Genomic DNA, 72089 nt, shown 5'->3' on the forward strand with positions numbered 1-72089 from the left:
CCGTAGTAGGGACTCTTGTGATCCCATAGGTGTCGTTCCACACCGACACCTTTGGCGCGCTAGGTAGGGGGCGCAATTGTGAGAATCTGGTCTAGTAGTTAGCCTAGCAGTTCTTCGTCACCATGGCTCCTAAGAAGAAGACGACCACGGCGCTCGGCTCGTTGGGAGCCGAACGGCCCGTGCCGGTGCGAACGAGCAGTGGACCGGTCGAGGACAGGACCCGGGCCGTGGTCCGTGAGCACCAGCATCGCCCTGGCAGTCAGAGCCTGGCGAGCAGCGTCGTTCACGCGCCAGACAACCGGCCGCACGTCGCCAGATCCAAAGACGGAGCTGGGGCCCCCGCAGGCGGCGCGGGGCCCTCCAGGGGTGTCGTTGTGCCACCTCCGGGCGGCGCCGCGACCTCCAAGACGCCCGCACCGGCGACAACTGCGTGCTCTTTCCATGGTGTGCGCGCCGAGCAGTGTCACCATGCTGGTGACCCTGGGCACCGCCGTGGGAAGAGCCTTGTGCGTCATCCGCAAGATGAAGGGGTTCAGCATGCCCGCTGAAGTGCTGGCAAAAATGGCACGCAGCCGCCGGGTCGTAATGGAGCTCCTTCTAACATAGTTAGAAGTCGAAGCGCGCCGCGATCCACGCAGCTGTCACCGCCGCCCATGCCAGCAGAAGCTTTGGCGCGCGCGCAGCTGCTCCTCGACTTCCCTCCTGCTTCAGAGAAGCTCGACGAGTGGAGGGCCACCATCCGGAGCCTCGTCGCCATCACCAACAAAGACGATCCGCGGCCGGCGGGGCCCTCGGGTCGGCACTCCACCGAGCCACCACATGCTGGCGCTGGGAGGACCGGGGGAGCTGCGGCCACGGTGCACTCTCCTCCTCCTCGCCAGCCGCCACGGGCGTCGGCCCGTCGTGACGACGCTTGTGATAATATCTCCATAGCATCGTCCGACCCGCGGACCCTCCGCGACCAGTGCCAGGTTCTTCGAAAACGAGCTCACGAAGACGCTCGGACCACCGTCGAGCGCCGGCGCGAAACGCGCCGCCAATCGGACAAGCGGGCAGGACCCGCTATGGACCACCCAGCACCGGGGGGCTCCGGCGGCCTACCTTACGAGGTGGGCTGCCCGGCCTTCACCCGTGAGTTGCGGCAGTTCCAGTGGCTGTCCCACCGCATGTTCAAGACCGACGTCGGCGAGAAGTACACTGGCAAGACCCATCCGTCCGAGTTCCTCAGCATCTACACCATCGCGATGCAGGCTGCTGGAGCTCACGACGACAAGGTGCTTGCCAACTATTTCCCGCTGGCGTTGAAGCCCAATGTTATGTCTTGGTTGATGCACTTGCCGGTGGATTCCATTTCTTCTTGGTCGGATCTGTGCCATGAGTTCGTTGGCGCCTTCATAGGAGGCCACCAAGCTCATGGCCAGGCCAGTGATCTACATATCATTCCCCAGAAGGAAGGGGAAACCCTGCACAAGTACATCCAGAGATTCAGCCGGGTGCAGTACAACATCCCCGATGTTCATCCCGCCGCTGTGATCAGCGTGTTCCACCAGAATGTGCGCAACCGCAAGATGCGCGAAGAGCTGGCGATGACCAAGGTTAAGGATGTGGCCGAGCTCTACGTTCTGGCCGATAGGTGCGCCCGGGCTGAAGAGGGAAGGAAGTACCCCCAGCGAAGATGCCGGTGCGGAAACCGACTCTACCGATGAAGACGCCGCCACCCCGACGAAGAAGGGCTGGCGTCGCAACAGGAAACGCAAAGGCAAGGCCGTGCTTGCCGTTGAAGGATCTGACGACACCGGCGCCGGCAAGAAGGTCAAGGCAGACGCCCCCGGCAAGGAGATTGCCGGGTGCGCCGCCTGCCGGGCCTTGGCAGCTGCCGACAAGCCAGGAAGCTCCGGCAAGCAATACTGCAAGATCCACCGCACTAAGGGCCACGACCTCCAGAACTGCCGACAAGTCGAGCTGCTTGCTGAGAAGCAAAAAGCTGAGTACGAGAGGCGGGACAAGGAGAAGGACTAGGACGGTGCTGAGGGATCCGGCAAGAACCGTGGCGGCCAAGGAAGCCGCCCCGGCGAGGACAACCAGCAAGAGAAGCCCGCCCAGGGCCGTGACAAGAAACAAGAAGACGATGATCACGACGAGGACGATGAGTCTGGTGAGCAAGGGTTCCAGAAGGCTACGGAGGCCATGTGCGTCGATGGCGGCGCCTCGCTGCATACTTCTCACCGCCAGCTCAAGCAGTGGGCGCGTGAGATTACAGCAGCAGAGCCGTAGTTCGACACTCAGAAGCCGCTGAAGTGGTCCAGCACGCCCCTCATCTTTGACGCCGAGGACCACCCTGACCGCACAACCGTGGTCGGGTGTTTGCCATTGTTGGTCTCACCAATGATACGCAACCTCAGAATGAACAAGATGTTGGTTGATGGCGGGGCCGGCCTGAACCTGATCTCGCCTGTCGTGATCAAAAGGTTGCAAATCCCTGATGGAGACCTCGAGGAAACGGGCACGTTTCAAGGGGTCAATCCGGGGAGGAGTCAGCCGAAGGGGAAGGTCACACTGCCCGTGACGTTTGGAGGGGAGTTGAACTACAGAACGGAGAGGATCACCTTCGACGTGGCCGAGATCCCCTTGCCCTACAACGGGATCCTCGGCCGCCCGGCACTATCCAAGTTCATGGCAGCATCACACTACGCCTACAACATGCTAAAGATGCCTGGGCCGTTGACCATCATCTCCGTCCCCTCCGACAAGAAGGACGCGCTGATCTGCCGACCAACTCTACCAGGAAGCAGTTGCAGCAGCTGCCGTCAAGGCACCTGCTCCTGCCGTTGAAGGCCCGGGAGGGAAGAAGAATCCCGACAAGACCTCTCGCACCCACTCCGGCAAGCGCACCTCCTCGGAGTGTTGTGCTACCGCCGAGGACGTGCCAGAGAGCTCTACCGACAAGAGCAAGAAATCCAGAGCCCAGCCACCGCAGACCAAGAAGGTGTCCGCCAGGGAGGATGGCACGGGAGGGGCCTTCACCATAGGCTCCACCCTCGATAGCAAATAGGAAGGCGCGCTCGTCACCTTCCTGCGGGCGAATGTCGACGTGTTTGCGTGGCAAGCATCCGACATCCCCGGTGTTCCCAGGGAGGTGATTGAGCACCACCTAGCTGTCTGCCCTCATGCGCGGCCCGTCAAGCAGAAGGTCAGAAAGCAGGCTCTGGAGAGGCAGGAGTTCATCACAGAGGAGATCAGAAAGTTGGAAGCAGCAGGTTTGGTGAGAGGAGTCCTCCACCCGACGTGGTTGGCCAATCCGGTAGTGGTGCGCAAGGCGAATGGGAAGTGGAGGTGTGTATTGACTACACAGATATCAATAAGGCTTGTCATAAGGACCCCTTCCCGTTGCCACGCATCGACCAGATTGTTGACTCCACGGCTGGGTGTGATCTGTTATCATTCCTCGACGCCTACTCGGGCTACCACCAAATCTTCATGACAAGAGAGGATGAAGAAAAGACAGCATTCATCACCCCATGTGGTACGTATTGCTTTTTACGGATGCCTTTCGGGTTGAAGAGTGCTGGCTCAACGTTTGCAAGAGCAGTCCAAATTGGTTTTGAACCTCAGCTCCATAGAAATATGGAGGCATACATGGATGACATAGTGGTCAAAACCAAGGATGGGCCAACTCTTGTACAAGATCTGGAAGAGACATTTGCCAACCTGCGCATGATCAACCTCCAACTGAACCCTGAGAAGTGTGTCTTCGGCGTTCCGTCCGGCAAGCTTCTTGGGTTCTTTGTGTCACAACGCGGGATCGAGGCAAACCCAGACAAAATCAAGGCTATCGAGTAGATTGAGGCGCCCAAGCGGATCAAGGATGTGCGTCGGCTCACCGGTTGCGTCGCCGCCATGAGTCGATTCATCTCCAAGTCCGCCGAGCGCGCCCTTCCTTTCTTCAAAATCTTGAAGAAGGTAGGCCCAATGGAGTGGACCCTAGAAGCCGAGGCAGCATTGCAGGATCTGAAGAAATACCTCTCTTCCACGCCAATACTGGTTGCGCCTAAACCACAAGAGCCGGTGCTGCTGTATCTAGCGGCGACGAATCAAGTGGTCAGCGCCGCACTGGTGGCACAGAGAGAGGTTGATGAAGAGGCAGTGGCGGCGGCAGAACCAGCGGATGGAAAGCCAAAGATCCCCCCAGCAGTGCCTAGTGCCGGCAAGGCAGGGCCCCCGGCAGGATCTGGCGCCACCGAGGCAGTGCTCGCGCAGTCAGGCGAGGTGGTGTGGAAGAAGAAGATGAGGCAGCACCCGGTTTATTTTGTCAGCTCCCTCTTGCAGGGGGCTAGGTCGAGGTATTCCGGTGTGCAAAAATTGCTCTTCGGCCTCCTTATGGCCTCGAGGAAGCTGTGTCATTACTTCCAAGCCCACGAGATCACTGTCGTCACCCGCCTCCCATTGCAACGGATACTGCATAACCCAGATGCGACCGGAAGGATTGTGGAATGGGCCTTGGAATTGTCAAGCTTTGGTTTAAGGTTTGAGAGTACCTCGACAATTCAGAGCAGAGTCTTGGCGGAGTTCATTGCAGAATGGACCTCGACACCTGACGAAGAAATCCAGGAAACCACTCTCCCCGGCAAGGAAGCAGACCGCGACTGGATCATGCACTTTGATGGGGCTTTCTCGCTGCAAGGCGCCGGTGCTGGTGTGCTGCTCGTCGCACCCACCGGAGAGCACCTCAAGTACGTGATCCAGATGCACTTCCCCAGGGAGATGTCCACCCACAACACTGCTGAATACGAGGGATTGCTTGCCGATCTCAGGATCGCGGCAGACCTCGGGGTTAAGAAGCTCATCGTCAGGGGTGACTCGCAGCTCGTTGTCAGACAGGTCAACAAGGATTATCAGAGCCCATTGATGGAGGCTTACGTAGATGAGGTGAGGAAGCTGGAGGAACGCTTTGACGGTATCCAAGCGGAGCACGTCCCCCGAATGGAGAACGACATCGCCGATTACCTGTCAAAGCATGCCGCACTCAAGCTACCTGTGGAACCAGGTACCTTTTTGCTCCGGTTAACTCAACCATCCGTCGAACCATCAACAGGGCAGAACAAGAGGAGGAAGTCAGGTCCTGGCAAGTACTTTCCTACTGAGCCCCCTGGGGCCGCCGGCAAGGGTGCTGCCGCGGACGCTGAGCCTGCCCAAGAGCAACTGGCTCCGGCAGGGCGTCAAGCCCTGGCCGTAGAGACAGCCGCTCCCATGGCGGGAGAGATACCTTTGGTCCTTGCCGTCGAGCCCCAGGCTTCAGCATGGGCATAGCATACCGTCCAATTCCTCCAAACAGGGGAACTTCCTGAGGAGCAGGAAGAAGCGGAGAAAGTAGCCCGTCGGTCTGCCCTGTACAATTCGTCGACGACGTCCTGTACAGAAGAAGGCCGAACGGCGTGAAATTGAAGTGCATCCCCCGGGAGGAAGGACTGGAGCTATTGGTAGAGATACATGGAGGCATATGTGGCTCCCCATAGGGTCGAGGGCCCTTGCCGGAAAGGCGTTCCGGCAAGGTTTGGCCCACCGCCCTCCAGGATGCGACAGCACTAGTAACCAAGTGTGAAGCGTGTCAGTTCCATTCAAAGAAGCTTCATCAACCAGCTCAACCCTTCAAACAATCCCTCTCTCCTGGCCATTCTCGGTCTGGGGGCTTGATATACTGGGCCTTTTCCCCCGCGCTGTCGGGGGCTTTGAGTACTTGTACGTTGCAATCGACAAGTTCACAAAGTGGCCGGAAGTGGAAGCAGTGAGAAAGGAGACTGCTCAGTCAGCTGTCAAGTTTTTCAAAGGACTGGTCTGCCGTTTTGGTGTGCCGAACAGAGTCATCACCGACAACGGCACGCAGTTCACAAGCCACACCTTCATGCAATACATCCAAGACCTCAGCAGCAAGGTCTGTTTTGCTTCCGTGGGACACCCACGGAACAACGGCCAAGCGGAGAGGGCAAATGCTGAAGTGTTGCGAGGCCTAAGAACAAAGACTTTTGACAAGCTGCGCTAGAGCGGAAGGCGCTGGATTGATGAATTGCCGGTGGTTCTTTGGTCGATCAGGACGATGCCAAATCGAGCCACCAGCCAAACACCTTTTGCCCTGGTATACGGGGCAGAAGCAGTTCTCCCCACGAAACTCATATACGGGTCACCTCGAGTGCTCGCTTATGATGAGCTTGAGCAAGAGCAGTTGCTCCAAGATGACGCGACGCTCCTTGAGGAAGATCGTCTTCGGGCGGCTGTGAGAGCAGCGCACTACCAGCAAGCCTTGCGCTGCTACCATAGCCGCAAGGTTCATGCCCGAAGCTTTGAGGAAGGCGACCTTGTTCTTCGGCGCATTCAGTCGGCCAAGAGTTCCAACAAGTTGACGCCAAAGTGGGAAGGCCCTTATCGGGTAATACGAGTCACCAGGCCCGGCGCAGTCCGCCTGGAGACCGAAGATGCTGTCCCAGTGAGCAACTCCTGGAACATCGAGCATCTTCGCAAGTTTTACCCATAAGGCGCGGCTTGCCGGGCCTCCCGGCAAGCGACCTTTTGTACAAGCTTTGCCGGCAAGGCATGTAACCCTTTGTACAAAGCCAGGCGCAGACCCTGAGCATAAATAAATGAAGCGCTGGCGCCCTAAGTTATAGCATGCATGCTAGATCGAGTCTCTTCCTTGGTTAGGGTTGATAGTGCTTAGCGGCGACTAACCCCTAGCCTAGAGGTCGAGTGCGCGTCTATCTGTTTCTTTTCTGTCCTCCTTTGGTTCGCAGGGCACATGAGCACTTCTGCTGAGCTACTTGGAAGAAAGGAAACGGACCGGCGTCCTGACCCCGGCAAACCAGAGTTGCCGGTGGCTGCAAGCACAAGGATCCAACCACGGCAAGACAAGGTTGCCGGGGGCTGCAGATCCAGATAAGTCTTTCATCCTCTATCATGCATTTCGGAACGGAACTGGGATATGTGAAACCTCGTTTTATTTCTAGGCCACCGTGCTCCCCTTTTCTATACCCAAGGATTATCTCCTGGGCCCGGATTTGGTTGTAGTCGCGGTGGCAAGGAAGTAGAATGAGGAGCCTAAGCCCGCTTCATCCCTGCCTCCGCCAAGGGCGCGAGAATGGTCGAGCGAAGTAGGGGGATTGCAAGGCCTGTTGCCGGGTGAAAACGTTTATCTTAAATTGTAACAAGGATTCGTTCCTTGCCGCGGGGTCTGCCCACGAACGAAAAACCCGGCAAACATCCCTTTTTCATTAAAAGCATCCCACACAGGTACAGTCCGTACGGAATGAAAAACATGAACAAAGGGGATTACAAGCTTTAAATTTAACAAGGCCCGAAGGCTTACAGATTAAAAAAGAGATAAGATGCCCGTGATCCTTTTCTTGTCCCTCTCCTCAGGAGGCAGATCAAGGAGGCGAGAGGGAAAAAGGGGCGCCTAGGCGAGCTACGAGCAGCAGAAAGCACCAAGAGAACACCTCGGTGGCCGCCCACGGGTGGGCCGGTGATGACGGTGCCGGGAAAGGAGCTGGAAGACGAGGCGGCAGGACCGACAGTACGCGACAAAGGCGTCGGTGCCCACGTACTCCGAGTTGACGGCCTTGCCGCCCGCCCTCTTCCTCTTCTGTAGCCTCCGGACGCCAGCCACCCAAGGAGACGGCCCGAGAAGTTCAAGGAGATGGCCCCACCCCCGGCAAAACCCTGCCGGAGGAGCGACCAGGTGCAGATGCTGCTGCTGCCGCACCCGCCCAGGCGTGGGGCATCCGACGCCTAGTCGGACTCGTCCCCGTCATCTGACTCGCTGTCCTCCTCATCACTTTCGCTCGAGGAAGAGCTTCCATCGTCGGAATCTCCGTCGGAGGAGCTCTCCACGCAGCACTTCAGGCGAGTCCCGAAGTCTCCGAAGACCTTGACGGAGAGCAGGCCATCCTCCATTAATTTGAAGTAGAGGACGAACCCCGCCGTCAGGCTATGGATGCGAGCGAACGTCTTCCACCCACGACGGAGGTACATGACCCGAGGAGCCGGGAAGTCGACGTCGACCCGCGTGCCCCCATTCCCACAACCCCTCATGTGCAATCTGAGAGATTGGGGCGGGTCACGCTCCATCTCCCGAGCAAATGGGGCGGGAAGACGAAGACGGCGACGCGGAGGCCGGCGCAGCCTGATGAAGAACTCGCGGGGCTGGTCTCCAATATGGCCTTCCATCAGAAAAGGCATCATTGGCGGGGGTGAAGCCGGCACGCCGCCCCGTCCTCCTCTTCCCCGAGCACTACGACCTCTGCCCCGGCCTCACCCACGGCCTCGCCCCCTCCCCCTTCCCCTCGCGGCCGGTTCCACCACCGTGGGCTCAGGAGGAGGAGGGACGCGCTGTCGAGTGGCGACCCTCACCGCCACCGTTGAGGGACCAGGATTCCGCTTCTCCATGGCGAGTGAAAGGAAGAAGCAGAAGCGAGAGGAGATAGATGACAGAAGAGTGTGGGACGCCATCCCCCTTCCCCCTCTTTATAAAGGGGCGGGGTCGGGGCTCGGCCGCCCCACTCGGCCAATCCAGCCACCAGAGGCGCAGGGAATCAGGACCGACCCGCTGCCCCAACCAGCGATGGCCCGGTTTCCCGCCTCCACCGCTTGCCACCCCAGGCGCATGAAGGACGCGTGGCGGACATGCAGAACCGAGGGGACGGGTGAAGCGACCTCTCCCCACCCCGTGATCGTGGGGAGTGGACGCCTCTAAGACCCCGACCCGGCCCCGTTCAGTAAATGAGCCGCGCCTCCACGCCTCCCTCTTTTACGGGGAAGGCGCGAGCCACCTCTTTACTGCGATGTGACGCATGCGTGTGGAAACCGCCCCACGCATGCCGCCCACGTCACGCGCACCCCTCCACGCCGCGCCGCGTGCGCGGGTCGTGGGAAGCGCAGCGCGCGAAAAGTTTTACCGCGGTAAAAACCGCCCCGCCTGCCCGCGCACCGTTTTGGGCCTGGCCCAACAACGTGTCACGCTTATGTGTGGCCCAGGCCCGGGGGCTCCTATCAGTGTACAAAAAGAGGGCGCACTTTTGTACCCCTTTACCTGTGCGCGGGCAGTCGGAGCCGCGCCCATGATCACACCAAGCAGAACAGGGGAGGTGAGCCAAGGTAAGGCCGAAGCCCAAGATAACCAGAGCAATGCCAAGGCCAAGACCACAAAGAGCAGAGGGACGAAGCAGGTTCCCCCGGCAAGACCCTTGCCGGGGCAGCTCGCCCCACACCAACAGAGCGAGCCACCCTTGAGCCCACAATCTCCAACATCACGTTGGGCCAGGGCTCGGGAGGCACCTCCATGGTGGCATGCAGATCTTTGTGAAGACAAGGAACACTCAAGATCAGATGAGGATTAGAAGACGATGATCCTCGGCAAGATCCTTGCCGAGGAAGGCCATCAGACCCCCGGCAAGGTCCTTGCCGGGGACGACAGCGCGCCACGGCAAGACCCTTGCCGGGCCACACGGCAAGGCCCTCACCAAGGACGGCAGCAGGGCCACCGCCAGGCCTGCACCAACCAAGTTTCCACCAGCGTTCACATGCAGCTGCCAGCCCAACCAGCTGGGCGGGCACCTGTGTGGCAACGTGCAGCTCCCAGGCCAACTCATCAAGCACCTGTGTGGCGGCATGCAGATCTTCGTGGAGGCTCCACCACCGCGCCACGTCAGCTGCCTACCTGCCTACGTGGCGCCGCATGCATCGCTGGCTAGGGCGCGTGTCGAAGCAAGGAGGAGCGGTGACGGACGGGACGGGCCTCGCCCCCATCCCCAATAAAGCAAGGGGACACCTAAGCTACGCATTAAATGCGTCTTGTCCTGTAATACGAGCGATAAGCTCAGGGCACTGTGCGCCTTTCCACCTCCTGTGTGCCACTGTGGCAACCCCTTTCGACTATAAAAGGAGGCCCATGGCAATACTGGAGAAGGATTCGGCTCTTTCGAACCACGCACTCACCACAGCTAGTTCGAGAGCTCAAGAACTCTCTGAAATACACCCACCAAAGCAGGACTAGGGTTTTATGCATCCTCGCGGCCCGAACCTGGGTAAACAATCCTTGTGCTGGCTACTAATCCTGCTCTTCTCGCAACCCCGCGCCCCGGCAACCGTAGTAGGGATTCTTGTGATCCCATAGGTGTCGTTCCACACCGACAAAACTCCCACAAACAGAGAGGCCTACGCTGGCATGGCAGGGCTCGGCAGACTAGCATTACTTGAATCACATTGACAAGATCATTGTCCTTTTCAAGAAGGGTTCGGATGCGGCTCTGTAGAGTCTGCACGTCATCAACTGACCCCCAGTCCAGCCCCTTATTAATCCATGATGCAAGCTGTAACGGAGGGCCAGAACGGAACGCGGGTATAGCTGCCCACTTGGTACCGCGGGGTTCTGTGATGTAAAACCACTCCCGCTGCCATTGGTTGGATGTTTCGGTGAAAGAGCCTTTTGGCCAGAGAGTGTTGGTAAGCTTTCTTACTACAGCACCGCCGCACTCCGCCTGTTCCCGTCGACTACCTTCGGCTTCACACTAAAGGTCTTGAGCCATAAGCCGAAGTGTGGGGGGATTCGGAGGAAGGCCTTGCACGTGATGATAAACGCCGAGACATGGAGGAAAGAATCTGGGGCTAGATCGTGAAAATCTAGTCCGTAATAAAACATGAGCCCCCGGACGAAGGGTGAAGAGCGAATCCTAGCCCTCAGAGGAAGTGAGAGATGAATACGACCCTCTCGCAAGATCTGGGAGTCGGAATAACCTGTCCTTGAGCAGGAAGCCTGTGGGGGATCTCCGCGGTCAGGTATCCAGCCGCCTGAAGCTTCGCAATGTCCTCCTCTGTAACAGAGGAAGCCACCCATCGGCCCTGTGGGCTGGGTCCAGGCATGATTGGGAAGCTTGAAGCAATGAAGTCGAACCTTGGGTGCTAGAACTCGAGGTTGGAAAGGCTGAGGAGAGGTTTAGCGTAAAAAGAGACGCACTTTGCTCCTTTATAAAGGCGACGGGTATCGGACGCCCCCTCCTAAGCCTGAAAACCTGCTTGTTCCTAAGGAATCATCCCAATGGGACGGTTGGGTTACCCATGCTCGTATTGATGGGAATCCCGCAATAAGGGGACACGGTCTCTGCTTCGACAAGACGTGCCAATAAAAACCACGCCTCAAAACGTGAAATGGCAGGACAAGATGGTTTGAAGTAATGACCGGACAAGCGTGATGTCACGTTACAAAAAGTTGTCAGCAGATTGGACTCGTGAAATATTATACTCTCTGCGGTTGTGTGTGGTACTTGTGTTGCAGATCCGGACACGTTCGTTGCGTCCGAAGACTATCTTGGAGTATTCGGAAAGGGGAACCTGCCTTGCAATGCCAAAGACAATCTGCGCGCCAGACACCTCATCATTGAAGCCTGGTTCAGGGGCTACTGAGGGAGTCCTGGACTAAGGGGTCCTCGGGCGTCCGGCCTGTTGGACATGGGCCGGACTAATGGGCTGTGAAGATACAAAGACCGAAGACTTTACCCGTGTCCGGATGGGACTCTCCTTGGCGTGGAAGGCAAGCTTGGCGATCAAATATGAAGATTCCCTTCTTTGTAACCGACTTTGTGTAACCCTAGTCCCCTCCGGTGTCTATATAAACCGGAGAGCTTAGTCCGTAGAGGATATATACAATTATAGTCAGACAGGCTAGACTTTTAGGGTTTTAGCCATTACGATCTCATGGTAGATCAACTCTTGTAATACTCATATTCATCAAGATCAATCAAGCAGGAAGTAGGGTATTACGTCCATAGAGAGGGCCAGAACCAGGGTAAACATTGTGTCCCCTGTCTCCTGTTACCATCGACCTTAGACGCATAGTTCGGGACCCCCTACCCGAGATCCGCCAGTTTTGACACCTACAGCCACTCCCATGAAGAAGCCCAAAGCTAGACCCAAGCCTGAAACTGAGTGCTTCTACTGCAAAGGAAATGGTCACTGGAAGCGGAACTGCCCCAAATATTTGGCGGATAAGAAGGATGGCAAAGTGAACAAAAGTATATATGATATACATGTTATTGATGTGTACTTTACTAGTGTTCATAGTAGCCCCTGGGTATTTGATACCGGTTCAGTTGCTATGATTAGTAACTCGAAACAGGAGTTACAAAATGAACAAAGACTAGTTGAGGGCGAGGTGACGATGTGTGTTGGAAATGATTCCAAGGTTGATAAGATCACCATCGCATACTCCCTCTACCTTCGGGATTAGTATTGGAACTAAATAAATGTTTTTTGGTGTTTGCGTTGAGCATAAATAAGATTGGATCATGTTTATTGCGATACGGTTACTCATTTAAGTCAGAGAATAATTGTTGTTCTGTTTACATGAATAAAACCTTCTATGGTCTTACATCCAATATAAATGGTTTACTGAATTTCGATCACAGTGATACACATAATATTGATGCCAAAAGATGCAAAGTTAATAATGATAGTACAACTTATTTGTGGCACTGTCGTTTAGGTCATATTGGTGTAAAGCGCATGAAGAAACTCCATGTTGATGGGCTTTTGGAATCACTTGATTATGAATCACTTGATGCTTGCGAACCATGCCTCACGGGCAAGATGACTAAGACTCCGTTCTCCGGAAAAATGGAGCGAGCCACTGACTTATTGGAAATAATACATACTGATGTATGGGGTTTGATGAGTGCTGAGGCTCGCGGCGGGTATCGTTATTTTCTAACCTTCACAGATGATTTAAGCAGATATGGGTATATCTACTTAATGAAACATAAGTCTGAAACATTTGAAAAGTTCAAAGAATTTCAGAGTGAAGTGGAAAATCATCGTAACAAGAAAATAAAATTTCTACGATCTAATCGTGGAGGTGAATATTTGAGTTACGAGTTTGGCCTTCATCTTAAACAATGTGGAGTAAGTTTCACAACTCACGCCACCTGGAACACCACAGCATAATGGTGTGTCCGAACGTCATAACCATACTTTATTGGATATGGTGCAATCTATGATGTCTCTTACCGATTTACCACTATCGTTTTGGGGTTATGCATTAGAGACAGCTGCATTCATGTTAAATAGGGCACCATCTAAATTCGTTGAGACGACACCATATGAACTGTGGTTTAGCAAGGAAACCTAAGTTGTCATTTCTTAAAGTTAGGGGCTGCGATGCTTATGTGAAAAAGGATCAACCTAATAAGCTCGAACCCAAATCTGAGAAATGCGTCTTCATAGGATACCCAAAGGAAACTATTGGGTACACCTTCTATCACAGATCCGAATGCAAGATATTATTTGCTAAGAATGGATCCTTTCTAGAGAAGAAGTTTCTCTCGAAAGAAGTGAGTGGGAGGAAAGTAGAATTTGATGAGGTAATTGTACCTTCTCCGGAATTGGAAAGTAGTACATCACATAAATCAGTTCCAGCAATTCCTACACCAGTTAGTGAGGAAGCTAATGATGATGATAATGAAACTTCAGATCAAGTTACTACCGAACCTCGTAGGTCAACCAGAGTATGATCCACACCGGAGTGATACGGTAATCCTGTTCTGGAGGTTATGTTACTTGACCATGACGAACCTACAAACTATGAGGAAGCGATGATGATCCCACATTTCGAGAAATGGCTTGAGGCCATGAAATCTGAGATGGGATCCATGTATGAGAACAATGTGTGGACTTTGGTTGACTTGCCCGATGATCGGCGAGCCATAGAGAATAAATGGATCTTCAAGAAGAAGATTGACACTGACGGTAATGTTACTATCTACAAAGCTCGACTTGTTGCGAAAGGTTTTCGACAAGTTCAAGGAGTTGACTAGGATGAGACCTTCTCACCCGTAGCGATGCTTAAAGTCTGTCTGAATCATGTTAGCAATTGCCGCATTTTATGATTATGAAATTTGGCAAATGGATGTCAAAACTGCATTCCTTAGTGGATATCTGAAAGAAAAGTTGTATATGATGCAACCAGAAGGTTTTGTCGATCCTAAAGGTGCTATCAAAGTGTGCAAGCTCCAGCAATCCATTTATGGACTGGTGCAAGCCTCTCAGAGTTGGAATATATGATTTGATGAGTTGATCAAAGCATATAGTTTTATACAGACTTGCGGTGAAGCCTGTATTTACAAGAAAGTGAATGGGAGCACTACAGCCTTTCTGATCGGAAATGATGTAGAATTTTCTGGAAAGCATAAAGGAGTGTTTGAAAGGAGTTTTTCAAAGAAAGACTTCGGTGAAGCTGCATACATATTGGGCATCAAGATCTATAAAGATAGATCAAGACGCTTGATAAGATTTTTTTTTCAATGAGTACATACCTTGACAAGATTTTGAAATAGTTCAAAATGGAACAGTCAAAGAAGGAGTTCTTGCCTGTATTGCAAGGTGTAAAGTTGAGTAAGACTCAAAACCCGACCACGACAGAAAATAGAAAGAGAATGAAAGTCATTCCCTATGCCTTAGCCATAGGTTCTATAAAGTATGCTATGTTGTGTACCAGACCTATTGTGTACCTTGCCATGAGTTTGGCAAGGGGGTATGATAGTGATCCAGGAGTGGATCACTGGACAATGGTCAAAGTTATCCTTAGAGGACTAAGGAAATATTTCTCAGTTATGGAGGTGATAAAGAGTTCGTCGTAAAGACTTGCGTTGATGCAAGCTTTTACACCGATCCGGATGACTCTGGGTCTCAATCTGGATACATGTTGAAAGTGGGAGCAATTAGCTAGAGTAGCTCCATACAGAGCATTGTAGACATAGAAAATTTGCAAAATACATACGGCTCTGAATGTGGCAGACCAGTGGACTAAACTTCTCTCACAAACAAAACATGATCACACCTTAGTACTCTTTGGGTGTTAATCACATAGTGATGTGAACTAGATTGTTGACTCTAGTAAACCCATTGGATGTTGCTCACATGGCGATGTGAACTATAGGTGTTAATCACATAAAGATGTGAACTATTGGTGTTGAATCACATGGCGATGTGAACTAGATTATTGACTCTAGTGCAAGTGGGAGACTGAAGAAAAAATGCCCTAGAGGCAATAATAAAGTTGTTATTTATATTTCCTTATATCATGATAAATGTTTATTATTCATGCTAGAATTGTATTAACCGGAAACTTGATACATGTGTGGATACATAGATAAAACATAGTGTCCCTAGTAAGCCTCTAGTAGACTAGCTCGTTAATCAAAGATGGTTAAGTTTCCTAGCCATAGACATGTGTTGTCATTTGATGAACGGGATCACATCATTAGGAGGATGATGTGATGGACAAGACCCATTCGTTAGCTTAGCATAATGATCGTTAAGTTTTATTGCTATTGCTTTCTTCATGTCAAATACATATTCCTTCGACTATGAGATTATGCAACTCCCGGATACCGGAGGAATACCTTGTGTGCTATCAAACGTCACAATGTAACTGGGTGATTATAAAGATGCTCTATAGGTATCTACGAAGGTGTTTATTGGGTTGGCATAGATCGAGATTAGGATTTGTCACTCTGAGTATCGGAGAGGTATCTCTGGGCCCTCTTGGTAATACACATCATGATAAGCTTTGCAAGCAATGTGACTAATGAGTTATTTACGGGATGATGTATTACGGAACGAGTAAAGAGACTTGCTGGTAACGAGATTGAACTAGGTATGAAGATACCGGTGATCGAATCTCGGGCAAGTAACATGCCGATGACAAAGGGAATAACGTATGTTGTCATTACGGTATGACCGATACAGATCTCCGTAGAATATGTGGGAACCAATATGAGCATCCAGGTTCCGCAGTTGGTTATTGACCGGAGAGGTGTCTTGGTCATGTCTACATAGTTCTCGAACCCGTAGGGTCCGCACGCTTAACGTTCGGTGACGATTTTGTATTATATGAGTTATGTGATTTGGTGACCAAATGTTGTTCGGAGTCCCGGATGAGATCACAGACATGACAAGGAGCCTCGAAATGGTTGAGAGGTAAAGATTCATATATTGGACGATGATATTCGGACACCGGAAGTGTTCTGGGGGTACCGGGTACATATCGGGTCACCGGGAGGGGTTCCGGGTAACCCCCGGCAAACTATATGGGCCTAATGGGCCAATAGAGGGACAGACCAGCCCCTAAGGGGCTGGTGCGCCCCCTCCATATGGGCTGGCCAAATAGGAGTAGAAAAGGGGAAGGAGGAAAGGAAAAAGGGAATAGGATTCCCCCTTCCCCATCTTCCCTTCCTACTCCGAATAGGAATAGGAAAAGGGGAGGCCGAATTGGGAGGACCCCAAGTAGGATTCCTCCTACTTGGGGCGCCCCCTTGGCTGCCTCTCCTCCCCTCCAACCTATATATATGAGGGGGGGCACGGCTAGAACACACAACAAACATTGTTAGCCGTGTGCGGCGCCCCCCTCCACAGTTTACGCCTCCGGTCATATTCACGCAGTGCTTAGGCGAAGCCCTGCGTGGATCACTTCACCATCACCGTCACCATGACGTCGTGCTGACGGAACTCTCCCTCGACACTTTGCTGGATCAAGAGTTCAAGGGACGTCATCGAGCTGAACGTGTGCAGATCTCGGAGGTGTCGTACGTTCGGTGCTTGATCGGTCGGAACGACAAGAAGTTCGACTACATCAACCGCATTGTCAAACGCTTTCGCTTTCGGTCTACGAGGGTACGTGGACACACTCTCCCCCTCTCGTTGCTATGCATCTCCTAGATAGATCTTGCATGACATAGGAAATTTTTGAAATTGCATGCTACATTACCCAACATGGTTAACCCGGACTAACAAACAAATCCAGGCAATACTCAATAACACGAGCCAATGCCAAACTCGCAACTGCCGGACAAAATAAGAAATGCAACAAAAAATGTCCTAGGAACCTAGCCATGCCGCACTGTCTCCGGCAGAGCAACAAAAATTCCAGGGGATCCAAGCAGACCTAATGCATCCAAAAAATTAGCCAGATCCAAGCAGCCAATACATCCAAATACCTTTAGGACCAATCCATAACAACCTACCTACATCTATTCACTCTAGCGGAGAGGAAAAATGAAAAAAAATCAGAACAACTCACCAACCAGAGGTGTCAAGGATGCAGAAGGTGATGTTCAAAAAAAGGATGCAGAAGGTGATAACTGAACAAGCACCTCACCCAGGGGCAGCACACGCAGGAGCTCGGCCATGGCCACCACCGTGCTCAACAACGGGCCATCGCGCCCCGGCGACCTCGAGCTTGGCCACGGCCGCTGCCGCGCTCACCAACGCGCCCACACGTACGAGCTCGAGGTCGTCCATGGCCTCCACCACGCTCACCAACGAGCCCCCGCACCAGGATCCGCCGCACCCCTCGACCCCTCCAAGCGGTTGGTACACCCTCAATCCTCCTCTCCATGCAGCGGCGCTCGTTGTGGAGAAGGAGGCGACTGTCGGGGCCCAACTCGATGGCGGCGCGGATCCAGAAGCCCCGACCGTGTCCATGCAGGTAGTCGTGGTTGATCTGGCCTCCACCAAGGGAGAGGCCGGCGGTAGGAGGAGGGAGAGGGAGAAGGTGGAAGTTGCCGATGGAGCACTCACGGGCGGCGCCGGCGAGTGTGTGGTCGGCCACGACCACCTCGACCCTCCGCTATGCAGGGGGAGGAGGGAGGGGAGGGCGAGTCGGCGAAGGCGGCGACGCGACGGCAGGGGAGGGCGAGGGAACGGGTGGTGGCGGCGTAGAAAGGGGCTAGGGTTAGCGAAGTGGGGAGCAAAGAAGAGGAGGGGGAAGTGGGGAGAGGAGCAGAGAGGACGACGCGCTGGGTGCCCTATCGGCACCCTCTCCTGGGATGCGAAAAGATGGAAATACCCTGGTGGGGGCAAAGTATTTACATTCCGATGCAATTGAAATTTTATCGGACGGCTGAGAACGATCGGGACCGAGATCGCACGACTCACATGAAATCAACCCGAGATCCGACAGTCTGTATTGCGAAGAGATTTCGATCCAACGGCCAGAAGTGGCTAAACTCTCCCAGCGTCCGACGGGTGCTTCGTTTCTTCTTTTTTGATGTCACGAACAATTTTAGTCCAATTCTTATAGATAAGGGCTCAGCCATCCTTCTCTCTCTTGATGTAGGCCACATAATTAAGACCATGGGGGTCGGACCATCTATAAAAATTGCCGTTGGTTCGCGACCCAGCTCATACCTTGAGATGTAATGATCTGTGTACTTCTTTGGAAAACACTGATAAAAAGGGAAATGATTTAGTTTGTTGTATAAACATTCAATGTGCATAGTAGTAAGATGCAAAGGTAAGCTATATAGTTCATACCATCCTATAGTTGGCAGTTTTCTTCTTTATTGCGCAGACGAAAAATTTGTTATTTCTCGGGAGCCTTTTCCTTGTCAGAACGACCTTGGAGAAAATGTTAACTTAATAGCTAGTCAGCTCAATGTAATTGCCCCATACGCAAAAAACGGTCGAAGACTTGGCACCCTTCAGATTTGGACCTACGTAAGTAGAAAGATTTATGCAATCGTACAATGAAGCAAGAATTGAGACATTTAAAGGGCGAAGCTTACCTCGCTCGAAAAGCCTAGGTTCTCCCATTATCTACCTATAATTATATAAAGTAGATATAATTAGTAAGGTAAAATACTAATTGGGACAGTAACTTGCTAAATGAGGCCATGCTCGCCGCCATCCCCCGTGTGCGAATTTTCAACAGCGCACAAGTACTTGGTAATAACAAAAAACAATCGCACATAGTTATAGGGCGTGTTTGGTTGCCTGGGCGGCTCTAGCCTGCATCGCATGAGGGATCCTGGGTGAGCGTGGCCTGGCTGAGCTGATGCAGAGATTGGTTGAGATGTGTGTTTGGTGCACTGTATGATATTGTTGCATGAGAGATGCTGTATACAATATATGTTGTTTGGTAGACTGCATTTGAGCTTAATTCTGTGAATCTTTCTCTTCCAATTTCAACAATTTCAATTGGATCTAGATCATTCCATGGAACATGTAAAAGAAGGCTGAACTGAAATCTGAACTAAACTCAGGTGGAGAGAGGGGGAGAAATGCGGCGCCGGTTGCGGCTCGCAGCGCGCAGGTGCTCCCCTCTGGATCCGTGGCGGACGTCGTGTCCCCTGGCGTGAGCATGGAGGAGCACCAGTGAGGGAGCTCGGCCGGCAGCGGGCGGCATGTCCCCTGGTGTGGGCGTGGAGGAGCGCTGGCTAGGGAGCCCGGACTGGTGGCGAACGGCGTGTTCCCGGCGTGGGCATGGAGGAGCACCGACGACGGAGCTCGGCCGGCGGCCGGCGGTGTGTCCCTCGGCGTGGACGTGGAGGACCGCCTGCTAGAGAGTCCGGACTGGTGTGGACGAGGGAGCTAAGGCGGCGGCGGCGGAAATGGATTACTCGATCCAATTTGATGTGTGAGAGGAGGACGAGGAGGAAAAGGAGACACGGGACAAGAGTTGCGGCTGCAGCCGTGAGCCTGGCTCGGAGATACGGCCGATTTCTGCGTGCCCCTCAGCCTGGCTGAGAGGCCTCCTTTCGCATCTGTTGGGCCAGGCTGAGGAGGCCGCACATGCCACCAAACGCACTAGATTTTGCATGACGGATGCGAGGCGGGTGCCGCACACGAAACCAAACACGCCCATAGTAAATGAACCATGCGTGATGGCTGAACACTACGCAAACAGTTCATTCTCTTAAAATGTCTGCAAAACATCGTCCACAGGTCGTGAAAATGATCCGTGCCTGATATCACATAGCAATACACACAGTTACTTTATGCGAATTGTGCAAAGTATCGCAAACAATTTTTTAGAAATAAGTACATGCGATGAGCTCAGCTTCGGATACATTTTTTTTTTACACACGGTTCTAGCTTTTTTTTATCGTGTGCGATGTGTTCATTACACTCGTTTTTTGTCTTGTGCAAATGTGGAGTCTTAGTAGCACAGACCTATATTAGTGTCGCATATGTTCCCGCTTTTTGTTAGTATTTGCTTTTCTTATTTTCTGAATCAAACTTCATTTAATTATTTGAAGGTAACCAAGGGGACAGTTGCCCCGTAGCTAGGTTTTTGTTGAAAATATGGTATACTCTTTTTTGTGGGGATTGGACACATCCGCTACAGGCGCCGCTGGAAGCTGTCTTAGTTGATCTTTAGGACGATGACCATGTCGGTGCTGGGTTGCGATGCCACGAAGCTAGCCACGTCGACCCAACCTTTGTATACTGAGCAGATGCCACCTTCGCCAAGTACGCAGTCCAGGCGAAAGTTCATGGTGTACCTATTGAGCTCCGTGAAGATGAATCTCTTCACATTGGCCCACTACAGGATCCCATCGTTACTTCGCGAGTTGCCTGCACCACAATCACATAAAAAAATATCATGCCCAACACCAACGTCACATCCGTTCCCTCTATTTTCTTAGCATTCATTTTCTTTACCTAATACTCCAGGGGGTTTATCTCCTCACCTTCATTCATTTTCTTGTTGAGACTCTTTTTTTAACGTACTACAATCGGAGTCGGTCACATACACAAGCATACACTCATTCCTGTAAACGCACGCGCATACAGCCTATCTCTATGAGCACCTTCAAAAGACCGAACAGGCACATCATCTTAAGATTGACGAAGTCATCGCAGATGCATTGTAGTCGACGGGAACGTCTCCTCCCACTAAACGCACGTCGCCGGAAGGTCTGGAATAAATCCAGGAAAATATGAGCACCAATGTCAAGTCTGAGATTTGAACTCTGGTGGCCAAGGGATACGACTATCCTCCTAATCATCCAACCATAGGTTGGTTCGCATTTTTTTCTTGGAACCTTGAACGCATCCTATACCCACAGAAAAAAATTCCAAATTTTAACAAATAGTGGAACTAAATTCAAATGTTTTTTTAGAAGATTTCCAGAAGCAACACATACCTTTATATATATTATAAAGCATCAGACATGAACACAAGTTCAAGTTTTACAACAAAAAGGTTGCAGAAAATAAGCGGTTGAGGATACCAACGATATAGAGGAGTTCATACACGAGCATGCATGCTCGGAAACCAAAACCTACAACTACATCCTACTTTAGTTGCTTGGCGTCGGCCGATTAACATAGTGGATATACCCGCGTCGTCCCTCTTCTGGTGACACGGGGGCGCCCCTGTCGCGCCGCCGCTCACCTCCCTCCCTCACACCCACTCTCGCCGCCACCTGAGGAGGCCGCCGGCAAAGGCCGCGCGCGCCCCGGGGAAGGTGGCGGCGATGCGTTTTCCCTGCTCCGCGCGTCCACCGTTTCGTTAGAGGAGGGGCGATGGGATGCGTCAGATTGGATCGGGGGGTCGACCTCGGAGGCGGGCGGAGGCAGCGCTCGTCCCGGTGTCCCTGCCGGCCAGTCCCATCCCCCTGTGTGCAGCGGCTCGTCGCTGCTTGCTCGGGGCGCTGACTGGTCTGGGGCGGGCGCGGATCTGGGGCTTCCTTCACAGATCCGGCCGGTGTTGGCTGGGGCGCGAGGTGGGGTCACCCGGGTGGTTTCTGCGGGCGGTGGTGGCGGGCGGCATGTGTGGTGGGGTGCGCATGATCTGGGCGCCGGCCGCGGTGGCGTCGGAAGGGTGGTCGACGACGCTCATGCGGTTGTGCGGCGGGCCGCCCCGTTTGGTCCTGGTGGTGGCTGCATCGGGCGGATCTGGAGCTGGAGCTCGTGTGGCAGCTTCGGGTGGATCTGGTGGTGGTAGCTCGTGGTGGCATCTTCGTGCGGCTGGATCCGGAGCTTCGGGGTGGCAGCCCGTGCTCCTCGCCCGATGATTTTGATCTGGTGGTGTGCGTCGCGCCGGCTGCGGCTCTTTGTGGGAGGTGCTGCAACAGCAAGGTTCGGTCCCCCCGCCTTCAGTCTGCACTGCGGGCGCTTCGGTTCTGGCCTCCGGCAGGCGTGCGGTGGCGCGCGTGGGGCGCGTCGGCGTGCCTGATGTATGGCTGCAGCCCGAAACCATAGTGGTTCTTGGCCTCGGGCAGCACCCGTCTGCTCCTTGCCGACATGGTGCTTGGTGGGGCACGGTGGCTCGTGTTGCGTCCGGTGGCTCTGCGTCCGGCCGGCCATTGGTGGATCTAGCGTCTAGTGTTGAGTTTGGCCGTCGGTGGTGTTGGAGATATGCCCTAGAGGCAATCATGTATGATGATATTTCCTATGTGTTTATGAATAAAGATAGTCCTTGGACATTATCAATGATGTGTTTCAGCAAGTACGTGACTTGTTTGTGGGACTATGCATTGTATGATAACTATCCTAAAAGGTCCCTAGTCGAAAGGGCTGTGTGGACGCGCAGCCAACTAGACTAGCATATGACACGGTTGATGGCTTGGTCTCACTAGCCATGGAGCATTGGATGCTAACCGGATAATATGGACTTGGAAAGGTCTGGTCGGATTCGACATAGCCGGATCCGAGTCGAGATAAGGTCCGAGTCGGACAGACCCAACTATGAGACGCAGCGATATGCCATCTGTGAGTCTCTAGAACAACATACGTTCTATGTCCTAAGACCTGAGCTGGCACATGTACTCGGGATGGTGACAGACTTGCTTTGGGCCAACCAAACGCTACTCCGTGACTGGGTAGTTACAAAGGTAGGTTTCAGGCTTGTCCAGACCCATGCTACGAGACATGGTCGAGCAAGATGGGATTTGCCCCTCCGACCAGGAGAGATATACTCTGGGCCCCTCGTGTGATCCGACCAGGATAAGCATGGCCATGCGACAAGGATTATGAGATAATCCGGATAGTGGTCGACATCACTAGAACGAGAAAGAGGTCGGGCTAGCACAAGGATGACAGACTCGCCTTGAGCTCGACAACATATATCATGTGGCAAAAGGAATGGAAGTGTGACGTACAGGTTCGCTAACCAGCTTCATAGTCTGCTTGGTGTTCGGCATGCCTTGCTAGAGGCCGCTACCAACCGTGGAGTTCAGAGGTGATCCGAACTGCGACCAAGCCGACTTGAACCTAAGGGGTCGCGCGCTTAAGGGAAGGAACCTACGAGGTCCAAGTGTGGTCAAGTACACTTATGGGCTTTAGGGTCCGTGCGAGGCCCAAGTGTTGAGCCCGCGACGGACACCTATATATAGTGGAGGTGCGGCACACTCATTTGGCTGATCGCTTCGGCGTTGTCACTAAGGTTTGCATGTGTTGCGAATAGACATCTCCACTCGCTGTCGACTGTGTGATCGGACCTAGCAGTCCGCCGCACGGTGTTCCTCCTGCATGCGCGGATACCGTTAGAGGCGGTGCACCTGCGCCGCTCCGGCGAACTTGTACGTGGGATCGGACGACCGGCTGTTTGAGGGAGATCGCACGAGGAGGAGACGATCCACGCGGACGCGCTGCCCCAACTCTTCTTCTGCCGCACGGCATTGCGCGTCTAGTGGTAATGAACTGTGATCCATCTCCCGTAACATGTTCTTGGTTGTTCTGCGCGTAGGAAAATTTTAATTTGCAGTCGACGCACCCTACGGTAGATACCAACAGTGGTATCAGAGCCTCTGCTATAGGATTTGGATTCAGATCGTATGCATATTAGATATGTGGAGGCGGCAGAGATGATTGTCGATCACAGTCCGGATTCGTGTACGTCATGAATGGAGGAGCAGTGAGCTGGATGTGTTCCAAGCAAGATACGGTGGCCGATTCTACCACAGAAGCCGAATACATTGTGGCTTGTGAAGCTGCGAATGAAGGTGTTTGGATCCGGAATTTTCTGGATGATCTTGGTATTTTCCCAGCCTAGGTAAAACCGTTGGACCTTTATTGTGATAATTCTGGTGCCATCGCACAAGCCAAGGAGCCGAGGAATCACCACAAGGTCAGACACATAGATCGGAAATATCACCTGATACGAAAGATCGTAAAGAATAGTGATGTAGAGTTATGCAAGATTCACATGGATGCAAATGTTGCAGATCCGTTGACTAAGCCGCTTCCACAACCCAAGCATGAGGGGCATGTTAGAGCTATGGGCATTTGATGTCTATTTGATTGACTCTAGTGCAAGTGGGAGACTGTTGGAGATATGCCCTAGAGGCAATCATGTATGATGATATTTCCTATGTGTTTATGAATAAAGATAGTCCTTGGACATTATCAATGATGTGTATCAGCAAGTACGTGACTTGTTTGTGGGACTATGCATTGTATGATAACTGTCCTAAAAGGTCCCTAGTCGAAAGGGCTGTGTGGACGCGCAACCAACTAGACTAGCATATGACACGGTTGATGGCTTGGTCTCACTAGCCATGGAGCATTGGATGCTAACCGGATAATATGGACTTGGAAAGGTCTGGTCGGATTCGACAGAGTCGGATCCGAGTCGAGATAAGGTCCGAGTCAGACAGACCCAACTATGAGACGCATATGTCATCTGTGAGTCTCTAGTACAACATACGTTCTATGTCCTAAGACCTGAGCTGGCACATGTACTCGGGATGGTGACAGACTTTCTTTGGGCCGACCAAATGCTACTCCGTGACTGGGTAGTTACAAAGGTAGGTTTCAGGCTTGTCCAGACCCATGCTACGAGACATGGTCGAGCAAGATGGGATTTGCCCCTCCGACCAGGAGAGATATACTCTGGGCCCCTCGTGTGATCCGACCAAGATAAGCATGGCCATGCGACAAGGATTATGAGATAATCCGGATAGTGGTCGGCATCACTGGAACGAGAAAGAGGTCGGGCTAGCACAAGGATGATAGACTCGCCATGAGCTCGACAACATATATCGTGTGGCAAAAGGAATGGAAGTGTGATGTACTGGTTCGCTAACCAGCTTCATAGTCTGCTTGGTGTTCGGCCATGCCTTGCTAGAGGCCACTACCCACCGTGCAGTTCGAAGGCGATCCGAACTGCGACCAAGCCGACTTGAACCTAAGGGGTCGCGCGCTTAAGGGAAGGAACCTACGAGGTCGGATCCGAGGACACTGGTCGGATGTGATCCGAGCTGTATTCGGATTGTGGCCGAGTAGACTTATGGGCTTTAGGGTCCGTGCGAGGCCCAAGTGTTGAGCCCGCGACGGACGCCTATATATAGTGGAGGTGCGGCACACTCATTTGACTGATCGATTCGGCGTTGTCACTAGGGTTTGCATGTGTTGCGAATAGACATCTCCACTCGCCACCGACTGTGTGATCGGACCTAGCAGTCCGCCGCACGGTGTTCCTCCTGCACGCGCGGATACCGTTAGAGGCGGTGCACCTGCGCCGCTCCGGCGAACTTGTACGGGGGATCGGACGACCGGCTGTTCGAGGGAGATCGCACGAGGAGACGATCCACGCAGACGCGCTGCCCCAACTCTTCTTCCGCTGCACGACACCGCGCATCTAGTGGTAACGAACTGTGATCCATCTCCCGTAGCATGTTCTTGGTTGTTCTGCGCGTAGGAAAAATTTAATTCGCAGTCGACGCACCCTACGTAGATACCAACAGGTGGTCTCCGCGAGGTGCGGCTGGCTGAGGCGGTTCGTTGTGCTTCTTCATCGTTGGAGGATTCGACGGCGGTGGTGGTCGGCTGCCGTATTGCTGTAGGGATGTGCTCAAACTCCGGGTGAGAACCCTGCATCGGCTCTGCTGATGCCGGCGGCAGCGGCGTCTACGAACGTCGTTTTCCTAGTGGAGGTGCCGTCGTGGAGCTACAGCTCCTACAGTTCTTTGATTGTGGTCTCCGGGTAAAAACTCAAGATCGGGCTTGCCGGATCGGATGACGGTGTTGTGTGCTCGACAACACTACCTCCTTGGAGGCGTCGTCTTGGAGACCCAAACAACGGCGTTTGTTTCTGTGTGTGGTTGTGGATGGTGCGTTTGGTGGTGGTGGTGCGGCCTGCTCAGGACCGAGGGTGGTGTTTCTTCTTCAGGTGTTTCTCTTCGGCTGTCCTACGTGTGGTCTCCGGCCTGCTTCTATGCATGCTCATGACCCTGTTCTGTTGAGGCGAGCCTCGGGCTCTTGGTCTCGTCTTGGTTCACCTTCGCTCAATGACGAAGCAATGACGCCTCCTCGCCCTGCTAATCGTCTTGAACTTCCATGGCGAAGCGCTCAGTCAAGGTTCGTGTTAAGCTTTGGCACAAGGTTCGTGTTAAGTTTTGGCACTCATTGATTGTTGATGCTCCTCTGTTGTGCTGTGGGGTTTGATACGCATGTCGGTGCGGTGCGTTAGGCTGTTTGTAGAGTCTTGGTATTGTGATCCATCGACGCACCCCTCATCTACATGGTCCTGTTAGTATGCTAGCTAGGTCTTGCCTTATGTTGGACGTCTTGTTCCTCTCCTTTCCTTGTAACACTTGTTACTTGTCTGGTTTTCGGCTCGGTTTTCCTCATAAACGGGGACAATTTGTTAAGATTTTTGATCCGGTTTTTCTTATAAACTGGATCACTCTTCTGGTATTATTGCCACTTTGAGCAATATATTCAGGTGGAGGGACTCCTCCCCCAGTGATTCTTAAAAAAAAGGATTCACGAGCACCGCTTGCAGCATAGTCTTGTCCTTCCCCTTGCCCAAGTGACACCATAGCTGAAAAAGGCGATTGATTAAAAAAATACAATCATGCAGATGAGCAATGATAATCTTTTCAATAGCAACTTTATTGTGAACATTCCAAAAAATCCATGATTGAGCGGCAAAAAACCTGCCACGCAACTACGTGATGTGATCTATTACATGGTCACATGAGGGCAATGACCTTGACACACGACCTAGGGTTCCGAAGAGGTCCCTAAACACCCTCGAACCACAATCCACATGAATTTGGCAAGCACACACAAAAACAAAATATAAATATGATTAACGTCCTCCTCCTCGCAAAGGGGGCAATGACCATCACTAGGACCGTGACGAATGTCCTCAGAGAGATGGTCGCAAAGCGCCTCGCAAAGAAACACCTTAAATTTGGGAGGCATGCCTGTCTTCCAAAGGAGATTGGTGCATTTTTATAGATAGATTTGACATAGAATTGACGTGATGATTCAAGCCCTCAAGAGATAATATATCCTCCTCAATTTGTATGATCGATCGCAATTCGATTAGCACGCTTCTAAAGATTCACCTTTATATTTGACTAACACAATAATAATATTGTCAAGTTAGCATGAAAAACCAATTCAGAAAAGGCAATAGGATTGACAACGGAGGATTCATTCACACCCATGCAACAGTCGAGGATGCTTTCAACAACGGAGTACGTTGTAATATGCTGTAGATGAAATATGTTCAACATTGGGCATTTGATCTAGTGGTATGATTCTCGCTTATGGTGCGAGAGATTTGACCTGACGATTCAAGGCCCCAATAGATCATATCCTCTTCAATTTGTAAGATTGATCGCAATTCGATTAGTACAAAATTCACGTTTATATTTGAGTCATACAATCATATTATTAACTTAGCATAGAAAAAACTAGCTCAGGGAAAGCAACAGGACCGGCAACGGAGGAGCATTCATTCACAGGCTCGCAGCAACGGAGGATGATGCATTCATCACAGGCTCGCGGTAAGGGAGGCATAGGCAGCCCATTCCGTTACATGCAGCGTATGAATAAACAATAGATGAAATACAGTACAACGACGGGCATTTGGTCTAGTGGTATGATTCTCGCTTAGGGTGCGAGAGGTCCCGAGTTCAATTCTCGGAATGCCCCAATTTTTGCATCTTTTTTGTTTCTTCTCTCCCTTTCTCACGGATTTGAAGCGTGCCATAGAGACCTTTCTCAACGTCCATAATTTTTTTGGACAACCATCTACTCTGTTTCATTCTGAGACTGTGCCCCATAGTAGAAGCGCCCAAGCTTATTTTATTCTGAGATTATAAACCATCGCACTCCCGGCGCTCGTGTGTACCCCGCGCTGGATGCTTCTGACTTCTGTCCGTCGACCTGCGCCGCGGCGGACCACATCAGCACCGAGGATGACGACACGCCTCGCTCGTGTCCGCCAGCGAGCGATTCGGCGCGTTGCCGATCCGATACGATGCGTTGCTGGTCCACTGACCTGCAGCCATGTGCGAGTGCACCGCACCGCACCGCATCTACACACGCCAAACCGCTATTATTAGCACCCCCGAACTCCTACACGGCGGCGCAATTGCATCCAGTTCTCGCGCCGCCCCCGTCCCATAATCCCTTCCCGTCCTCGCCTCGTCGCCGGTAATGGCGGGTCCCGGCATCGGAGCGGCCGCGCCTCGCCTGTCGCTGCTGCTGCTGCTGCTCGTCGTCGTCTTCGCGGGCTCCTCCCGCCACAGCCGCACCGTGAGTTCTTCTTCTTCTTGCACACATCTCGCAGTGTCACTCTATCTATGATCTACTGTATCAACCAACGACTGCTCTGCTCCGCCGTGTGAGTGTGTGACCCATGGCGCCGTTTTGTGCTGCGCAGGAGGCGGCCGTGCGGACGTGCACGTACACGGTGAAGGTGAAGACGAGCTGCGCGTCGCCGGCGCCGACGTCGGACGCGGTTAGCGTGGCGTTCGGGGACGCGTACCGCAACGAGGCGTACGGCGCGCGCCTCCCGAGCGCGCCGGGCGGGAGGGCCTTCGAGCGGTGCGGCACCGACACCTTCCGCGTCTCCGGGGTGTGCGGCTACGGCGTCTGCTACCTCTACCTCCGCCGCGCCGGCCGCGACGGCTGGGCGCCCGAGTGGGTCCAGGTCACCGAGCCGGGCCCCGGCGCCGGAGAGAAGCCCGCCACCTTCTACTTCGGGGCGCCGCTGCCGGACGGCGTCTGGTACGGCCACAACCGCTGCCCCAAGGCCAAGGCCAAGGCAGCGGGCACGGCAGCGGCGGCGGCTCGGACAAACACCACCTCTGCTGCTGCTTCGCCTCTGGGCTAGCGCGACCTGATTCGGCTCTACCCACCGGGCGCAGCCCCTCTCCGTATGTAATTCGGCATTCGTCGAGAATAAGCAGACTGTGCTTACAGATTCAGAATAAGTAATTAGAGAATCATAATCCGAAATATGATGAGGCCATGAGGGCACCTTCTTCACACCCCGGAGGATTTGTTTCCTGTTTACATTTATCACACATCTCTATTAATCACTAGTAGAAATCATAGTTATAACATTAACATGGTCTATAAACCAAATACATAAAGGACAGTGCTAATAACCAACTAAGCCACCTTTTGTTCTTGTCTATTATAGATGAACATTGTTATTTGAACCTTTCCTATTTCTACCACATCAGAAAAAAAAGTTTGGCTGAGCAACATGATAATTATACCATGATAAGGCTGGTAACTACAGTACGAGAAGGTTAAAGCATGGGGAAGTATGGTAATTTAACACAGAAATTACCGATGAAATGTTTAAAAAAATCCCCTTGGATGAAAGATACCATGGTGTTTAAAAGTAAGCTATTAGTTTTCATGCTATATACACAGAAATTACCGGATGTATGTTTTTCAACAAAAAAAATCAGGTCAAAAGTCACAGTGGCGTTTGTATTGGAGTTATCAACTTTGTATGTGTCTATTACCATGCTATTTACACAGAAATAACCGGGCAATCAACCCCCCCCCCCCCCCCCCCCGCCAGTCGCCACAGTCGCCACATTTACTAGGATCGGGTACATAAGTTATCAAGTCTGCGATGTGTGAGTTATCATGTTATTTGCATCAGAGTTATCGTGGTATGGTTCAACAACTCCTCCCACCCCTATCCCCGCCGACAAAGTTACCAGGACTGAGTACACAATTTATCATGTCTACAATGTGTGAGTTATTGTGTTATTTGCATAGAAGTTACCGTGGTATGTTTCAACGACTCCCCCTACCCCTACCCCCGCCGACAAAGTTATCAGGACTCGGTACATAATTTATCATGTCTACGATGTGTGAGTAATCATGCTATTTGCATAGAAGTTACCGTGATATGTTTCAATGACTCCCCCACCCCTACCCCCGCCGACAAAGTTACTAGGACTGGGTACATAATTTAGCATGTCTACGATGTGTGAGTTATCATGTTATTTGCTACAAGTTACCGTGGTATGTTTCAACGACTCCCCCCCCCCACACACACACACACCCCGACCCCTCCGACAAAGTTATCAGGTCTATCATGTATGAGTTATCATGTTATTTGCACAGAAGTTACCGTGGTATGTTTCAATAACTCCCCCATCCCCACCCTCGCGGACAAAGTTTTCAGGACCGGGGTACATAAGTTATCAGGTTTGCGAAATGCTGGTTACCAGGTTATTCACACAAAAGTTACCGGAGGGATATTTACAAAAGAAAAATATCACAACTCTGTGGTGCATAAGCTCTAATCACGTTAGTTCGGTGACCGTACTTGTAAAGATCTCATTACACAAGTTCCCTTGACAAATCTCTTTTACCAAGCCTCTCTTCAATACAATGCTCAGATTTTCTAGTGTGATCACATGTCTATAAACTACATCTCAATTAGCCAAATCACACAAATGATTAAATAGTCTAGTGGTTATCTTCTTCAATCCTCAACAGAGAGGTCGAAGGTTCAAATCCCATCTTTGACAATATTTTTACAATGGAATATCATACCTTCTCTCCGTCCTTAAAAGGTGAAAAAATCAAGCGTGTATCTTCCTCCTTAAATGAGTATCGAGAGGTCAAAGGTTCAAATCCCATCTTTGACAATCTTTTTACAGTGGAATATCATACCTTCTCTCCGTCCTTAAAAGGTGAAAAAAACCAAGCATGTACCTTCCTCCTGTATTGAAAACCTTACCAAAATCAGGGGGGAATTCTATGAGAATTAAAAACCGTCCGTAATTAAATGAGTATCGAGAGGTCAAAGATTCAAATCCCATCTTTGACAATATTTTTACAATGGAATATCATACCTTCTCTCCGTCCTTAAAAGGTGAAAAAATCAAGCGTGTATCTTCCTCCTTAAATGAGTATCGAGAGGTCAAAGGTTCAAATCCCATCTTTGACAATCTTTTTACAGTGGAATATCATACCTTCTCTCCGTCCTTAAAAGGTGAAAAAACCCAAGCGTGTACCTTCCTCCTTAAATGAGTATTGAAAACCTTACCAAAATCAGGGGGGAATCTATGAGAATTAAAAACCATCCGTAATTCACAGGAAAAAAAATATGTCTGCTTTAATGATAATTGAAACCGTCCTTAAATCACGAGAGAAGATTCTGGGTGCGAGGAAATCGAGAAGGGATCACGCGAGAGCAGAAGCGGATCGAGCGGCTCCAGAATCATGCGGATCTATGGCTAATTTCCAGTTGACTGGAAGTTAGCTTTCTCGATACATAAATTATGAAACTATAGTACTTGTTATTATGAATCTAATGATATATATAGTATATACTTGACATTCTAAAAGTAAATCGATGGGCCTCTTTGTTGCGTAAAAGGCAACAGAGAAGGATGGCCTGTTTTCACGCGAAGCCCTGAATCTTGTAACCACCTGGCCCAGCGCGCACGCTCTATAAGGCCTTGTACAATCCAACTGTTTAGGGGAGATGCTTAGAGAAATAAATCAGTTTTTTAAGCATCAGTGCTTATTTTTACACAGTAGACATTTAATTAGGCATCTCTCATGTAGAAATAGTCATTGATGCTTCAGAAAACTCCGGTTTATTTTTCTAAGCACCTCCCTAAGCAAATAACATTGTACAAGGCCTAAGAAAGATTTCCTTTTTGATGAAACGGGTTACTACGAGCCTGCTCCTGCTGCACTAAATCCTCAACTCCGCACTCCCATTCTCAACTCTGACTCCGCCACTAAAAACTGAAAGTGTGCTATCTGTTCGATGACCAACTCTGCTCTACAGAGCACTTGGATGTGTTTGGTTCACATCTCTATTTTAGGGCATTTTACATACTTGTCTCAGTTGGACCTGTTTGAACTAATGCAAGCTCAAAAACAATATTTGTAGTTTGGTTACCAGCATTAGGGTTCATGCATGAGGGGAGTTATTTCTAACACGTTGTTTGGTTGCCTGCGTCGCTATTTTTAGAAAAACAACATGTTGTTTGGTTGCAGACGTCATAAGATATGATCACCACTTCTCACTAGCAGTGATCTTACCATACACACTAAACATCGTCTTGTCCTAGCTAGAAAATAAATGACAGTTTATCTTAGCTATTAGCAGATGACAATACAAGTTAAGAGCCAATATGGGTAAATAGGGGAAAGTTCAACGATGCTAACTAGGTGGAAGTCCATCCTCTTCTTCTTCTTCTTCTTCTTCTTCAAATCCTTGTCTGACCTCTGTTATCCCACATTGCCTGAGCCCACTCCAACCTTTTGTTCTTCCACGCTTTATTGTCAAACGCCTCCAAACCATGGTCGGAGCTGATCACATCATCAGGCGTCACCTCTTCCTCTTCCAATACAACTTCATCGGTTCCCTACTATAGGATCCAGTTGTGAATGATGCAACATGCAAGAACAAGCTTAACCTGGGTAGGTTAAGGGTGGAATGGCTTCTGATCCAGGATCTTAAACCTATTCTTCAGAGCTCCAAATGCGCTTTCAACCATTACTTTAAGACTGGAGTGTCTGAGATTGAATAGTTCCTTAGGAGTCCTAAGATAGCTCCTACTAGAGAACTTGTTCAAATGGTACTTGGTTTTCTTGGAGGGTGGAAGAACACCTGGCCGACATGCATAGCCAGCATCTCCTAGGTGAAAGTGCGTTATATCGACTAGAGGGGGGTGAATAGGCGATTTTTATGAATTCTTCACTGAGGAATTTGCGGGTGAGGAAATTCCTTAGCGAAGAACTACTTGCAGCGGGATAAGTACTCAAAAGTAAACATAACAGAACACAAGCATGGTCATCATGATGAAATGAAGACGAGCACAGAATACAGAAAGCGTAAACACAGGATAACACAGGATGAAGACAAACAGACTGAAGAAATTGAACTGAGGAAATAGAGAAAGTCTTCATTCAAAGTCTTCAAACACAGATATGAACAAGTGCACAACACAGTTATGAGGAAATGAAAGAGTTGAGGAAATAGAACTAGTAAGCTTGGTGAAGACAATGATTTGGTAGACCAGTTCCAACTGCTGTCTCAGTTGCACATCTGGTTGGAGCGGCTAGGTATTTAAACCTAAGGACACACAGTCCCGGACACACAGTCCTCACCGTATTCTCCTTGAGCTAAGGTCACACAAACCTCGCCCAATCACTCGTGGTAAGTCTTCAGGTGACTTTCGAACCTTCACAAACTCGGTCACTCGGCGATCCACAATTCCTCTTGGATGCTCTAGACCATGACGCCTAACCGTCTGGAAGAAGCACAGTCTTCAAAGGTAAAAAAGCGTCGGATCCACGCAGGATCAATGTAACGCCCACGATGCGGCTATATCTCCCACGTGTCGAGGCACGACTTAGAGGCATAACCGCATTGTGGTTTTGTCGCAAGAAGGGTCATCTTCACACAATCCCATGTAATGAACAAGAATGGGATAACGAGAGTTGGCTTACAGTCGCCACTTCACACAATACATGAATATAATTCATACATCATCCAAAATCCACACATAGACCGACTACGGTCAAATCCAAATGAAAATAAGATAACCCCAATTGCTAGATCCCCGATCGTCCCAACTGGGCTCCACTACTGATCATCAGGAAAAGAAACATAGTAACGACCATGTTCCTCGTCGAACTCCCACTTGAGCTCGGTTGCATCATCTGCACTGGCATCATCGGCACCTGCAACTGTTTTGGTAGAATCTGTGAGTCACGAGGACTCAGCAATCTCACACCCGCAAGATCAAGACTATTTAAGCTTATAGGAAAGGATGGTGTATGAGGTGGAGCTGCAGCAAGCACTAAGCATATATGGTGGCTAACATACGCAAATGAGAGCGAGAAGAGAAGCAACGCAACGGTCGCGAAGCTAGAAATGATCAAGAAGTGATCCTGAAACTACTTACGTTCATGCATAACTCAAACAGTGTTCACTTCCCGGACTCCGCTGAGAAGAGACCATCACGGCTACACACACGGTTGATGTATTTTAATTAAGTCAAGTGACAAGTTCTCTACAACCGGACATTAACAAATTCCCATCTGCCACATAACCGCGGGCACGGATTTCGAAAGATAATACCCTGCAGGGGTGTCCCAACTTAGCCCATTATAAGCTCTCACGGTCAACGAAGGATAAACCTTCTCCCGGGAAGACCCGATCAGTCTCGGAATCCCGGTTTACAAGACATTTCGACAATGGTAAAACAAGACCAGCAAGACCATCCGCTGTGCTGACAAATCCCGATAGGAGCTGCACATATCTCGTTCTCAGGGCACACCGGATAAGCTAAGCGTACATGTCCCAACGTAACCCAAGTTGCCAAGGGACGGTCCCGCACGGTGCTCTAGTTTGGACCAACACTCGGAGGAGCACTGGCCCGGGGGTTAAAATAAAGATGACCCTCGGGCTCACGAAAACCCAAGGGAAAAGGCTTAGGTGGCAAATGGTAAAACCAAGGTTGGGCCTTGCTGGAGGAGTTTTATTCAAGGCGAACTGTCAAGGGGGTCCCATAAATCACCCAACCGCGTAAGGAACGCAATCTCAAAGAACATAATACCGGTATGACGGGAACTAGGGCGGCAAGAGTGGAACAAAACACCAGGCATAAGGCCGAGCCTTCCACCCTTTACCAAATATATAGATGCATTAATTTAAATAAGAGATATTGTGATATTCCAAAATATCCATGTTCCAACATGGAACCAACTTCACCTTCACCTGCAACTAGCAACGCTATAAGAAGGGCTGAGCAAAAGCGGTAACTTAGCCAAACAACGGTTTGCTAGGAAAGGATGGTTAGAGGCTTGACATGGCAATATGGGAGGCATGATATAGCAAGTGGTAGGTAGCGCAGCATGACAATAGAACGAACAACTAGCAAAGCAAAGATAGAAGTGATTTCGAGGGTATGGTCATCTTGCCTGCAAGGTTCTCAGAGTTGTCGAAAGCTTGATCCTTGTAAGCGTACTCAATAGGTTCCTCATTCACGAACTCGTCTCCCGGCTCTACCCACAACAAGAACACAAGCAATGGAACCACAATCAATCACGGGAAATGCACAAGCAACATGATGCAAAACATGCATGATATACGAGATATGATATGCGATGCATATGCGTGCTCCAAAAGAAAAAGAATGAACAAGGCAATAACTTGGCAAACCAAGGATGCCACTGGAAAGATGAGATGATTTCGGTCGAAATCGATATAAAGATCACCGGAAACGGATGCACGGTTTGCAAATGGCAAGCAAAACAAGAATGACACGAATATGCGATTAACAGCATGATAGCACTTAGAACGCAACAAGTAACTATGCTACAGCACCCCAACATAGCAACAAAGCATATGGTAGTAATCTACAGGAGATGCTTGACAAAAGATGAACACTGAGATACGGCTAGATCACACCACAACAGGTTCAAACAAGCATGGCAAAAGTGCAAAAGATATCAGGTTCACAGACTTCGTGAAATTACTGGACATGGCATAAACAGCATCAGGTAGCAATGTTCAGAGCAAGCAAAATACATGCTACAGGAACTTAACATAGCAAAACAAGGCATGACATGAATCTACTAAATGCATAGAACAAATGTCCCTTACTGACCATGAGCCAAAAAGGACCAGAAGATATGATGGCACCCATGTAAACATAGCAAGTTTCGTTAACAGGTTTCAGACTTGGCAGAAAACAGAGCATGGCAGAAACAGCATTATGAAGGCATCTTGGTGAGCTTGATTCACTCATCACAAAGCAATACATGACAAAACAAGCATACCTACAGCAAGATGACATGTTTATAAAGCTAACCATGGCAAGAGCAAGTACATAGCATGTATGGATCAACTACAACAACCTTGGCAAAAGTAGAGCAAGATTAAGACATGCTATGGCACTCCATAATTTCAAACAAGGGCACGGATGGATAGAGCACCACTATATCTACAAATCATCCTTACTGAACATAACCAAAAGGAGCATGGAACTCTCTGTAGCCACATGGATACATGGCAACAAAATAACAGCAGTCACAGACTTGGTGAAAATCCTAAGTCCCTGAAATCAGAAACATCACGAAGCCTAGTTTGCATGCTTGTGCTAGTCACCACATAGATCACAAAAATACATGGCATACACCTCTGTAAGGATGGCATGGCATAGATCAAAACACATGTAGAGCTCATACTCATAAGATGCACACATCAATTGCGACAAAAATAACAAATCACCAAGTTCTGATAAGTAACAACAGTTAACAGCATATAGCACTCTTGCACCAGAGATTTGGGCATCAAGATGGACTCAAACGAGCATGGCACAATGGAACAAAATGAAGAACATCTCGAGGCAAACATTTCAATATATTACACGCACAAAAAGGAGCAGTATGCACGGAGTTATGATGCGATGAACATGAGCACATAAAGTGAAATATACGGGACTTAGAGAATTTCAGGGGAGGGGAGAAGTCAACCTTCGAACGAGATCTGGATCGGACGCGGCTCGGGCTCGTCGGAGCCCGCGCCGGAGTTGGAGCTAGCCGGTCGGAGCGGAGAGGAGGGAGAGGAGCTCGGAGAGGGGCGCGGGGTCCGGCGAGGAGGACGCGGTCGCCGGGGTCGGGGATGAGAGGAGCGGGCGGCGAGGGCGCGGTCGGGGGCGTCGCCGGCGTGGAGGCGCGGGCGACCGGGTGGCGGCGGACGTCGGCCTCGGGCGGCGTCGGCGCGCAGCGCCCGAGCGGCGGGAGCGGGCGACAGGCGCGGGAGAGGGCGACCGGGCCGCGGGGGCCGGCCGTGGGCCTCGCGGGCCTGCGGTCGGCGGCGACGGCGGCGCCCATGTGGCGGCTGCGGATAGGCCCGGGGCAGCGGCGGGATTTCGTACGGCTCGGGCCGGACACGTCCGGCTGCGGAGAGGGGAAGGGGACTAGGGTTTGCACCGCGAATTCGGAGGGGGATCACATATATATAGGTAGAGGGAGCTAGGAGACTCCAAATGGGGTATGGTTTTCGCCCACACGATCGTGATCGAACGACCGAGAGCATGGAAGGGACTTGGATGGGATATTGGGCTGTTAGGAGGGGGGTTTTGCTGCAACACACAAAAGGACTTTGCGGTTACCCGGTTAACCGTTGGAGCATCAAACGACCTCCAAATGGAACGAAACTTGACAGGTGGTCTACCGGTGATGTACCAAGGCCACTTGGAAAACCTCGGTCCATTCCGAGAACGTTTAACACCCGCTCATGAAAAGAAACAAGAGGGACGCGCCGGTGCACGTGGGAGTGTCGGATTGCAAAACGGACAACAGGGAAAATGCTCGGACGCAAGAGACGAACACGTATGCAAATGAGATGCACATGATGACATGATATGAGATGCATGGCATGAACAAAATGCAAAATGAAAACCAAACCCAACCACAGAGGGAATATCATAACACATAGCCGAAAATGGCAAGAGTTGGAGTTACAAATATAGAAAGTTACATCCGGGGTGTTACAATCAATCTCTTCAGTGATGCTCAATCACTTTGGGTTTGTAGGTGTTTGGGTTTGGGTTTTCCTCACTTGATGATTTTCGCTCAAAGTCCTCGGAGGATGGGATGCTCTTAATTGACAAGTGTCAGTTTCTCTCGGAGCAGCCAACCAGCTAGTGGTTGTAGGGGGCGGCTATTTATAGCCTAGGGAGCAGCCCGACATGATAAGACATAAATGCCATTCAATGATATGACCATTAGGTGGATAAGATATTTTGGGATAGCTGGCGCGTAGCACAGCAACGGTCGGAAATTTGAGTATCAAATTCCTCAGGGCTATCATGTTCCTCACTGTGTATGCAATTCGCACTGGCGAATTCCTAACTCCTCAGTCAGAACAAATTCCTCAGAGACCAGAAGAACTTCGTCTCTGTCACTGAAGAATATGACTGAACTGTATGAGATTTCCAATGGCTTCACTCGAAGGGATTGGTAGGTGTAGGATTTTGAGTTGAGCATCACATGGAAAATTTTCCTTAGTATTTCCTCGACCCCCTTTAACAGTACGGTGTTTCCTATGACTCAAGAAAAAGAAAATGAAACTACGAAAACAAAAGTTTTCACGCTTCATGTTCCTCGAATGAATACCAAGTCTTCAAGGTCACACCAATTTCTTCACTTTCAAAGTCTTTAGAAAGTCTTCAGAAATCCAAAGTCTTCAGTCGAAGAACTTCATTTTTAGGGGTCGACTTTCTTTGTAAATATCAAACTCCTCATAGACTTATAGACCTGTGTACACTCATAAACACATTAGTCGCTTAACCTATAAGTCTTCAATACACCAAAATCACTAAGGGGCACTAGATGCACTTACAATCTCCCCCTTTTTGGTGATTGATGACAATATAGGTTAAGTTTTCAACGGGGATAAACATATGAAGTGTAACTACTAAGACTGAGGAATTTGATTGCAAGATATAGAAGAACTCCCCCTGAAGATGTGCATAGTGAGGAATTTGCTTTTGAAGCAATGCACACTTGAAGAGTTGAATCATGGAGATCTCCCCCTATATCTTGTAATTCATACACGCATTTGACATATGATATGAAGAATTTGAAATGCATGATGAAATATGGTGACTGATGTAATTCAGCATGCGTGCATAAACATTAATGAGGAATAAGCATGCAGAAAAACCACAGCAGAGCAAAAGTATCAGGCCACCATAGAGTTTAAGTTTACAACTCGATCCAGCAAAGTCATCAGAAGAACGAGTGTTGTAACTTAGCAAAAAAACGCCCATATAAGTAGACTTGCTTGAAGACTAACTCAAATTTCTCCCCCTTTGTCATCGAATGACCAAAAGGATCAAAAATGAGGACTAACGCCCCTGAAGAATCTCAAGTTGATGAAGGAGCGCCAGTATTGTTGGGGTCGTGTGTTGATGTAGGGCCTGCCGCAGTGTCGTTCAAGTCTTCATGCTCGTCGGTGTTGCGCGATGAAGAATAGGAGCTGGCCACCAAGGAAGGAACCTTGAGCTTCTTGTATTTCTTCGGTGGAGGAGCAGACCAGTCAAAATCTTCCTTGAGACCCATTTTCTTCAGATCTTCTGCGCTATAAATGTGAGACAGAATAGCCCAGGTACGGTTGAAGGTTTCATGGAGGTAGTAATGGTTTTTCTTCACTGCATTGTGGGTAGCAGTCATATTGTGAAGAATTGAACCAAACTGACGCTTGACCCATTTGTGATTGCGATCAACCTTCTGGTGAAGACTGAGGAGAAGCTCATGATCAGTCATCACCCTGGGAGCTGTGCCTTGAGGATTTTGCTTGGGTGCGTTGGCGGCAGAGTCATGAGTGGCAGAGTCATCATTGGTGGAATAAGATGCAGCTTTGCGAAATTGACCATCCAATGGACGAATGCCTTCATCAACAACAGCAGAAGCCTTGCCCTTGCCATCAGCTGAGGAAAATGTCCATTTGAGGACTTCAATCGGGGGCAAGTAGCTGCAATGGTTCAGTGTATCAGCTTTGTAGTTGAGTGAAGACCTTGTTCTGATGAATCTCATAATCCACGGAGCATAAGGCTTCAACTCAAATGGTGACATTGCGACATTGGCCAGAGTCCTCATGAAGAAATCATGGAAGTTGACGGGAACGCCATGCATGATATTGAAAAGTAGATTCTTCATGATGCCAACGACTTCTTCTTCATTCGAGTCGTGGCCCTTGATAGGACTCAATGTCTTCGTCAGAATGCGATAGACAGTCCGAGGCACATATAGCAATTCCTTCACGAGGAATTTGGTTCTTGGGGCCTGACCTGGCTTCAATGGCTTCATCAGCACTTTCATATAGTGATCTGTAAGCTTAGGCTCTTGGTACATGCAACGAGCAGCTTCAAGGGGAGGACTGAGAGGCAGAGCACGGAGCAATTCAGTAGATGGTGCCTTATAGTGAGTATTTTCAGTCATCCAGTCCAGCACCCATGAATTCACATCTTCAGAGTCTCCGGTGATGTGCAGCGTTGCATAGAATTGAAGAATGAGTTCTTCATTCCAATCACAGATGTCAGTGCAGAAATTTAACAGCCCAGCATCGTGAAGAACACTGAGGACTGGCACGAAGCATGGCAGAGATTCCATATCCACGTGAGGAATGCGCTCATGATCGAAGACTTTGTCTTTGTTGAACAGCACTGAGGAATAAAAGTTTGCCTGGCTGGCAGTCCAGAAACGCCTCTTCCTAATGCGAGCAGAGTCATAGGGGTTGTAATCTGTGAAGAATACATGCTCGCCGAAGAAATCATCAGTCTTGAATTTTTGCTTCCTTGAGAATGGATCCTTTAGCTTGTGTTAAGGAGTGTCAATAAGTTGCATCACAACCTCAGGAACCGCAATCTCAGGTTCTTCAGGCTGAGGAATTTCCGGTTCCTCTTCAGTGGCAGTCTGTGTCTTCAAAGATTCAGCAACCGCAGTTTCCTCAGCACTAGTGGCTGGAATTTCTTCATGAACAGATGCAGTGGGTTGATTTTCTTTAGAGCCCATTTGAACAGTTTGTGCTGGGGACTGAGGGATTTGTTGCAACGGCGTGAACAGAGGGGAGTTGGGATGCTGACTATCCCAAAAATCATCATTCATCAATGGAGTAGTACTCCCAATGTACACGTCAGAATTTTGTTCATCCAATTCCTCAACGCCGGCCTCTTCAGCAGTGAACTAAGGCATGGGCAAGGAGACAATTGGAGTTGAAGGGAGTGCATCCGCTTCAATTTATTCATCCATCTGCTCTGAGGAAGCAGCAGAGGGAATGTCTTCATCAGATCTGCTGGGGATCACATATTCTTCATCGAAAGGGACGATTTCCTTTGATGGCATGCTGGAAACAGGAACAACATCAATTGGATTTGCAAATGAGCTTGTCAATTTCTTCATCTTCTTCGGTGCTGAAGAATCTGATGAAGCTGATGCTTTCCTTTTCCTCGCCGCTGCACGCTCTGCAGCCTTGGTCTTCTTCACATCTGATACAGATTGAAGGATTGGAGTTGGAGTAGGCGCAGGAGGAGCAGAGGAATTTGGTTGAATTTCTTTAGGCATAACTGATGCAGTTGCCCTGACTTCTTCATTGTCTACAGGCGCACCACTAGTGGATGCCCTGGCAATTTCTTCAGCGGCTGGAATGCAGTCATCAGCCCTGGAACTCACATTTTCTTCAGCAGCTTGATTTTCATCAGCGGTGCTGGCGTGCTCTTCAGTTGGTTGAGCAGATGCTTCGGCTTGAGGAATTTTTGATTGCGATGGAGCTGCAACCTTTGAAGTGAATTTCTCAGTCAGTTTTACAAACCTGACCTTGGCTCCTTGCGAATCAGCATAGTAAGCATTGAAGTCATCGCTGAGGCCTGATACGTCCATTTTGCATCATGCTTTTATATCGATATTTATTGCATTATGGGCTGTTATTACACGTTATGTCACAATACTTATGCCTATTCTCTCTTATTTTACAAGGTTTACATAAGGAGGGAGAATGCCGGCAGCTGGAATTCTGTGCTGGAAAAGGAGCAAATATTAGAGACCTATTCTGCACAACTCCAACAGTCCTAAAACTCCACGAAAGTTATTTTTGGAAATAATAAAAAATACTGAGCGGAAGAAATACATCAGGGGGGCCACCGCCTGTCCACGAGGGTGGGGGCGCGCCCTACCCCCAGGGCGCGCCCCCTACCTCGTGGGCCGCCTGTTGGCTCTCCGGTGGCCATCTTCTGCTATATGAAGTCTTTCGTCCAGGAAAAAATCATAAGCAACCTTTCGGGATGAGACTCCGCCGCCACGAGGCGGAACCTTGGCGGAACCAATCTAGGGCTCCGGCAGAGCTGTTCTGCCGGGGACACTTCCCTCCGGGAGGGGGAAATCATCGCCATCGTCATCACCAACGCTCCTCTCATCGAGAGAGGGCAATCTCCATCAACATCTTCACCATCACCATCTCCTCTCAAAACCCTAGTTCATCTCTTGTATCCTATTCTTGTCTCCAAGTCCGGGATTGGTACCTGTAGGTTGCTAGTAGTGTTGATTACTCTTTGTAGTTGATGCTAGTTGGTTTATTTGGTGGAAGATCATATGTTCAGATCCTTTATGCATATGAATACCCCTCTGATTATGAACATGAATATGCTTTGTGAGTAGTTACGTTTGTTCCTGAGGACATGGGAGAAGTCTTGCTATTAGTAGTCATGTGAATTTGGTATTCGTTCGATATTTTGATAAGATGTATGTTGTCTATCCTCTAGTGGCGTTGTGTGAACGTCGACTACATAACACTTCACCATTATTTGGGCCTAGAGGGAGGCATTGGGAAGTAATAAGTAGATGATGGGTTGCTAGAGTGACAGAAGCTTAAACCCTAGTTTATGCGTTGCTTCGTAAGGGGCTGATTTGGATCCATATGTTTCATGCTATGGTTAGGTTTACCTTAATACTTTTGTTGTAGTTGCGGATGCTTGCAATAGAGGTTAATCATGAGTGGGATGCTTGTTCAAGTAAGAACAGCTCCCAAGCACCGGTCCACCCACATATCAAATTATCAAAGTACCGAACGCGAATCATATGAACATGATGAAAACTAGCTTGACGATAATTCCCATGTGTCCTCGGGAGCGCTTTTCCCTATATAAGAGTTTGTCCAGGCTTGTCCTTTGCTACAAAAAGGATTGGGCCACCTTGCTGCACTTTATTTACTTTTGTTACTTGTTGCTCGTTACAAATTATCCTATCACAAAACTATCTGTTACCACTTATTTCAGTACTTGCAGAGAATACCTTGCTGAAAACCGCTTATCATTTCCTTCTGCTCCTCGTTGGGTTCGACACTCTTACTTATCGAAAAGACTACGATAGATCCCCTATACTTGTGGGTTATCAAGACTCTTTTCTGGCGCCATTGCCGGGGAGTGAATCGCCTTTGGTAGGTGGAATTTGGTAAGGAAAAATTTATATAGTGTGCTAAAATTTACTGTCACTTGTTACTATGGAAAGTAATCCTCTGAGGGGCTTGTTCGGGGTATCTTCACCCCGACTAGTAGAGCAAAGAGTTGCTCCTCAACCTACTGAACCTACTGAAAATGAAAATGAAAATGAAAATATTCACTTTGAGATTCCTTCGGGTATGTTAGAAAAACTGCTAGCTAATCCTTTTGCAGGAGATGGAACAAAGCATCCTGATGAGCACCTAATTTATGTGGATGAAGTTTGTGGATTATTTCAGCTTGCAGGTATACCCGGTGATGTTATTAAGAGGAAGGTCTTCCCTTTATCTTTGAAGGGAGATGTATCGACATGGTATAGGCTATGTGATGATACGGGATCATGGAACTACAAACAGTTGAAATTGGAATTTCATCAGAAATTTTATCCTATGCATCTTGTTCATCGTGATCGCAATTATATATATAATTTTTGGCCTCGCGAAGGAGAAAGCATTGCTCAAGCTTGGGGGAGGCTTAAATAATTGTTATATTCATGCCCCAATCATGAGCTCTCAAGAGAAATAATTATTCAAAGTTTTTATGCTCGGCTTTCTGATAATAATCGCACCATGCTCGATACTTCTTGTGCTGGCTCTTTTATGATGAAGACTATTGAATTCAAATGGGATTTATTGGATAGAATTAAACGCAACTCTGAAGATTGGGATCTCGACAAAGGTAAGGAGTCAGGTATGACACCTAAGTTTGATTGTGCTAAATCTTTTATGGATACTGATGTTTTCCGTAAGTTTAGTACTAAATATGGACTTGACTCTGAGATAGTAGCTTCTTTCTGTGAATCCTTTGCTACTTATGTTGATCTCCCCAAGGAGAAGTGGTTTAAATATCATCCTCCCATAGAAGTAAAAGTAGCTGCACCTATTAAAGTTGAAGAAAAGACTATCACTTATAGTGATCCTGTTGTTCCTACTTCTTATGTTGAGAAACCACCTTTCCCAGTTAGAATAAAGGATCATGCTAAAGCTTCAACTGTGGTCCGTAAAAGCAATATTAGAACTTATAAACCTCCTGAGCAAATTAAAGTTGAACCTAATATTGCTATTGTTGAAGATCTCTTGTCTGATAATATCGATGGGCATGTTATTTATTTCTGTGAAGAAACTGCTAGAATTGCCAAACCTTGTGCCAAAGATAAACATAGACCTATGGTAGGCATGCTTGTTATTTCTGTTAAAATAGGAGATCATTGTTATCATGGCTTATGTGATATGGGTGCTAGTGCTAGTGCAATACCCATTGACTTATACAAAGAAATTAAGCATGATATTGCACCTGCTGAGTTAGAAGATATTGATGTCACAATTAAACTTGCCAATAGAGATACTATTTCACCAATGGGAATTGTTAGAGATGTTGAAGTCTTGTGTGGGAAAACTAAATATCCTGCTGATTTTCTTGTTCTTGGTTCCCCACAAGATAGATTTTGTCCCATTATATTTGGTAGACCCTTCTTGAACACCGTTAATGCTAGGATAGACTGCGAAAAGGATGTTGTTACTATTGGTTTGGGTGATATGTCTCATGAGTTTAACTTTTCTAAATTTCGTAGACAACACCGTGAAGAGGAATTACCTAGTAAGGATGAAATTATTGTTCTTGCTTCTATTGCCGTACCTCCTAGTGATCCTTTAGAACAATATTTGCTGGACCATGAAAATGATATGTTTATGAATGAAAGAAGGGAATTAGATGAAGTTTTCTTTAAACAGGAACCCATTCTGAAACACAATTTACTTGTTGAAATCCTAGGGGATCCTCCTCCACCCAAGGGTGATCCCGTGTTTGAGCTTATACCGTTGCCTGATATTCTTAAATATGCTTATCTTGATGAAAATAAGATATATCCTGTTATTATTAGTGCTAACCTTTCAGAGCATGAAGAAGAAAGATTATTGAAAACTTTGAAGAAGCACCGTGCTGCTATTGGATATACTCTTGATGATCTTAAGGGCATTAGTCCTACTCTATGTCAGCATGAAATAAATTTGGAAGAAGATGCCAAACCAGTTCGTGATCATCAACGATGGCTGAATCCTAAAATGAAAGAAGTGGTAAGAAAGGAAATACTAAAGCTCCTAGAGGCAGGTATAATTTATCCCGTTGCTGATAGTCAGTGGGTAAGTCCTGTCCATTGTGTCCCTAAGAAGGGAGGTATAAGCGTTGTTCCTAATGATAAAGATGAATTGATTCCGCAAGGAATTATTATAGGTTATAGGATGGTAATTGATTTCCGCAAATTAAATAAGTCTACTAAGAAAGATCATTACCCCTTACCTTTTATCGATCAAATGCTAGAAAGACTATCCAAACATACACATTTTTTGCTTTCTAGATGGTTATTCTGGTTTCTCTCAAATACCTGTGTCAGCCAATGATCAATTAAAGACTACTTTTACTTGCCCTTTTGGTACTTTTGCTTATAGACGTATGCCTTTTGGTTTATGTAATGCACCTGCTACCTTTCAAAGATGCATGGTGGCTATATTCTCTGACTTTTGTGAAAAGATTTGTGATGTTTTCATGGACGACTTTTCCGTTTATGGATCCTCTTTTGATGATTGCTTGAGCAACCTTGATCGAGTTTTGCAGGGATGTGAAGAAATCTTGTCTTGAATTGGGAAAAGTGCCACTTTATGGTTAATGAAGGTATTGTCTTGGGGCATAAAGTTTCGGAAAGAGGTATTGAAGTTGATAAAGCCAAGGTTGATGCTATTGAAAAGATGCCATGTCCCAAGGACATCAAAGGTATAAGAAGTTTCCTTGGTCACGCCGGTTTTTATAGGAGGTTCATTAAGGACTTCTCAAAAATTTCTCAGCCTCTGACCAATTTATTACAAAAGATATACCATTTTGTCTTTGATGATGATTGTGTAGAAGCATTTGAAATACTTAAGAAAGCATTGATCTCTGCACCTATCGTTCAGCCACCTGATTGGAATTTACCCTTTGAGATTATGTGTGATGCTAGTGATTATGTTGTAGGTGTTGTTCTAGGGCAAAGAGTTGATAAGAAATTAAATGTTATTCAATATGCTAGTAAATCTCTAGACAATGCTCAAAGAAATTATGCTACTACTGAAAAAGAATTCTTAGCAGTTGTATTTGCTTGTGATAAGTTCAGACCTTATATTGTTGATTCTAAAGTAACTATTCACACAGATCATGCTGCTATTAAATATCTTATGGAAAAGAAAGATGCTAAACCTAGACTTATTAGATGGGTTCTGTTGCTACAAGAATTTGATTTGCACATTGTTGATAGAAAAGGAGCTGAGAACCCCGTTGCAGACAACTTGTCTAGGTTAGAAAATGTTCTTGATGACCCACTACCTATTGATGATAGCTTTCCTGATGAGCAATTAAATGTCATAAATGCTTCTCATACTGCTCCATGGTATGCTGATTATCCTAATTATATCGTTGCTAAATTTATACCACCTAGTTTCACATACCAGCAAAAGAAAAAGTTTTTCTATGATTTGAGACATTACTTTTGGGATGACCCACATCTTTATAAAGAAGGAGTAGATGGTGTTATTAGACGTTGTGTACCTGAGCATGAATAGGAACAGATCCTACGCAAGTGTCACTTCGAGGCTTATGGAGGACACCATGCTGGAGATAGAACTGCACATAAGGTATTGCAATCCGGTTTTTATTGGCCTACTCTCTTCAAGGATGCCCGTAAGTTTGTCTTATCTTGTGATGAATGTCAAAGAATTGGTAATATTAGTAGACGTCAAGAAATGCCTATGAATTATTCACTCGTTATTGAACCATTTGATGTTTGGGGCTTTGATTATATGGGACCTTTTCCTGCCTCTAATGGTTATACACATATTTTAGTTGATGTTGATTACGTTACTAAGTGGGTAGAAGCTATTCCAACTAGTAGTGCTGATCATAACACCTCTATTAAAATGCTTAAAGAAGTTATTTTTCCGAGGTTTGGAGTCCCTAGATATTTAATGACTGATGGTGGTTCACATTTTATTTATGGTGCTTTCCGTAAAATGCTTGCTAAGTATGATGTTAATCACAGAATTGCATCTCCATATCATCCACAGTCTAGTGGTCAAGTAGGATTGAGTAATAGAGAGCTCAAATTAATTTTGCAAAAGACTGTCAATAGATCTAGAAAGAATTGGTCCAAGAAACTTGATGATGCATTATGGGCATATAGAACTGCATATAAAAATCCTATGGGTATGTCTCCGTATAAAATGGTTTATGGAAAAGCATGTCACTTACCTCTCGAACTAGAACATAAGGCTTATTGGGCTATTAAAGAGCTCAATTATGATTTCAAACTTGCCGGTGAGACGAGGTTATTTGATATTAGCTCACTTGATGAATGGAGAACCCAAGCTTATGAAAATGCCAAGTTGTTTGAAGAAAAAAGTTAAAAGATGGCATGACAAAAGGATACAAAAGCGAGAGTTTAATGTAGGTGATTATGTATTGCTATACAACTCTCGTTTAAGATTTTTTGCAGGAGAACTTCTCTCTAAATGGGAAGGCCCTTACATTATCGAGGAGGTCTATCGTTCCGGTGCCATAAAAATCAACAACTTCGAAGGCACAAACCCGAAGGTGGTGAACGGTCAAAGAATCGAACATTATATCTCAGGTAATCCTATAAATGTTGAAACCAATGTTATTGAAACCGTAACCCCGGAGGAATACATAAGGGACACTTTCCGGAATGTTTCAGACTCGAAAAGGAATAGGTATGTGGTACGGTAAGTAAACCGACTCCAAAACAGTTTTTATGGCAATATTTCTCCGTTTTGGAATATTTAGAAAAATAGAAAAATAAGAAGCAGTCCGGGAAGGACACGAGGCCTCCACGAGGGTGGAGGGCGCGCCCTACCCTACTAGGCGCGCCCCCTACCTCGTGGGCACCTCGTGTGCTCTCCGGACTCCGTTTTCTTGCACGATACGTATTTTGGTCGGTAAAAATTCGTTATATAATCTCCCGAAGGTTTTGACTCCTGTATCACGCAATTGTCCTTTGTTCTTGTTTCGAGCTGTTTTCTGTCAGGGTTGTCAAGGCCAGGCATCATGTCGTCCCCCTCCTCCAACAATGGTGACAAAGATGCTTGGCTAATGAAGATAGAGCTGAAGAGGAAAGAACCCATGGAGATCAACAAGGACGAAGGGATCAAGAAGGCCACGGAGACCAAGCTCCGGCAGCAGAAGACATCCTTCAACTTGATCACAATCTTCTTACCCCAACTGAGATCAAAGCTTTCAAGATGATTGAGTTAGCTCGTATACAAAACAAGTATCTCACACGTGAAAATATTTTGTTGAAGGAGCATATCATCACACTCAAGGGCATTATCCGCAAGTTGGAGGATCTCTTACGCTCGATGTGCGATTACCCATCATCAACAACGCCACCTTCCTCACCAACAAAGAAGGAGACATAATCACATGGGTATGGGCACTCCCCTTGGCAACTGCCAAGCTTGGGGGAGGTGCCCCGGTATCGTATCACCATCACACTCCTATCTTTACCGTTTTTCTTAGTTCGATCCTATTAGTAGTATCCTGATCTAGTAGAATAAAGTTTTGGCATGATCTAGTTCCGAGTTTTGCTTTATGATCTCTCTATGTAATTGAGTCCGTGAGCTATATAATAAGGATTAGTGTTGAGTCAAGGGCTTGATTATTTTGCCATGATATTGAGTGCATAAAAGAAAAGAGAAAAGAATAAAAAGAAATAAAGAGATCATATTGATCTTATTGAGAGTAATGACTTCACATAGAAAGAGTATGATGATTAAAAATTGTTGAGAGTTGGCAAACATAGCTTTGGTCATCGTTGCAATTAATAGGAAGTAATAAAGAAAGAGAGGTTTCACATATAAATATACTATTCTGGACATCTTTTATGATTGGGAGCACTCATTAAAATATGACATGCTAAAGAGTTGATGTTGGACAAGGAAGACAATGTAATGGGTTGTGTTTTCTTATATCTGAGATAAAGTATATTGTCATGGATCATCCAACATGTTGAGCTTGCCTTTCCCCCTCAAGCTAGCCAAATTCTTAGCACCAAGTAGAGATACTACTTGTGCTTCCAAATACCCTTAAACCAGTTTTGCCATGAGAGTCCACCATACCTACCTATGGATTGAGTAAGATCCTTCAAGTAAGTTGTCATCGGTGCAATCAATAAAAATTGCTCTCTAAATATGTATGATTGATTGGTGTGGAGGAAATAAGCTTTATACGATCTTGTGATGTGGAAGAAATAAAAGCGATGGACTGCATAATAAAGGTTCATATCACAAGTGGCAATATAAAGTGACGTTCTTTCCCATTAAGATTTTGTGCATCCAACCTTGAAAGCGCATGGCAACCTCTGCTTCCCTCTGCGAAGGACCTATCTTTTATTATTACCTTCTACCTTATGCAAGAGTCATGGTGATCGTCACCTTTCCTTTTTATATTTTATCCTTTGGCAAGCACAGTGTGTTGGAAAGATCCTGATATATATATATATCTAATTGGATGTAGGGGAGCATGAGTTATTATTGTTGACATTACCCTTGAGGTAAAAGGTTGGGAGGCGAAACTATAAGCCCCTATCTTTCTCTGTGTCCGATTAAAACTCTGTAACCACAAGTATTGCGTGAGTGTTAGCAATTATGAAAGACTAAATGATAGTGTAGTATGTGGACCTGCTAGAAAGCTCTAACATAGACTCTTTCTGATGTTATGATAAATTGCAATTGCTTCAATGACTGAGATTATAGTTTGTTAGTTCTTAATAAAGTTTCTGATTCATACTTTGCATTGTGAATAGATTATTACTTGAGCATAAGAAATCATATGACAATATTCATATATGTTGCTGTTATGAGAATAATCATGATGCCCTCATGTCCGTATTTTATTTTTATCGACACCTCTACCTCTAAACATGTGGACATATTTATCATTATCGGCTTTCGCTTGAGGACAAGCGAGGTCTAAGCTTGGGGGAGTTGATACGTCCATTTTGCATCATGCTTTTATATCGATATTTATTGCATTATGGGCTGTTATTACACGTTATGTCGAAATACTTATGCCTATTCTCTCTTATTTTACAAGGTTTACATAAGGAGGGAGAATGCCGGCAGCTGGAATTCTAGGCTGGAAAAGGAGCAAATATTAGAGACCTATTCTGCACAACTCCAAAAGTCCTGAAACTCCACGAAAGTTATTTTTGGAAATAATAAAAAATACTGAGCAGAACAAATACGTCAGGGGGGCTACCACCTGTCCACGAGGGTGGGGGTGCGCCCTACCCCCCAGGGCGCGCCCCCTGCCTCGTGGGCCCCTTGTTGGCTCTCCGATGGCCATTTTCTGCGATATGAAGTCTTTCGTCCAGGAAAAAATCATAAGCAACCTTTCGGGACGAGACTCCGCCGCCATGAGGCGGAACCTTGGCGGAACCAATCTAGGGCTCCGGCAGAACTGTTCTGCCAGGGACACTTCCCTCCGGGAGGGGGAAATCATCGCCATCGTCATCACCAACGCTCCTCTCATCGGGAGAGGGCAATCTCCGTCAACATCTTCACCAGCACCATCTCCTCTCAAAACCCTAGTTCATCTCTTGTATCCAATTCTTGTCTCCAAGTCCGGGATTGGTACCTGTAGGTTGCTAGTAGTGTTGATTACTCTTTGTACTTGATGCTAGTTGGTTTATTTGGTGGAAGATCATATGTTCAGATCCTTTATGCATATTAATACCCCTCTGATTATGAACATGAATATGCTTTATGAGTAGTTACGTTTGTTCCTGAGGACATGGGAGAAGTCTTGCTATTAGTAGTCATGTGAATTTGGTATTCGTTTGATATTTTGATGAGATGTATGTTGTCTATCCTCTAGTGGTGTTATGTGAACGTCGACTACATGACACTTCACCATTATTTGGGCCTAGAGGAAGGCATTGGGAAGTAATAAGTAGATGATGGGTTGCTAGAGTGACAGAAGCTTAAACCCTAGTTTATGCGTTGCTTCGTAAGGGGCTGATTTGGATCCACATGTTTCATGCTATGGTTAGGTTTACCTCGTCCAGCAACAGACTTTTTCTTCAGTAGAGAGGTGCCAGCTGAGGAACTTGGAGCAGCTGAGGAACTTGCAGAGGCTCCTGAGGCAATAGATATGCCTGCTGTCCTTTGGCACGTGGCAAGATGCACAGGTGCAGAGGATTTGGTCGGAGCAGCCGAAGACTTTGGCAAAGGAGCTGAGGACTTTGAAGGAGCAGGAGAAGTTTGAGGACCTGGCCGTGAGGGCATTGCTGGGGAACTTGGCCTTGAGGGCATTGAAGGTGAAGCACTTGGCTTATGCGCAGGCTTCTTTGCCATGGCCTTCTTAGGCTTGCTAGTAGAGGCCTCAGCAGTGGCAGCAGCAGCAGCAGAGTCTTCGTTGAATTTCCTCACTGCTTCTCTGACTTGTCTAGCACTACAAAAAAAAGACACATCCGTGACATTTTGGTCCGAACGAATTTTTTTTTGTCATACATATGACACTTCTATGATGATAATTGTGACAAAACCCGGTATCATCATAGATGTGGTGGGCTCCTACTTCTATGACAAAAAATCATGACAGAAAATGGGTTTTTCGTCCTGGGCGGGCCGGAGACGCAGCTGCATGACATTCTTTGGGCCGTCCATGACGGAAAAAACCGTGGTAGAAGCAAGGGCGAGGAAAATTTCAGGGATTTCCCAGTTACGATGGGAGGTCGGGGGCTGAGCGATGCGCGTTTCTCTCGTACACGTACGCACGTGTGTGTGAGGCGTTGGCTCTAACTGAACCCGAGCGAGGCGTTGGGCTCTAACTGAACCCGAGCGATTGCACTGCAGGCTACGCGTTACTGAACCCGAGCGATCGATCGATGGCTGTTAACTGAACCCGATCGAGCGGTTCCTTCGCTACTGCTGCTAACTGAAGCCGATCGATGCTGCCTCTGGATGAACAGTGAGCGTTGCTGGGGGGTTTGGACGAACAGTTCCCGGTGGGGTGGATGAACAGGACCCCGTGGTGTTGCCTCTGGATGAACAGGACCCCGATCGATCGAGCCGGTTGGGGCTGGATGAACAGGACCCCGTGGAGGGCAGGATGAACAGGACCACCCCGTGGAGGGCAGAATGAACAGTAGACAGTGGAGGGCTGGATGAACAGTAGCCCGTGGAGGGGTGGTTGAACAGGAGCCCGTGGAGAGGGCTGGTTGAACAGTAGCCGGTGGAGTAGCGCGTGGTGGAGGCTGGATGAACAGGAGCCCGTGGATGAACCGTCGCAGGTGGAGGCTGGAGGAGGTCGATGGTGGAGGAACAGTAGCCCGTGGAGGCTGGAGGGGGTCGACGGTGGAGATGAACAGTATCGCGTGGAGTCCCGTTTTGCGGTACACCACACCCCTCCCGATGAACAGGACCCCCGTTTCGACCGTAGCGCTCCAACACAAGTCCGTTTCCTCCGTTTTGCGGTACGCCACACCCCTCCCGATCAACAGGACCCCCGTTTCGACCGTATGAGGTCCGTTTCCTCCGTTTTGCGGTATGCCAGACCCCTCCCGATGAACAGGATCCTGTTTCAAACGTGGCCGGTCGAACACAAGGCCGTTTCCTCCGTTCTGCGGTACGCCAGGCCTCGTTTCCATCGGCTGTTCCGTCCAAGCCCTCCCGATGAACACGACGACGCATTCCGTTCCGACCCAGCCGGTTGGCTCCCCATGAACACGACGACGACGCAGTTTCTCCGTTTCGACCCAGCCATGTACACGAGCCCTGGCCGTACGTATGTGCGAGTAGGCATTCGAGACCCCGCCCGTATGTACACATACGTGGCCGTATTTTCTTTCTTGCAACCTGGCCGCTGTACGTACATGTACATGCTACGTGCGCGCCTCTACTACGACACGTACGCACCTCTACTACGACACGTGCGCGCCTCTACATCCACCAGTATATATGTACGTACACGTTCGCGACCAGAATGAAAACGCTACGTACGCTTCGACCAGGTGGGTCCCGACTGTCAGGCACTTCCTTGCCTGCGAAGATGTAGCTGGTGGGTCCCAGCAGTCAGGGGGGCGAATCATTTTTTTTGCCCGGACGCACTTCCTTGCGTGCGAAGATGTAGCTGGTGGGTCCCAGCAGTCAGGGGAAACGTATTTTTCGCGAAATACAGTGGCCCGTCCGGTGGGTCCCAGCTGTCAGGTGGAGGAATAATTATTTTCCGCGTAATAAGGAGGCACTTCCTTGCTGCGGCCGTGGACCCAGCTGTCAGCCTCTCCAGGTACAGTCCACGTCCGATGGAAGTCGTTCCTTGACCACGTTGACCACGCCGCGCCGAGAGCACCAGGGCGGTGGACGACGGCGAGGCCTAGGAAGGGGACGACGGGGAGCCGGGAAAGACGCGACAGTGGAAGCCCGCGCGGAGAGGAGTACGAGGGTTCACTGGTTCGGCTGCGGTATGAGGTTGCCGTCGCCATAGGGCCTGGCCAGTGGTAGGAATAGTAGGGGCGGTGAGGCCTCCGCGGCAGCACAGCCAGCCACGGGAGGCAGGAGCATGCGGCACGACCGGTGCTGCTTTGGGCGGCTGGAGCAAGAAGACCAGAGGTTGAAGAAGCACTACGGCTGTTGGATGGACATCGTACGGTCACTGGAGCTAGAATCGTGCATATTGACTAAGTTGACAAAGCCCTCCGTCCCCGTCAACTTAGTAGGCCCACAAGTCAGCCTGCCACTATACTGGGTCCCAGCTAACAGGGGGAGTACTCATTTTTTTGTGCATAATAAGGAGGCACTTCCTTGCGTGCGAAGATATAGCTGGTGGGTCCGAGCTGTCAGCGGCGGTAACGTTTTTTCGCAAAATATAGAGGCCCTTTCGGTGGGTCCCTGATGTCAGGTGGAGGAATCATTATTTTGCGCGCAATAAGGAGGCATTTCCTTGCGTGCGGCCGTGGACCCAGCTGTCGGCCTCTCCACGTACAGTCCACTTCAGATGCATGTCGGTCGTTGACCACGTTGACCAGGCCGCGCCGAGAGCACCAGGGCAGTGGACGATGGCGAGGCCTAGGAAGGGAACGACACGGAGGCAGGGAAGACTCGGCAGTTGTTTCCCACGCGGAGGGGAGTACGACTATATGAGGGTTTACTGGTTCGTCTGCCGTCGCCGGAGAATAACAGCAAGTGTGGGTGAGTAGAGGGATGGCTTGGCCAGTGATGGGAGTACGGTGGGGCGGTGAGGCCTGCGCGGCAGCAGAGCCGGCCGCGGGGAGGAGGGAGTAGGCAATCCGCCGGCGCTTGTTTGAGTGGCTGGAGCAGGAAGAGCAGAGATTGAAGAAGCACGACGGCCGTGGGATGGACATCCAACAGTCAGTGCTTGTGCGTCAACCTTTTTTTAGGAAAGCCTCAAATCTATGGAAAACAACATACAGCCCATCTGCCATTATTTCTAATAATTTACCGCCCATTTGCTAATTATTAAGGTTTTTTTGGAGCCCATATTCTTTTTGTTAGCATTACATGCCATATTGTGGCCACGGTTAAAAAATTATATGAAATTTTGCATATTTCGATGAGGTCCGAACTGTTTTTAATCCCGAAATTTCGACTCACATTCAAACTGATTTTAAAAATAAATGTATATCAATATAAAATCCAACAAATTCTCCACGCATAAAAATTAATGTAATTTAAAATCTCGAAATAAAAAAAAGATATTTGAAACTAATTGCCGGTTTGATGTGTTTTAAAAATGTACATCCCATTTCTCATTACTGATGGGCCATTTTCTTGGCCAGCCGAATGAAAGCTCTCCTCGTCTTAAAAGATTTGCAGCCCAACAGGCCTGACAAAGCGACTTACTTGGCAAATCACAAAAAAACTGGGCTGTGACCGTGGACCCAGCTGTCAGCCTCTCCACGTACAGTACTCTTCCGATGGAATGTCGTTGACCACGTTGACCACGCCGCGCCGAGAGCACCAAGGCGATGGACGACGGCGAGGCCTAGGAAGGGGACGACGCGGAGCCGGGGAAGACGCGGCAGTGGATGCCCACGCGGAGAGGAGTACGAGGGTTCACTGGTTCGGCTGCGGTGTGACGCTGTTGTCGCCGCAGGGCCTGGCTAGCGGTGGGAGTAGTAGGGGGCAATGAGGCCTCAACGGCAGCACAGCCGGCCACTGGAGGCAGGAGCAGGCGGTCTCCCCGGCGCTAGTTTGGGCGGCTGGTGCAAGAAGAGCAGCGATTGAAGAAGCAGCAGGACCGTTCGATTCAAATCCAACGGTTACTGCTACTAGAATCGTTTGTTGACTAAGTTGACAAGCCCTGCGTACGCGTCAACTTAGTAGGCCCACAGGTCAGCCTCCCAACCGGTGCGCCCCAGATGTCAGTGGGAGGAATCATTTTTTTTTGCGTAATAAGGAGGCAGTTGATTGCGTGCGGCCAGGCCAGCGGAGGGAGTAGGGTGGGCCGGGGAAGCCTGCGCGGCATCACAGCGGGCCACAAGAGGAGGGAGCAGGCAGTCCCGCCGGCGCTAGTTTAGGTGGCTGGAGCAGGAAGATCAGAGATTGAAGAAGCACGTCGGCCGTTGGATGGACATCCAACAGTCACTGCTGCTAGAATTGTGTGTTCACTGACAAAGCCTTGCGTAAACAAGTCAGCCTCGAAATCTGTGGCGTGTACAGCCCATTTGCTATTATTTTTATAATTTTTACTCATTTTCTAATTCATATGGAATTTATTGCAGCCCGTTTTCCATTTTTAGAATTGCTGGCCATTTTCTGGTCAGTACCAGGGTCAAAAAATTAACTAAATATGTGGGAAATTTTGAAAATTGGCAAATTTTTGCTGGGGAACGAAATATTCTTAATCCAAAAATTAATAGCCATACTAAAACAAATTTAAAAATAAATTAGTACTATGTCATGTTAAATCCAATGAAATACGTATAAGATATCAGTGAAGAACAAAAACAAAAAAAGAAACTTATATCCCATTTGCTATAATTTTTTTGGAATTTTCAACCCCTTTCGATATTACTTTTAACAGACATTGACCATACTCTTAAGCCAGGCCGGAATGCATCCCTCCTCGTCTTGAAAGATTTACATACCAGTAATTCGGAGAAAACAAATAGGCCTAGCTTGGGTATTCTTCAAAAAGAAATACTGGGCTACCTATTTTCCCAAAGAACTGGTGCATGAGCATTTAACTTTATTTATTTATTTATTTACTTATTTATGTTTAGGGGACCATGAGCATGTACCTGGCCCGGATTCATGTGAGAGCCTCCCTTCCAGTTAATTATGGGCTTCTCTATTGGGCCTTCATGAGTGGGCTGCATGTTATCAACAAGTGGAAAATGTGTTCCGTACGAAAAATAGTATGCGCCACGTACGGTACGGGGCACTAAAGTATCGAACCATGCAACGACTTCCAAAACATTGTGTTTGTCGTTCTACCAACACATTCAACCAACAGACGAAATATACTACTGATTGTACATTGAAAACAGCAGCAGCAGCAGCAGCAACCAGGGCTGGGGGTGCAACAGAAGCAGTAAGCAGGCCAGAAGAGTGAAGACGCAGCTCTCTCTTCCAAACCAAACATCAGCCATCATTACAAAAGGGCTACCAAAAAAGAACAAGTGTATGCATCAAACTAAATAAAGATCCTACTACACCAAGTGTACGCATCTAACTAACTGGCTCAGTTAGACGTTACTATTTATTAAGCTGTGGAGATTGGCTGACGGCTTGAACCAGATGGGTGCCTGACGGGGGAAACTCCAGCCAGCAGGTCGAAGTCTGATACTTGCGACCCTCTCTCCTACTTTGGGCTGCAGAGCGTGGCGGCACATATCAGGGTATGGTGCATGCAGAGATGCATGGTATGTTGTGTACACACAGTTTTGCCTGATGAACGAAACTGTGCTGCCATCATGATCCTTGCCGTCGGTTATCTCCTGGTTAATTGGATAATTCAGTCCGACAAACAGAGAGCGTGTACCAAGGCTACTTACCAGCCTCCAGTCAAAAATTCCTGAAGGCCCAGAGAAGCCGGGATCCTGCTCAAAGTCCTTGCAGTGACTGTGATTGTATTCCGCGAAACAGCACGTCCGGTGCGTGCGAACGATCATCAATCTTTCGCCGTTGCCTGATCGAGCCAGGAACCACCTGCAACTGCCATGCCGCTTTTCTTTGAAAGGTTCTGGGATTAGGAAGGGTAGGGACACCAGGCGGCCTACAACATCATATCAAGTTGGAGTCAAATAAAAAAGGGCTCTTGATTTAGTCAATCTTAAGAACAGCATGTTATGAGCATGAATATTTTTTCAGTAAATGTTGACAGTAATATAAGCAAGCCATCATGATATCATAGGGAAGTAACATACTGCTGTAACAACCGTTTGTAGCGATGACTGGAGTAGGCCAGCAATACGTCCATCCATAGAAGGAGTCGACAGCGTAAATGAAGCCCTTGTGTTCAATGGCATCAGAGAACCATGGAGGATGTATGATCCTGCGATGGACGTGCAGATTTATCCACTTACCGCAGTGACCTATCAGATAGGTGAGACCGCGGTTGAAGAACGCAATTAGCCTGAAGTCTTTATAATTCGCAGATCTTGTGGGCACTTGGCAGATTACAACCTTGAGCAAATCAAACTTGGTATCATGTTGGCTACTGTAAGATTCCGAGTATTCTGGGCCACGGTGCCAAAGCAGTGCAGTGTTAATCGAAGGAAGGGGGATCAATCGCCGGGTGTAGACCTCCACGAGCATCCAGCTGCCGCGACCATCGACGAGCACCATCCAAGACGTGTTCATGTCGACCCAGTACATACCGTTAATGTAGTTGAGGCTGACGGGGATCGGATCGCAGTCAAGGGGGTTGATGCTCACCACCCTACGATCGTTATGCTGCGTGACAGGCCGTTTCTGAAGATCAGGCGGCATCAGCAAGCAAGGAGCTGGCTTAAAAAGCTCCGGCCTGAGGGCTTTGAGTAAACGGTACAGCCCCGACGAGCACGCGGCGAGCGGCATGGTACTGAGATTGTCCACACGCGAAACAATGAGCTTGATTACCTCTGTGGGGAGCAAATTCCAGCCACTCTTTCGGCGGACGCTGCTCGGTTCTGCCATTGTTAGCGGGGATGGGAGATTGGACGAGATTATGTGCGGACAAAGATGGAGAAGTGAATATGTGCTGCGGGAAGTGGACAGGTGATGATGGCTACAGCACGCCGCTTGACTTACGAGACACATACCAGCAGCGTAGGGTCATGTCGATGCCAGACAACTTGCTTGAGTGATCATAGTACTGGTACTCTCTACAGTGCTATGCCCTAACTTCAACTGGCGCAACGTCCCCTACAGCCACTCCCGTTTCATGGACGGCCTGGTCGATGCCTCCAAGGAGCCCTTCGTCCACTGCTATGAGTGCCCGATGCCGTTTTGTGGCTCGCCGGCGGACATGGTGCATCACCTCACGGATGCGTGCAGCGGTCACTGCTGGCCCTTGGCGGAGAACATCAAGTATGAGACGTGCTACCCGTTCACCATGCCGGAGTCGCTGGAGGATCACCGCCGCCTGCTAGTCTCGGAGGAGGACGGCAGCGTCTTCCTCTTGATCGTGGGCACCGGCGAGGCCCGCGCAGGCCGCCGCCCCGTCTCTGTAATGTGCGTCAGGGGCGACGCCGCTGACGCTGACACTGACACGAGGCCGATGTACGGGTGCGTGGTCAGTGTTACTACCCCTCCGGGTCGCGTGGGCGGCGACACCGGCCTCATCGAATGGACTTGGACTCTGGGGAGCTGGGACTATCCCGCCAATGTGGACTTGGAAAACCCATGGTCTCCTTTACCCGCCGACGCGGTGCACGGGGACTCCAAGGAGGTTCACCTGGAAGTATGCATTATCAAGTTAAATGTTGATCATTAGTCTTCGCTCAATGTAATCCGCTGTCTAAGCATGTGGAGACTTCCATGCAGGATCTTGCTCTATTGGAGTGTCGCGCATGAATAAAAGTGTATCCATTTATGGTTTAGTCTAGAATCTTCCATGTATGAATATTTACTACAGTACTGGTGAAAGACTTACGATGAACCATTTCTTACATCTCCTCTGCCCGCTTGCAAGTCATCCTGATTCAATCCCTCCGTCTAGGTGTATAAGGGCATGGTTAATATTACTTAATAGTATAGCCAACTACTGACTATAAGAAAGTGCCATGTCATCTGTAGCCAACATGTATAACAATCGATACTCAAAAACTAATTCTTAAAGATCATTTCTTGCAAAGCACAATAAGTGTTATTTCTTCACAAGTTTTGGATGCAGGTTGAACAGTTGAACGCTTTTGTTTGCAAAAGATACCTTTTTTTATCTATTCACCCGGATGTTTGTGAGCTCTAGAGATGAAATAATATCCGAAGAAACCTATCGATACCCGTTACACATGAGATGACCCCCACATCCTTTGTCAAAATCAACAACTCCCCGATCAATGCATTTCACTCTTCGGTGCAACGCACGGGCACCTTACTACTATAGATTAGTATGACCAAAAATTGAACTAACATTATATATAGTACGATAAATGCTGATGCATGTCACCTAAAATTATATCATTCAAAACTATGTTCAAATACGAATCCAACGATATAGTTTTTGTTGACATGCACTAACATTTTGTCAGTTAAATCTTCAGTCAAATTCAATGGGGGACTAATAAACCACGACCGATGTAGTACAAGTGTAGAGGGCGGCGCTGCACGGGAGTCTCACCTCTCACCCCGCTCGTGGCGCGGCAGTAAAGCCGTCATATCACAAAACCCAACCACTCCCAGTAATAAGTGGCCTGGTAAAATAAACGGACAAGCAACCATCACATCCCTCCATCTTTTTTGCATTTCATCTCTCTGCATTTACTTTCTCCGGTTCATCTCGCACACTCGATCCCTAGCTACTACTCCTAGGGCCAGTTCTTTTGGCGGCTTCCCCGGCTTTTCTCACAAGACTAGTCACAGTGGAGAGTAACAATAAGGCGCCTCACTCATTTATTTGGGCTTCTAAACTACTACTCCTTCCTGGTTTATTCCTCACCATTGTAATTTGTGCTAAATTTTGACCAAAGATTTAACCGGTTTATTCCTCACCATTGTAATCCCTCCGTCTAGGTGTGTAAGTCATCTTACGAAAACCAAATAATCCCAAAACACTTAGGCGCGGTGCATTAACTTCTACCTCGTTTCTTGTTTCTTGACATATCAACCAATAAGAGATAAAGAATCTGCATGCTTTTAATGACTTGAGATATCAAACACGACATGCAGTGGTTAGTTCATTGGATGCAATACTATTAATTAGCAAATAAACATTAACATTTCTCGTTTTCTCCTCCTCCTTGGTCACGGTGCACAGCCTAAGATGACTTACTCACCTAGACGGATGGAGTAGTGCATGTGACATGCACTAACATTTCATTAGTTAAATTTATGATCAAAGTTTGACACAGATTACAATGGGGACCAATAAACCAGGACGGAGGTAGTAGTTAGAGCATGGTTAATAGTATAGCCAGCTGCTGGCTATAAGCCAGTGCCATGTCATCTACAGCCCATCTTATAGCCAACATGTACAATAATAGATCAAAAGAGTGTACTACTTTTTTATTATGTGGCCCACTTCTCATTCTCACAAAGTGCCTAGGAGCACGTGCTAGAGCTGGCTCTTCACGAAGAGCCCGCTTACCTTCTCTCTCCTCTTCTCTTTCCTCCAACTAAGCAGAAATATACTAGTTTATTTCTTATAGCCCGCTCACTCAGCTCTACTGTACTTGCTCTTATGGGATTACTAATCTAGAAGCCTAAAAGAACTGGCCCCTGGTACTCCTACTAGTAGTAGTACTCAAGTTGGAATTCCAATTGCACGGCACAACTTGTTAGGCAAAAAATTCGATACAGGGTGTAGGAAGCGGTTTGGGAATTTGCATGCCTTTCCAACTAGTGAGATACTCCGTACAAAGTACGACAGAGAAATAACCACAGAGAAGGAGGCTAAAAGTAAACAATCAAACGAGCATTTTTGCATTTGTTTTGCATTGAATCATTTCAGAAGCTTGACTAGTGTTGTTTTTTTACTTTTACAAAAACCGCATCGTAATGTTAAAACGTGCATTTGCACATACATAAGTAATAGTAGTACTCCCTCCGTCTAGGTGTATAAGTCTTCCCTCCTTCTTGGTCACGGTGCACAACCAAAGATGACTTATTGACCTGGACAGAGGGAGTAGCACAGTCTGCAAGCATATATCGAGAGAGACGTGTAGTGCGATAGTATATAGTAAAGTTTGTGCTATATGCACGTACTTGCAAAATGCGTACGAATACACAAGGTTTCCAAACTTTCCCGTTTACATACTTAATTAAGGACGCTAAAAATTCCTGAACGTTCGGGATTTATCATTTGCGTACCAAAACTAATGAGATCGCCTTACGAAACAAAAATTATACTCCTCCTAAAAGCCACGGCGCTCGCAGGAGCGCTTGCGGCGCGCCACGAGTGCCCTGGTGCGCGGCCGTTTCCCAGCGTGCCGACACAACGCCTCTTCCTCAGCCTCGCAACTCGTGAGGTCCTGATTGGCGGCTTGCCGGCGGGCGAGCGCGATCTCACCGGTGTGGTGATCCGGCGCCAACAGGTACTCCTCCTCGCTGGAAGCATGCACCCGGTCCACGTACCGCCAAGCATAGATGAGGCGCTTGGGCCCGACTGCACTCAGGGGGTCGGCACGGGCGTCCTCCGCCACCCTCACGGCCCTCGCACGAGCCTTCTGCCAAAGAGCCAATTGCCTGACTCTCTCGGACGCGACATAGGCCTCCCAGGCAGCTTGTTCCGTGGTGCGCTTCTCTTCCTCGGCCTTCTTCTCCGCCTCTATTTTGGCGCGCTCTGCTGGAGGCAAAGCCTCCCACAAGGCGACATCCATTTCTTTCCAAAGCTCCTCAAGGCTGGGGGGTCGGCGGGCGGCGCGGCGTTCTCCTCGTAGCGGGGAGCCGGCACGTCCTTTGGCGCGCGTGCTGGCGAGATGGGGAACGCCGATGCGTCCACCTCGACGCGTCGCGGCGAGGAGCAGAACAGCGACGCGTCCTCCTCGACTAGTGGCGGCGAGGAACGGAACAGCGACGCGTCGCGTCGCGGCGAGGAGCGGAACGCCGACGCGTCCTCCTCGACTAGTGGCGGCGAGGAACGGAACGGCAACGCGTCGCGTAGCGGCGTGGAGTGGAACACCGACGTGTCCTCCTCGACTAGTGGCGGCGAGGAACGGAACGGCGACGCGTGACCGTCCGCGCGGTGCAGCGAGGGGCTCCTAGGGCTTGGGAGGGGCGATGCCATGGTGGTCGACGTGAGAGGGAGGGGGAGGAGATAGCGATGAACGTGAACGTGAGGGGGAGGAGATAGCGATGTCGTGGGAGGCGCAGTTTTTGTAGCGAGCAATGGCACACCTACGTAAGATATGGACTGAGCTGCACTGACTTAACTGCAGGTCCAGTTGCGTCACTGACATGTGGGCCAGACCCCTGTTGGGCCCATATGTCAGTGACCCAATGCACCTGCAGTTAAGTAACAGCTACGTGGGCATATTTGTTGGAGTAAATTACGGGGGAGCGAAGGGGTGGAAATATTGCTGGTCACAATGGATTGGACGAGCGTGGGGGAGGAGAGTCATGCATGTAGATTTTTTCACACGGGGTGGAGTGGTGGGACCGCCGGAGGGAGAAGGAGAGTTTGGCAGGCATATTGTTTCCACACATGGAGAGGAAAAGATTTGGAGACGAACGGGCTTCCTGCAGGTATGGGGAACGGTGCATAATAAGTCATCTTGCATGTCGGGCTAGGTATAGTCTCAAGTCATTAAAAACATACACGCCCCACACATTTTCATATTTCAAGGTGCACTAAATTATTGCATGCAATGATTAAGGCTGGCCATAATGGTGGTATCTTAGCTGGTATCATGCACACGGGAATAGCAAACATGCTGATGTGGCAAAGAATTAAAGAAGAGAGGGGGGTTAGAGTAACTAGTGTTCATGCATGCATTGGTAAACACATTTTTTTGTGAAGAACGACAACACTAGTTGAGTACTTTTGCAGACTTCAAAAACTATTCCACCACCTCTACTATCTTGCTAAGAGTAGGTGAAAATTTTGAAACGAGCCCTTTAAACTAGAAGGGAGGTAGTGGTACTCTAAGGCTGGTCATAGTGGGGAGTAACTTAGACTAGTAACATGCATATGTTACTAGTCTATGTTACTACCTCTATAGTGCATAGTATCATAGATTAGTATCGTAGGTGGTCTCATTTATTGCCATGCATGACACATAGTAGCATAACATTTATTATGTTATGGTATCTACCTATGTTACTATAATCATCTCTCTCTTATACTCATTATAATCGGTATTGTAGATATTGATATTTTTAGTATAAATTTGGTCGTGGGATTTCATTGATGCCTGTCAAAGCGTGGAGGAAGCGGAGCTTAGGGCTTGCAACGCCGGTCTCTAGATAGGTATTTCTCTTCATAATCCTGTAATTTTAGAGACTGATTGCGCTTTTGTGGTAGCGTCTCTTGCATCGGGGGACTATGATAGGTCTGCTATGCGTGACCTGAAGATGAAAGCGTTGAGCATCTCGAAGTTGATCAACAATCTTCAATTGTCAAAGATTAGCCGTTCGGCCAATAAGGTGGCACACTTAATCGCTAAGTATAGCTTTGACAATAGATTAGATGGTATTCTTGTAAATAACGTACCGCCCTGTGTGGTGAATATTGTATCGAATGAGTGTACTGGTGTGTCTTGTTAATTAATATAAGGTGGTGTTCAAAAAAAGTATAAATTTGGTCAAACACTTTGCAAACGGTTGACGGGAGTAAAAAGGACCAGAGGGAGTATCATGCATGCAGAGTAGGCAAAAAAAATTGCTTGTCTAAAAAAAGGCAATTTTTTTTGCTCATTTATAGCCGGTCGAAGTCTCAAAGGGCGCGACCGCGCGAGGGAGGCGAAGGTCGTGGGAGGCGCGACGTTTGACGAAATTAAGTGAAGTTACATCCACGCGCCGGCATGGCGTGCGAACAGGCAGAAGCTATACCGTCAGGCCTACGATATGGGTCTAGTAGACATGACATCTAGTGGGTCCTGCATAGTTCTCGAGAACTCTTTGGGGGCTTGCAGCCGTTTATCCACCGGGCAAGCCAGCAACCCCACGCCGTTCGCACGCCCTACTCGTCCCCGTATTCTACCTTACAACAGTTCGCTCCTAGTCGTCCCGTCCTTTCACATTAGTTCGCTCCCGGTTTTTTTGCGGGGTACAACAGTTCAACTTCTCCTAACCCTCCTCCAAAATCCATGGCCTCCCAAATCTCCATGGTCGCCGCTGAGTACCAGGTTAGAGCCATCACTGGCGATTAGTTCATCGTCATCTACACACGTGGATCCGAGACGGTGAAAGCATGGCTTGCTCGCTTCCTACGCATGTTCAACAGTTCAACAGATGAGTGGGTCGGCTAGATGTTGAGTACACCACAGTCCTGGGACGAGAGAAGGATCTAAAGGACAAAGAGAGGAAGAAGCCCGCCGTGATCCAGGTTTGCGTACATAACGTTTGGTTGGTCTACCACATATGCCATGCCGACGTTGAGTGCTAGGATTTTAAGAACTTCCTCAAGGACAAAAGAGTGAAATTCGTTACTGTAGGCTTTAAGAACGACAGGGATGTCCTGCGTCGGATAGGTCTCATTGTAGGCCAGCCCTTCGATCTCCAGAAGGCAAGCCTGGTGTCCTCCTCTCAACCTTCAATGCTGACCCTGGCAGCAGCCATGATTGATCCTTCGTACGCTAAACTGAAGAAACCTCATCACGAGTTTCATCATGCATGGGAGTCGAAGACATTAGATGAAGATCACATCCTGTACGCAGCAATGGATGCCTACCTTTGTTTAAATATCTACAAGGGTTGGATGAAGAAGCAGAGCCCAGTGTCCGGTTCAAGCAAAGAAGCGTCGGCGAAGAGGAAGAGGAAGAGGGACGAGGACGAAGTCGAGGACGTGGACTCGGACTCCGAGTAGGTGGTAGTGCCGTCGCTCATGCTGGTTCTACTGCAGTGTCAAGCGGACTAGTTGCTTAGTTTATTTTCAAGGGTGTGTTGTGCTGAGGCCCCAGCAGAACTATGTTTATGTTCTTTCTCGTTATTTGAACTCTTTAGTACGTACAGTAGTACTAGTACTATGTCTTACTACTGTTCTTCTTCAGTTGGTACTACTGCTCGTATCTTCGTGTTCCTACTGTACTTAACACGTTCGTACTAGTAGTATAATTTGGGTCAGCCGATTTGTGAAAGAAGTTCGACGGAGCGAAGGAAGAAGACGGCAGAAGAGGTGGAAGAAGCCCTTCTAGCCATCCATGTTGCATCAAACGGCTCACATGAGTCGACTGACCCAAATTGCTCCTTCAGATTGCAGGATCCACGTGGCATTCAAGGTCTCGAAGGTAGATTCCGCGTCCGCACCCGGTTTGCGGGCTCGACGCGTGCGCGACCGGCTTCCGCCGCGACAGCCACCATGCGCGCCTCCTCCGCGCGGGCGGAGACGACAATTACACGCTAGTTCCTCCTCGCCGGCGTGCTGGAGCACGCGCTCGTCCTCCTCTTCGTAGGCTGCGTGCATAGATGCGGCTCCACCAGCTGCTCGCATGCTTGGCAGCGCGGCGGCATCGCGAGGAGGGACTGCAGACAACGTGAGCGGGCGAGCCTTCGGCTTCATGGCATAGGGATGGCGGCGACACGGCGGTGATGGGTGAGAAATTGTTGGCCGGAGCAGGCGGGCGCCGGCATGCGCAACAGCGGTGGCGGCATATTGATGAGTGCGCGTGTGGGAGCATACTTTAGTTTGATATATAAGGTTGGTCAAACTTAAAAGAAAACCGTACTAGTACACGTAAACATTAGACTTAGGCAGCGCTTTTATTAGTTAGTACCACAACCACGATACGGAATCTTGTGCAAGCGCGTGAACCGCGGCCGCGCGGTCGATCGAACGGTGCGTCACCGTGTCGCGCTCGAAGGACATCCACCGAACCTTTTTGTGTGTGTGAAAACAATCCTCGAATATTACTCAACTTTTTTTCCTATGAAAGTTCTTGACGCTGCAATATTTCCATATATTTGAATTTAGCTCCAGTTCGTGTTTATTTGGATTTGGACGTTTTAGGTGTGCCCTAGTTTTTCTAATACTGATTTTGTGTGTGTGACTGAGAGAGAACGTGTGTATGTGTCCATATGTGTGTTGTGGCGGAAGGGCAATGTGGAGACGGTGTGCGTGTGATACAGACATAGAGAGGTGTGAATGTGCAAATGATCATGCATGAGTGAGACATAGACAGATGCCGATATGTTGTGTATACATGAGAGAACGGTCTTCTAGTTTACTTTGTGTGTGTGTGTATGTGAGTTTGAGCATGTTGTGAAGTACTATAGACCTTGTATACATCTTGGGATTCGACAATGATTGCAACTATTGAATTGTATAGACCATTACATTCGAAGTCAATAGCCTAATATATTTATTTCACAATTTCAACAAATGATTAGTTCACTACAAACTAAGAAAACAAATGTGTACTCCCTCCGTTTTTATTTAAGTCCGCGTATTAGCATTGGTCAAAGTCAAGTTTTGTAAACTCTCAGAAAGCTTATAACAAAAAATAATAACATATACAATAACAAATAAATACCATTAGATTCATTATTGAATGTACTTTCACATCATACATATTTGTTATGGTAAATGTTTATATTTTTCTATAAACTTGGTCAAACTTTAGGAAGTTTGACTTTGGTCAAACCTAATATGCAGAGTTTACTGCTACTAATCGCTAGTTGCTTAGCCGAATCACTCAACACGCCACACGGGGAGTCCAGTGTCACAAAATTTTGAGGTCAGCGGGAAAATCTGCCGCGACCCTGATTCGAGCAGTGGGAAGTTACCATCATAGCCTTCGAAACAGGCCTACGGATGACGCTTGGTAGGGGGCTGTTTTCGTAACTTCAGGTTCACCCTACCCAGCCAACCCCACCCGGCACCCAGAGTAGTACACCTGAATACTCCCCATTTTCTATCCCCACCGCAAAATAGACTTCTCCACGGCACCGCAGCCTTCGTGCTCCTCCCCTTTACATCGGCGCACTCGTCCACCGCAGCGCATCTGCCGCATCGACGACCTCGTACGCCGCACTAGAGCCGGTCCACCGTCGTCGAGCCTCTTCCCCGGCATCGTCTTCCATGGTCTCGGATCTGCTTCCCGGAAGCCGACGCCAAGCGCAGAAGTACCACCGTCGTGGACAATGAACTGACTCCCGTTGCCGACCATGACTCACAGAGGCCGCCGCGACCATCGTTCTCCTCCTCGATTGGTAATGTGCGTATTGAATCACTTAGCAGTACATGTGCAGTTCCAATTTTGTTCATACCTACCCTTCAAATTTCCTAGGTGCTATTGTTCCCGTAAAAGTAATCGGTTATAGCCTCCATTGTCCAACAGAATATCATCTTATAATTGTGCGTCGCTCCTGTATCGCACTGTGCTTGGGTAGGTTTTTCATCTGCAACCAGTAGTGTGGCAAATGATGGAAAGGTTTTTAGAACTAGCAAGATGCCCATGCGTTGCACGCATCAAGATGCATTTGTATGAGTAGTTTATCTTGTGGGAGAAAAGGATGAACGAGGGAAGGCCTTATTTGCAAATATGGAGAGGGGTATGGGTATCTTTTTGCAAAATTCCCATTTGTTTCCTTCCTATCTGTCAGATATAAATCGGACGGCCTATATTGCAAGAAAAAAAGTATAGAGAAAAAAGCAGACAGTAAAGGAAGTAGAGATAAATATTAAATGTAAAATAAATATAACAGTAGAGAAGAGAGTAGAGATAGCAGAGACGTCGTGAAAGGATCGCGCGCGCGGGAAAAAGCGGCCGGGCGCGCGCTAGTTTTGGCGCGTGGCATCTGGCGCGCTTTATAAAATCCAATGCCCTCCCACCGCTCTGTGCCTTGCCACCGCTCTCTCCCCGCTCTGTGCCTCGCCACCGCTCTCTCCCCGCTCTTTTTCGCCTCGCCGCCGCCTCGCCGGGAAACTTGGGGATACCGCGGCGTCCGTGCACGCCCCTCCGGCGGCTTCTTCGCCGAGATCCGGTTCCGCGGGATGCGCCTCGGCCTCGGAAATTTCGACACCGCCAACGAGGCCGCCCGCGCGTACGACGCGGCGGTGTGGCACCTCCGGTGGCCTCATAGAACATTGAACTTCCCCAACGTGCCGACGCGGGAGCGGGCGCAGGAGCTCGCGCCTCTGCCGCGGCTTAGCACCGACGAGGATCGTCGTGACAACCGGAGGCGGGAGCACCGTCTCGGCATCGCCGAGATGGACGAGGAAGCCATGGCGCTGTGGCGCCAACACTTCCCGCAGGACATCATCAAAGAGCGCGAGTTCTACGCGCAAAGGAGGGCGGAGAGGGATAAGAGGAGGGCGGAGCGAGCCGCCTATCGCGAGGACAAGCGTAGGCGAAAAGCGGACGCTCAATTCAACATGAGGCTAGGAGCAGCGTCGCCCTGGGAATCCGACGACAATCGGTATCTTCACGCCTACAGTCAGACGTCAGAGGAGGACATCACCGAGGAGGAGTCGGACGACGAGGAGTAGTTGAATTTTTTTTTTATCTATCTATGCTGAGAACTATCCTCTACTCTCTAGTATCTACTTCTCGATCTCAGCACTGTAAATGCTTTTTTAAAGCGCCGCGCGTTGCGATTCTGTTGGAGATGCTCTAACATGGCAGACGAGTGCTTTAATGTTGCCCACAAGATGCGCGAGTATTACTAGTAGTATATTTTTCTTGCCATGTTGAGATTTTAAAACCACGAGTGCGAACATGCAGAGGAGCAATGAAGACCAAACACGGGATATTCGGGACATCTTCAAGGAGCGTGGCAAGTTAAAGAGGAGCTGCACCAAACCTGTAAAACGAGCTTTGGTAAGTAACACCCTTTCAATTACTTTCGTGTAGCCTCGTGTTCTTTGATGTGTATATGTTGTAGTTTCTGTTTCTCTTAAGCGTGGTGTTCTTCGATGTGTAATAAGAAGAGTCTTAATCGTCCTAATGCTTTCATTTTTAGCTTGATGTAGGAAGTGGGTGTTCTCACCTTGTAGTCTGTTTTTATTTATTTTTCCTTTTGAATTCACTTCTCTAAGTTCTGTTTATCTGGCTTCTACTAAGTGGATCTAGGTTGCTCTGAGTATTGATCTAAAAAAGAAGTAACTTCATGTCAGGATGCAGTTCCTGCGAGGAGGGAAGTATGGTCAACCTCGAGATCATGTTTCCAAAATGAGGCTGGATTACACACAAGGTGCCAGTTCCCTAATGATGCTGGATTAGACACAAGGTGCAAATTCTCAGATGATGCTGGATTACACACAGGCCAGGTGGAGTCGTCAGCTGTTCGTGTCCTCGTGGCATTAGTAAAGGCTGAAAGAAAGCGTGCAGCAGCCCTTGAGAATGTAGCTGAGTTCCAGAAAAAGCGAAAAGAGCAATCAGATGCTCTCTTCACCCAAGCCAAAGAAGAGATGGAAGAAGCCAGAAATAAGCTAGCAGAGGCAGAGCAGGCTAGGCGTCTCCTGCTATCTAAAACCGTTGTCAATACAAAATTTCCTTCATAATAGCTAGGTTCAAATGTTTATCCAGTCAGCATGCCTGTTGTGATGTCCGTGCAGCTACTGATGTGGCACAAAATGTTTTTTTCGGGTCATGTAATAACAGCAATTACTTTCCAAAAAATAACAGACAAAGCATTGGACATGGTATAGTTCACGCGCAAGCCCGACATTCCAAGTTCAACTTCCACATCAAACTCATGTTCACAGATATCTGCACATTCATACATAATGTCCACAACCATGATTCACTTCAAAGCCAAAAAAATGTGAGGAGAGTTATAAATAAAGAAAATCCTCTTCTAGTTCCTGCTACCAGTGCGAGCACAACAAGTCAAGACCATGCGTAAATTATTTATATTTTAGTCATTTTTTGTATTCTAAAATGCCCGCCGGCTCGCGGAAGGACGTGTTGCCGGCACACGCGCGGATTCAATGAAGGCAGGCGGGGTAGTCTTAAGCTGGTTGCACGCGGCGAGGAGGCGTGCTCAGCCGGGCCTGCAGCGAGTGCGGCCCTCTTGGCCGGCGCGCCGGTTCAATGCCTGCGCTATGAGAGGTCGCGTCCGTGTCAGAGCAATCACTCCCTCCAGTCCTTTTTTGTTTGGGTATAAAAAAATCTTGTTTTCCATTCATATTTTACAAGTAAAATTCGTGGACAAACTTTGACCCAAAGTACGATGGGGACTAGTAAACCAGAATGGAGGTAGTAGTTTTTTTTAATCAAAGAAGGGTTTCCCCTTCCGATTTTCATTACTGAAAGCCAGCATCTAAATCTAAACCATAGTATTTGCCCTAGAACTACCAGGTTCAACATCTCGCAACATAAACCCATACAACCTCCATCGCAAACAAAACCATACAACCATACGCCAAGGAGGTACGTAGTACTATGAATTCCATTTTCGCTCCATACCAATCGTTCTAAAAACTAATTACTACTTATAACGCGCCATTGAAAATCGGAACTCTTAACCCCGCTAAAAAAACGATATTTTAAACGTGGCTACTCGATCTGTGGCAACTGGCGAGCCACCGCGCTCCAAGTCGTTCACCTGTGGTCCCGACCATCAACTCCTATGGATCAAATTATCACACGAGCTGATTATTCCTACAAAGGTGCTCCACCACGTACCCGGTACCCGCGAATGCAGCAATCGTGCACCTAGGGTTTTAGGGTTTATTTGTTAACGTCGCCTTTACGTAACACTCATGTGTGCGAGACAACGAGAGGCCAATTGCGTGCGTGCGCCTCTTCTCTTCGTATATGTACTCCACCGTTTGTCTGGTGTCCAAAAAATTATAATAACTACTAGCAATGTGCCAATGCGTTGCCACACGATCAAAGTAGATTAATAAATATTCACCAATTTGATAGAAAAAAGTCTAGTTTTGAAATACGTATATCACTAAAAATATGTTATGTTTCACTCAAAATATATTCCTTTGGCGGTTTTGATGAGATAAGGGAGGAATGTTGTTGGTTTCAAGATTCGAGAAGTGGTATATGTCTAATTTGTACTCTTACTAGCAAGATGCCCGTGCGTTGCACGGAACATCAAGATCTTGTGGGAGAAAAGGATGAACGAGGGAAGGCCTTATCTGCAAATGTGGTGAAGAGTGCAGGTAAATTGCCATATTTTCCTACCTATCCGTCAAATATAAATCGGACGACCTACATTGCAGGATGGCAGGCCCACCATCATCACCAACACTATTTTTTATCCCTACTCTTATAAAAAGAATTGTCGGTGATGATCGTGTGCCTGCCATCCTGCAATATAGGCCGTCCGATCTATATCTGACGGATAGGAAGGAAACTATGGCAATTTTGCAAAAAGTTACCCACACCCCTCTCCACATTTGCAAATAAGGCCTTCCCTCGTTCATCCTTTTCCCCCACAAGATAAACTACTCATACAAATGCATCTTGATGTTCCGTGCAACGCATGGGCATCTTGCTAGTTGTTGCAAAAAGCCCATGTGTGTGTGAGAGAGAGGGAGAGTGGAGGAGGACGGAGTGCATGTGTGACAAAGACACAAGGAGTGTGTGTGCGATAGGTATCAACTTAAAATGAGGCGATAGTGTGTGTGTGCACGATCGAGAGGGCGTGTCTCAAGAAGGGAAGAAAAATCTACATAGATACAAGGAGCGGGAGAGAGACATGTATGCGATGGTGGAAGCACGAGTGTGCGGGTGTATAAACCTATCTAGAGGCTAGCTAGTCG

General features: G+C 48.6%; 1 protein-coding gene and 1 non-coding gene across 2 annotated transcripts; both read left to right on the top strand.

Moving 5' to 3' along the window:
- Positions 1–27639: 27639 nt before the first annotated feature.
- On the top strand, positions 27640–27711 carry TRNAP-AGG (transfer RNA proline (anticodon AGG)). Its single transcript has one exon. It is a non-coding gene; the product is annotated as a tRNA-Pro (tRNA).
- A 294-nt stretch (positions 27712–28005) lies between these two features.
- On the top strand, positions 28006–29052 carry LOC109766421 (embryo-specific protein ATS3A). The gene is made up of 2 exons (XM_020325189.4): positions 28006–28317; positions 28445–29052. Exons 1-2 carry the CDS (start codon positions 28219–28221, stop codon positions 28895–28897), a joined length of 552 nt encoding a protein of 183 aa, XP_020180778.1. The 5' UTR covers positions 28006–28218; the 3' UTR covers positions 28898–29052.
- The last annotated feature ends 43037 nt before the right edge of the window (positions 29053–72089 follow it).

The sequence above is a fragment of the Aegilops tauschii genome, chromosome 1 (assembly GCF_002575655.3).
Source record: "Aegilops tauschii subsp. strangulata cultivar AL8/78 chromosome 1, Aet v6.0, whole genome shotgun sequence".
Lineage (NCBI taxonomy): Eukaryota > Viridiplantae > Streptophyta > Magnoliopsida > Poales > Poaceae > Aegilops > Aegilops tauschii.

Bases quoted from the DNA above. Each gene is read 5' to 3' on its own strand.
- LOC109766421 (XM_020325189.4), top strand. From the start codon at position 28,219: ATGGCGGGTCCCGGCATCGGAGCGGCCGCGCCTCGCCTGTCGCTGCTG. The intron at 28,318-28,444 runs GTGAGTTCTTCT...TGTGCTGCGCAG, and splicing joins CCTCCCGCCACAGCCGCACC to GAGGCGGCCGTGCGGACGTG.